At 35.5% G+C, this 72,089-nt stretch overlaps 1 protein-coding gene, 4 non-coding genes and 2 pseudogenes across 5 annotated transcripts; 5 read left to right on the top strand and 2 right to left on the bottom strand.

The window, feature by feature from the left end:
- Window positions 1–19,750: 19,750 nt before the first annotated feature.
- LOC116140678 lies at window positions 19,751–21,067 on the bottom strand. The gene is made up of 2 exons (XM_031426276.1): window positions 21,022–21,067; window positions 19,751–20,088 (listed from the first exon to the last, which is right to left on the bottom strand). The coding sequence occupies exons 1-2, from the start codon at window positions 21,065–21,067 to the stop codon at window positions 19,751–19,753; spliced, it is 384 nt and encodes a 127-aa protein (XP_031282136.1).
- Window positions 21,068–27,608: 6,541 nt separating this feature from the next.
- Window positions 27,609–27,726, top strand: LOC116140723 (annotated as a pseudogene).
- Window positions 27,727–29,508: 1,782 nt separating this feature from the next.
- On the top strand, window positions 29,509–29,627 carry LOC116140722 (annotated as a pseudogene).
- Window positions 29,628–29,956: 329 nt separating this feature from the next.
- LOC116140720 lies at window positions 29,957–30,075 on the top strand. Its single transcript, XR_004129688.1, has one exon. It is a non-coding gene; the product is annotated as a 5S ribosomal RNA (ribosomal RNA).
- Window positions 30,076–30,405: 330 nt separating this feature from the next.
- On the top strand, window positions 30,406–30,524 carry LOC116140721. Its single transcript, XR_004129689.1, has one exon. It is a non-coding gene; the product is annotated as a 5S ribosomal RNA (ribosomal RNA).
- Window positions 30,525–30,840: 316 nt separating this feature from the next.
- Window positions 30,841–30,959, top strand: LOC116140717. The gene has a single exon (XR_004129685.1). It is a non-coding gene; the product is annotated as a 5S ribosomal RNA (ribosomal RNA).
- A 1,524-nt stretch (window positions 30,960–32,483) lies between these two features.
- Window positions 32,484–32,590, bottom strand: LOC116140719. The gene has a single exon (XR_004129687.1). It is a non-coding gene; the product is annotated as a small nucleolar RNA R71 (small nucleolar RNA).
- Between the last annotated feature and the right edge of the window lie 39,499 nt (window positions 32,591–72,089).

The following is a 72,089-nucleotide window of genomic DNA, read 5'->3' as shown; positions in this document are numbered from 1 at the left end:
TCTTAAAGTTCAAGGTTCATTTTCCATTTTGTGTCAAAACCTCATCATATCAAACATAGACTTGATGGCTCTTGGAACGTGGTTCCTTTGCTGATGCTGGTGCGTGGCGTCGGTGCTTGAAGCTTGTGGTTTACAAGCTGTTCTTGGGTGTGTTCCTGACGAGAAGAAGCTCCAAGGGGTTGCTACACGTTAAGGATTCAGAGTGTGGTGTAAGCGTAAAGTTGGATAAAGAGTTCTTTTTACTATAACTTAGATCAGCTTTGAACTATATCTTGTAATGTGTTTTTAACTTTGTGGATTGCTTTGATCTGGACAAGGTCCAATGGATGCAGGCTAAAAGTGGATTTAGCCGAATCATGTATATGACTGTGTTATTTACTTTCTGCACTTGTGTTTAATGTGGCTAAAACTTGGAAATGTCTTAATCTACTTGATAAATATTCAACTGCACTTTAAAATGGGTAATCCAAAACCAAAGTGGTTTAACCAATCCCCAACAGAAAAGCATAGTATGTTCTTAGACTAATCTCAAGGCAGAGGAGATGGGTCGATGGAGATTGAAATAGATGAGTTCTTCAATGAAAATCGAGATGAGGAAAGGGTAAAATGGTGTGTTTTTTATTTCTTGGAATTCAGCAATAATGGTGTCGTGATAGAAGGGATTGAGCTTAGGTTAGGCCTAAAAATGGTCACGCTGATACACACATTTTGTGCTAAACAAATGTAGATTATTGCACATGAATTGTTGTAAGAAAAAAATAGTCGATATTTGTCAAACTTATATTAAAGTTGTTGCGCTTTTCTAAAGCAGCATATTTTAGTGGACTTCAATGTTTAAGTGTAGTGTTTTTTTTTTTTGAAAAATTGATCACCAGCACAGATGTTGAAGTGCTGTGATTTTAGGCAAATTATTAAAGTTACTGATTTTGCAAAAGCAGCATATTGGACTACACCAGCAGAATCACAAAATTTGATATATCTGAAAGAGTGTTTTTAAGAAAAAAATCGGTTTTCAAGATTTTCTGTATCATTTGCAATATTAACTATTAAATATATGTTAGTTGCGTTTTAAAAAAAAAATGTTCAAATTTGGGTTTCTTTAATATATATAGTAATGCAATCCGAACTATTATAACTTTGTGTTTTAAATAATATGTCAAATCATTTCGTATATTCATATCTCACAAAATATCTCATATCATTCATTGGTGTCAACAAATCAACTACTACATTATTTAATTTGCGCAATTGAGATACCGTCTTTGAAAGTGTAGTTTTATGTTTTCGATAAACTCTTTTTGAGTTTATCTCATGAATGTGAAAATGTTCCCCGTTTATTTTGAAAATTGTAATTATCCTTTCTCTATAACTATTTTAAGTAATTTATTAGAGTTAGTTGACCCCTTAAGGTTTAATATAATACAAAATCTCCTTAATTTATAAAACAATTTTAAGTTTATCAGTGACGGATCTAGGAATTTCAAAAATCAGTGACGGATCCAGGAATTTCACTCGATGGGGGCAAAAAATAAACAAAAAATTTGTGGGGGGAAAATGTCAAAGTCTTATAGGGGGTAAAATGTAACTAAATATAAATATTTATACAATCTAAAGTTTTTTAAAGTTTGAGTGAGGGCCATGGTCCCCACTCCTCATTAAGTAAATCCGCCACTGTCAAAAATAACACAAATATTTGCTACCGTTACTGGATCTTTAGAATTGCACTATTATATATATGAATGAATATTTATCAAATTTCAATATAACTCACAAGTACACATTAGACATGACACAACTTAAATGCAATTTTAACGGTTCAAAAATTTTTTTTTAAAAAAAAAAAGTGGGTCAATTGCAATCTAATGGTCTAGATAAGGGTAGAGTTTTTCGGGTACGGGTTGAGTTTGACCAAAACTAACCTAACTCATTAGTAAATCGAGTTAGCGTTTGCCAACCTAATTCAACTCAAAATTATTTGACCTGTGTATAAATTGGTTTATTCAACACTTCCTTTTTTCATTTTTTTTTTTTTTCAATTTTGAAATGTAATTTGGTAAGTTATAATAATTTCACAAAGAGAAACTTTGTATTTACATCATTTTGAACTTTCTTCCTTACGAAATAATTTAATTTTAACTTTTAACTTTTAAACACACATACTCTTGGAATTACTCTTCGCTATCACTCCAGTAACGCCATTCACAATTCTTCATATAATTTATGAAACATTTGTAAGTTTATCAAAGATTATAATTATTAAGGATTCGAATAATCTTTATTTGTAAACCTTACTGCACGATCATTCATTTTTTACTGTCTGATTGTTTAAAACCCTTTCTTGAGCAGGCACTGGATTTCAATAAACCCGTCTATGAAACTTGTTCTAAATTAATGTATTTAGTCCTTACTTTTTGGTAGATTCAGATGAAGCAAAATGCCCAGAACAAAATGATCTGGAATTAATATAGGTGATTACAAATTTTTCTTGCAAAATGAAACAAAGGTGTCTGATGCCCTTCCTAAAATAGTTTATGTACTCCGTTAGTTGTCTTTGAGGATATGAAAGCGATGTTTTAACAAATATTAATATCTTCTCGAATAATTTTTTTTTTTTTTTTTTTTTTTTTTTTTTTGTAAAATCAATCTCTTCTTACATGAAATTTTTTAAAGATTTATTTTGAATCCTCTAATCTTATAATCTTTGATAAACTTAAAATTGTTTTATAAATTAATCTAATAATTGTGAATGGAGCTACTATAAATAGTTGGAAATAACATATATCCTAAAATAATCCCAAGATCATATCACCCATTGCAATCACATTTATATAAACGAACTACAATGAATTTACACAGCATAAATACCTCTTCTCCTTATCTCTGAGCAATAAATTGAATCTGGAAGAAACCACGAAGAGTATTCTCTTTTCTAATTTTAGAGAGAAGAGCGTATTTTTTCCTTGCGTATTTTGAGTAACAGTGAGTAACCATTTCAAAAGGAAAAACTTTCTTTTTATATGGGAGCGGTTCGTGAGAAACTGCCTTTGCAGTTTCCACTTCTCACACACCCTTCATCATGGGTGGACTTATCCAAACAAGTAAAATGAAGAACTGGAACTTATCCATATCTCCCACTCACACATATGGGACTATCTCTCTCTGTGCTCTTTAAGGTTCATACTTTAGTAAATATCGTGTGACCATGCATCTTCGAGAGCACGTTAGTTATATATCGTGTGAATAATAACTTCTCGAATTGTGAAACTCAGGTTTGTATGTTGTATCAATACCTTAGATACTTATCACATTTTCTAATACTCATTACAATAAATATCCATTGTTTTCATAATTATGTTATGTCTTTACATAAAAGTAAAACATAATTGGTCGACCAATGAATATGATTATAGTGTGATAATTCAAATCATAATCTTCCTCTTTTCTCGATTCTTGTAACTTTCATTTAACTGCTTTTCTAGAAATGTCCCAGCAGATTGAATTTATCTTAATTCTTGGTAACACTCTAAGAAAGCATCATTAAATGAGATTTTCAAGAAACATACTAGAGTAATAGGGTATTCTATGAGATTTTATTCTTAAATCTCAGGGTCTCACCAATGTTAAAGTTGAGATTTGACTTTCATTACCCTTTTGGTCAATGTTTTGCACACTGGTATAAATCACATGCTACAACATTTCCTCCTTTCCCATGGAGTGCATGTCCTTTTCTTGTAAATGTTATATGATTTCAGTTCAGACATACCTAATGTCTAACTTGAGTTCACTTTACATACTTTTAATTCATCAAAACTCTAATCTGGCAATTAGACAGATAAAGTGATCATTTATCACTTATGGTCACATTTCATTGGACATTATTTTAATTCTATTTTTAGGCGCGTTAAATATTTTAAGCTTGGCTCTCTATTATCACCTAGATAATAAGCCTTAAAATCGTATCATCTCCATTCCAACGAAGTATGGAGCGATTGCTTGTGTGAGAAGGCCAATCTTTTAACTGTCCGACATGCTTTTCAAAATAGACTATATATAATATTTACATAATATATATATATTATATATACTTCTTCATGTATGTTCCATAATAATCTAAATTGAGCGTTGACATATTGTTATTTAATATTGATAAGACAAATGTAACAGTTTTGGGAAATCTCAAAGTAGGAGTACATTCAACACCTACGTAAGCCTAGAGATCTAACATATCTATTGAAAGTATCTCTGGTATAGGCTTTGTGAATGGATCGCAACCATGTGATGCGTAGATATGTACTTCATGTTCACCTCCTTTTGTGCCACCAAGTCTCGCACAAAATTATATTTGTTCTATATGTTTCGTTTTACCATGATATTTGGATCCTTAGTGTATGCTATGCTGCTTGACTATCACAGTTTATCTTACTGGTTCAATAGCAACATTAATATCCCGATGATTCATGAACCGTCTCAACCAAACGGCTTCTTGCACTGCAGTTGAAAATGCTACAAACTCAGCCTCCATTGTAGATAAGGCTATACATGATTATTTCTTACTGCTCCAAGATATGGCCCCACCATTAGTAAGAAAACATATCCAGAAGTAGATTTCCTTTCATCTAAATCCTCCTCCAATCAGCATCGGTGTAGCCTCTCAAGTGTAAATCATCCTTGATAATATAATGAGTAATCAGCTGTCCCTTTTAGATATCTTAAGATTCTCTTCACTGCTTTCCAATGTGCTTTTCCTGGGTCGGACTGTTATCTACTTGCCAACCCATCGGCATACAAATATTGCTCTAGTGCACATCATGGCGTACATGAGACTTCCAACAGCACTTGTTAAGGAATATTCTTCATTGTTTCCTTCTTATGGAGTCTCGGACACATTTTACGACTTAAAGTCTCGCCTTTCGCGATAGGGTTTTCTATGGGTTTACAATCTTGCATATGAATCGTTCAAGAATTTTCTTAATGTATGGTTCTTTTGAAAGAGATACTAATTTTCTTGAGCGATCTCTTGAAATCTGACTCCAGAATATATGCAGCTTCACCCATATCTTTCACTCAAAATGAATAATAACCTCCTTTGATTTTCTGACAAATTGCTTTCATTTCACTATAAGTTAATCATCAACATATAATGATAATATAACAAATTTGTTATTGATCTCTTTGTATATACATAATGATCTTCATATATCTTTTGAAATCATACGACATTATCGCATTATGAAATCGAATATACCACTGTCTTGAGGATGTTTGAGGCCATAAATTGACTTTAAAAGTCTACACACTTTGTGTTCTTGACCTCTCTCATAAAACCTATTGGTTGGTGCATATATATTTCTTCTTGTAATTCTCCATTGAGAAAAGCAGTCTTTACATCCATTTGATGCAATTCAAATCCATGCTAGCAACTATAGCTAGAATAAGTCGGATTGAGGTAAACCGCACAACATGTGAAAAATTTCTTCATAATCTATTCCTTCTTGTTGTGTATACCCCTTCGCGACTAAGCGAGCTTTGTATCTTTCAATACTGCCATCAGCTTTACGTTTGATTTTGAGAACCCATTGTTCCAATGGCTTTGCGTCCTTTTGGTAATCAACCATTCCCATCCTTGGTTTGATTTCATAGACTCCAATTCTTCTCCATTGCTTTCATCCATTTTTCCTTAGAAGGGCAATTGAGAGCCTTATTTACATTCCTTGGCTCTTCGTCAACTTTGGAGTAGCTAGAAAATTCCCACTCAATCTCAATCGTCGACGTGGACTTGTTTCCTGTTCGATCGACGTATTGGAGATTGATTGGTGTTACTCCCACTTGGACCAGCTACATAGTTGGATTGCCAGTAGAATGATGAGAATCTGAACTGATTCATCAACTTCCATAGTGCTCCTACTGGGATGTAGTATAACCAACTGATTTCGGCAACAGAATTGCCTTGGTCTTGTGTTTCATATAGAACAATCTTTACCTATCTCGCCCTTCTTAGGAAAATCGGTTTCTAGATGTGACATCTCGTGATTCAAACTCAGTGATGCTACCACTTTCTTGTTCTCCTATGAAGATGTATCCCTTTGAATGTTCTAAGTATCTATGAAATACATTTCTCCCCCTTGGACCTAATTTTCCATATTTATGGGAATGATCATGAACATAGCAGCACATCCCTATGGTTTTAGGAGACTCAAATCGAGTTTCGGATTTGTCCTAACTCATAGGGTGTAGTGTAATATTTGGATGGTACTCGATTGAGGATATATATGGCAGTCATAAGGCATCACCCCAAGGTGATGGGCAGTTTGCTTGTGCCATCATAGACCTCACCACTCAATAGGTTTCTGTTTCTTCGTTCTATAACACCATTTTGTTGCGGAGTTCTTGGATAGTTAATTGACGTTCTATTCCCATTTCATCACAAAAATTTCTGAACTGATCAGATAATATTCACGACCTCGATCAGTTTGCAGAACTTTTATCTTTTTATCTAATTGATTCTCAACTAAGTTTTTAAACTTCTGAAAGCATTCTAAAGCTCTGATTTTTGAGAAATCAAGAAAACATAACCATATCGAGTGAAATCATCTATAAATGTGATGAAATAAACAGCCCCATGTCTAGCCCTCACATTCATTGGACCACATATGTCAAAATGAATTAGTTGCAATGGAACTTCAACTCTATCGCTTTTCCAAATGGTTTTCTTGCTGTTTTTCCAGCTAGGCAATGTTCACAAGTAGTCAAGTCTACTTTTGTTAAGGATCCTAACAAGCCTTCTCTTGCTAGTATATTCATTCGTTGTTGGCCAATATGGCCAAGTCTTGCATGCCATACATTCACATCATCATTATTGGAAGATGTAATAAAGGAAAAACAAACATTACTATAATTATAAGCAACGTCAAGTACTATAAAACCATCCGAAATATAACCACAACCATAGTATGTTGTGTCCAAAAATAAATGGACACCAATACTAGAAAAGTTTAAATTAAAACCAAGTTTAATAAGTTCTAACACGGAAATAAGATTTCGACGAATATCGGGTGCATATAACACGTCATGTAGGTATAGGATTCGACCTCCATGCATGATCAATTTGCATGTGCCGAACCCTTTAACTTCCACTTTTGAATTGTTACCTACATATATCTAATTTGTTTCTCGTGGTATTCGTCGAAATTCCATGAAAGCACTCTTATCTTTTGCTATGTGGTCTGTTGCTGCTGAATCTTCTTCGGTTCGCTACAATCGCGAGCAAAATGTCCCTTGTTACCATAGTTATAGCATTTCACCTTTGCCATATTTCTCTTCCTAGCAGGATGCTTTCCTTTTCCGTGTTTAAAAAACTTTTCTTCTTCCCTTGAGCCTTATCAGTATTGCCTTTTCTTTAGGATCCACCTTGGAATTTACGTTTAAATCCCTTCCCACCATGTGAATTGGAACCAGCCATATACACATCAGTATTTGCCTTACTCGCATTAAGGCGATCTTCTTCCAGTTCCAAATGGCGTATGGCATCTTTTAAATTTCGGATGCCCTCATTGTGGGTAAGGTGTATTTTCATATGTTCCCAATTTTGAGGCAATGATCTTATGACAGCTTGAACCTGTTGTTCATCAGTTAGGACATGACCTGCATCTCTCAACTCACTTATCATGTTTGACAAATGCCATAAATGTACTCGCATAGTATGTTCAAGCTTCTTTTTATATGTGTCAAACTTGATAATGAGTGACTGGAGTTTGGTAATGGACGTACCGCCAAACTTTGTAGCAAGTGTGGATCACATGTCCTTTGCTAATTCGTAATCCCAGTACTTTTTCATGAGATCATTGTCCATGCTGCTCAACAAAATGATGCGAGCAGTGGAATTCTTCTTCTTCCATATGTCATAAGCTGCACGATCTCGTCTATGTTGAGCCGTGACTCCTTCTTCAAGCTCTTCCATGGTTGTAGTAAGAGCTTCAAGAACCTTTTGTTCTTCTAAAACATATTGGATTTTCATGCTCCATATCTCATAATTGTCACCGTTAAATTTTTCTCCTTTATTAAGTTTGGCGACAATGTTCTTAGATACAGATGTTATTTCTAAAAAAAATTGCACGTTGGATAATGCATGTTATTCAATGCTCGGAACATACATATACATTTAATTAATTATATCAATAATAATTGTATATTAGATTTGGAATCAAAAGTTAACAATGTCAACAATCATCATCCAAAATTCCAATTTCCAATTATCATAGATATAATTAATTACAATTCTAAAATTATATTTAGACACAATTATATAAATATAATTCAACATAAATTCACATAAAATTTTAATAAAATAGAAAACTAAATAAATAAAACGAATTTCATTATTTAAATAGAATTCAACTTGTAATAAAATTAAAACAAACAATTTCCAAAACAAAAAAAATTAAGTGTACTGCCACATTCCTAAAACTGGGAAGGATCTGATAATCCTTATCCTAAGGTCTTTATCTAACTTGTAATTAACCCTAGGCAAGGGAACTCCCAGTTTCTTGTGATGTCCTTTACGAGTGGAGACTCCTATAGATGCACCAACTGTCTTTTTGGCACCCCAATCTATGTACTCCTTGATGTAGTTGTTGACCAAACGTTTATAATTTTTATTGTCATCTTTAAAGTTTTGAACCTTCAGCTTGTTCCAAACCATATCAAAGAGACCAACGAGATTAGGGTAACCAAGAGTCTCTCTTAGAACTTGGTATTTCAACTCATCTTCCTTTAATCCCCCTATCCAGATAATTTCCTGAATCTTTTCATTCACATGAATGAAATGATTTACGAGTTACACCAACTCATCCTCTGTGTCTCTTAAAATCAATGTGTGAGTTTGTAGAGTTCTAATCATGTTCATAACCATTTTCTTTTGAGCGGGTGTTCTAGCAACCATTGCACATCTATAACGTAACATTACAGCAAAAGAAAAAAATTTAGAATACTTCACGCACCTTCACACGTCGCCCAGAAGCAGCCACAAGCTCCACGCGCCGCCCAAAGGCAGTCATGCTCCCTCATGTGCCGGCAGGAGCTTCCACGCACCCCCACGCTCCGGCAGGGTACTCCACGCTCTTGTCACGTGCCCCACACGAATCCGGGTCGGGTCGACCCATTTTCACATTTAATCGGGTCAATCCTGACCCGAGTTTGACCTATTGACTTGTTTGACTTTACGGGTCAGGTGTTGACCAGATTTGACTGACCCGTTTGATCTTATGGGTCGGGTTTGACTAACCCGTTTGATCATATGGGTTGGGTCCACGGGTCAACTTGACCCATTTTTATTTTGGTTAATGGGTTGGGCTGGAAAGGAATATATTGGGTTTGTCATTATAATTAACACAAAACAAAAATAGCCCAGTGGTTAGGGAATTAGGTTGTAACCTTGGAGACTTGGGTTCAAGTCTCACCAACCAACCACGCCTATTTGCATTTTATTTTAAAAAAGAAGTAAAACAGAAAAAACGACGTGTCTTATATAAATCTAGAGTTAAAACGACATGTCAGTCGTTAGTCATCTTAAACCTCCATCCGAGTCTGCAACTTGGCACCGACCCGGAAATCAACCCATACGAAATTCGAAACTTTAAAGAGGCATATCTAAGTCATTTTAACTCCATTTTTTTATGATTCAAAAGCCATTTTCTTCATAATTTCATAAAGAATCTAATAGTCTAATTATCATTACCAAAAAGACAACTTTTTACGTACAAAATTTGAAAAATTCAGAATTGCATTTGATAAACCAGTAAGATGCTTTAACATAATAGTATGAATTTAAAACAATATGAACCACGGCTCTGATACCAATGTTGGAAGTAACATAGAATAACATATATCCTAAAGTAATCCCAAGATCATAGCCACCCATTGCAATCACATTTATATATAAACGAACTACAATGAATTTACACAGCATAAATACCTCTTCTCCTTATCTCTGAAGCAATAAATTGAATCTGGAAGAAAACCACGAAGAGTATTTTTCTTTTCCAATTTTAGAGAGAGAGAGCGTATTTTTCCTTTACGTATTTTTGAGTAACAGTGAGTAACCATTTCTAAAAGGAAAAACTTTCTTTTTACATGGGAGCGGTTTGTGAGAAACGACCTTTGACAGTTTCCACTTCTCACGCCCCTTCATCATGGGTGGACTTATCCAAATAAGTAAAATGAAGAACTGGAACTTATCCAATAGTTCATATGATGGGGAAGAGTAATCCCAAGAGTAGGTGTGTTTTGATTAATTTTTAACATGCCACATCATCTTTTTAAATTAATTTTAATGCCACCTCAGTTTTAAGTTAAATTTTAATGTCATATCAATACTTATCCTTAGAGTCGGCGGTGGGTCGTGTCGTGCCTAAAAATTCAAGACTCGTCGTGCCGTGGGCCATGTCATGCTAAGGCCCATAGAAATTCATGTCTTGTCATGTCATGCTGGCCCATCAAATCTGAAGGCTCACAACACAGCCCGCTATATAGCGTGTCATGTCGTGTCATGGGCCTAATATGCAGGCTGACCAACGTAATTTGTGGGCTAGCCTACAAATTTTTTTTAATATTTATAAATTATGGTAATTTTGATTTATTATTAATAATTATTATAAAAATATTTTATATATTATATTTAGTGACATTTTGTATTTGTATTAATTAAAAATATATATAATCAACATGAAATATTATAAAATAATGAGACACTGAAATATTAATTAAATTTCAGTACTTTTTATTACTTATAAGTTATAATTATAAATTACAAATACAAACTTAGAAATTAGGATTAAGAATTAACATTAACAATTACATCTTCATTAGAAATACAAATATACAAATACAATACGACTATCTCAATTTTGATTCTAGTTTACAAATATTCACAGTAAATGATTGAACAAAAAAATATCATATATCTTCATTTTCATTAATTTCTTTGAATATTTGTAAACTGGAATCAAAGTTGTGATAATTATATGTATTTGTATATTTGTATTTTCAATGGAGATGTAATTGTTAATGTTAATTCTTAATCATAACTTTTAAGTTTGTATTTGTAATTTATAATTATAAGTAATAAAAAGTATTGAAATTCAATTAATATTTTAATGTCTTATTATTTTATTATATTTCGTAGTGATTATATATATTTTAATTAATACAAATACAAAATGAGAGAAAAAGGAGAATGAAGATTGAAATTGGAGTGTAAAAAAATAAAAGAAATAATGGGGTATTTATAGGAAAAACTTAAAAGAAAATGTAAAATAACTGTGACTATTTTAAAAAATAGCATTATTAAGGGCCATTTTTTTTTTAATGTTTAATTTTTATTTCTTATTTATTTTAATTTTTTTTCTTTCAGGTTTTCGGAAGTTTGTGAAGCCGTGTTTGTCTGGTGGATAGGGATGAATGTAAAGATAGAGACCAAAATTTTGTCACTAGACCGCCTATGGAGAGCTGAAATTGTGTTTAATGGGCTTCTGAAAGGACCTGTACGGTTCAGTTTCTTTTTTGAAGGAAGAGAAAAGGAAAGCATAGTGTGTTCTTAGACCCATCTCAAGACAGAGAAGATGGGTGGATGGAGATTGAAATAGATGAGTTCTTTAATGAAAATGGAGATGAGGAAAGGGTGAAATGGTGTGTTTTTTATTTCTTGGGATTCAGCCGTAATGGCGTCGTGATAGAAGGGATTGAGGTTAGGCCTAAAAGTGGTCACGCTGATACACACACTTTGTGATAAACACGTGTAGATTATTTTATAACCTTTGGGCCAGTTTTAAATTGTTGAAGAAAAAATACCAGAAATTTGTCTAACTTAATTAAAGTTGTTGCCCTTTTCAAAAGCAGCATATTTTAGTGGACTTAATTGTTCAAGTGCTGTGATTGATCACCAGCACAATTGTGTAAATCTGAAGAAGAAAAGCAAAAAGAGATAATTCTTTGACTGAAGTGATTTGTTATTATTCAGATTGATTACAGTAAGAGTAGAAGTAAGCTGACTATATCCAACTACTTCTTTTACTGAAACGACAACACTTTGTCTATAACAAAGACAAGCTGGAAACTACACTTTTGCCCTTTGACTTCTTATGGTCAGCATTCCCCCTCAAGCTAAACTATGTAGCTTTAGAGTCTTTTCTGTGCAATTTATTTATTTATTTTTCAAGAAAAGTCTTCAATAAACATTCTTTTCAGCAACACCTGAATTTAATACCAGGAACAACATTGTATCATTGCTTAGCAGTAACTCTGCAGCAGTATTCAATATTTTTTGTTCAGCAACTTTTTAGAAATGCCAAAATTCAACTACTTCAGCAACTGATTAATGTAATCAGTTCCTTTAAGCGCGCAACAATAGTTCCAAAAACTAATCAGTCAACTTGAAGTTAGTCGCTGCAATCAACTACAATTAGCAACTCTTCATCAACATCTTCAATCAGCAAAACTTTTAACAGAAATTGATTAATGTAACCAGCAACTTTAACGAAGAACTTATCAATTTAATTAGCATCTTCAATCAACTTCAATCAGCAACTCTTCATCAACATTTTCAATCAAAAATTAAAACATTCCTCAATCAACTTCAACCAGCAACTCTTCATCAACATTTTCAATTAAAAATAAAAGCTGATCAATATAACCTGCAACTTCAATCAGCAACTCTTCATCAACATTTAAAATCAGTAAAACTAATTATATCAATATAATTTGCAACTTCAATCATCAGCTCTTCATCAACAATTTTAACCAGTAAAACTGATTACTGAAACCGATTAATGTAACCAGTGAGTATGGACAACTACTTCAAATTCTTGCTGCTAGCAACAAATAAAGCTTTTAACAAAGAACTGATCAATGTAACCAGCAACTTGTAATTAGCTGCTCTCTCAGCTGTGTCACTGAATGTGGACAATTATTGATAAAATCATTCTGTACAATACACCATGTGACCTTTATGAAGCAATTAGTTCATTTCTTCTCTGCTTATGATAGTAAGTTTCTTTCTCAGCTCACTCTTTCTCAGCTCACTGAAATGAGTAGCAGATAATGGTTTAGTTAAGAGGTCAGCAATTTGAAGTTTGGAAGGTACATATTGATTGCAACTTTCTTGGCCAACACTTGTTGTTTGATATAGTGAGTATCAATTTCTATGTGCTTAGTTCGGGCATAGAATACTGGATTGGCTGTTAAGGCTCTTGCACTAACATTATCATACCAAACGATAGGAGTGGTGTCGAAGGTTAAGCCCAATTCCAAAAACAAACTCTGTAACCATGCAATTTTTGTAGTAATGTGAGCTAAAGCTCTATATTCAGCTTCAGCAGATGAGAAAGCAACTACCTTTTGTAAAATCTTAATAGCAATTTCATCAATTCCATCAATGGCAAAGAATCAATAATATAATCATATTTCTATGCCCTAAAATTGCATAATCTTAAATCCCAAGATCTGAAACTTTGATGCATTTTCACTATTTATAAAAAAACAATCAAACATACCTGAATCCATGAGTAATCTGTTAATGGAGATTGTAGAATAAGGCAGTGTATCTCTCTCTCTTTTTCCCTTTCTGTAAGTCGCTTGTTTTCTTCTGATGGAAAAGAAAATATTATGCGTATATTGGAACAGAGAGAGGACCCCCTTATCAAGGACACATTCTGTCATCTTTATCATTCATGCATACCAAACAACATAATATAAAGAAACACATAACATAATAATTTATATGAAAAGAGTTCAGAGTGTCTAAAACATGAGGAGCGTAATGTAAATCATATACAACACATCATAAATCAGTCAGGACGGGCAATAATACCCATCCTCTCAATGTGCTCACTATAGGTCTTAGGTGACAGCCCTTTAGTCAGCAGATTTGCTATCATAAAATTTATGCTGATATGCTCAATAGTCGCTCTCTGTTTCTGAACTTCTTCTTTAACGGAAAAATATTTCAATTCCATATGTTTAGCACCCTTTGAATATTTGTCGTTTTTAGAGAAGAAAACTACTGCGGCATTATCACAATAAATTTTCAGCGCCCTGACAATACTGTCGACAATCCTAAGCCCTGAAATAAAATTCCACAGCTATAATCCTTGAACTGTGGCCTCAAAGCATGCCACAAATTCAGCCTCCATAATGGAAGCGGCAATGACAAACTGCTTCACATTTTTCCACAAAACTACTCCTCTAGCTAACATAAATACATACCCAAATGTGGATTTCCTAGTGTCTACACAACCAGTGAAATTTGAATATGAATATCCAATTACCTCAAGATAATCAGATCTCCTATAGGTAAGCATATGATCCTTCGTCCCTTGTAAATATCTCAACACTTTCTTTGCCGCTCACCAATGATCCATTCCAGGATTACTCTAATATCTACCCAACAAGCCGACCACAAAACTAATGTCTGGCCTGGTACATGTCTGAGCATACATTATACTTCCGACAACGGATGCATAAGGAATATGCTCCATTTGCTTACGTTCCAATTCAATATGTGGCATTGCTTAAGGCTCAACTTATCACTTTTTTGAATTAGAACTAACTCGCAGAGCACTTATCCATATTGTATCTCTCCAGAACTTTGTTGATATAAGCTTTTTGAGACAATCCCAACAATCCTTGTGATCTATCACAAATAATTTCAATTCCAATCATAAAAGATGCCTCAACCATATCCTTCATCTCAAAGTTCTTAGAGAGAAACTTATCGGTTTCATACATCATACCAAGATTATTAGTAACAAACAAGATGCATCAACATATAGAACTAGAATTACAAATGCGCTCCCACTGACCTTCAGATATATACACCGATCAACAGTGTTTTTCTTAAATCCAAAAGTGGTAATGGTATTATTAAACTTGAAGTACCATTGCTTAGAAGCTTGTTTCAGTCCATATATTGATCTCTTTAATTTACACATCATGTGTTCCTTCCCTTCAATTGGAAAACCATCAGGTTGTTCCATTTACACTTCTTCTTCTAAATTCCCATTCAGAAAGGTAGTTTTTACATCCATTTAATGAAGCTCCAGATCATAATAGGGTACCATTGCCATAATAATTCTAAACGATTCATTTGAGGAAACCGGTGAAAAGGTCTCATTGTAATCAACACTATCTTTCTGAGTAAAACCTTTGGCAACAAGTCTGGCCTTATAACATTCAATATTGCCATTAGAGTCTTGCTTGGTCTTAAAGACCCATTTACACCCGATTGTTTTACAACCTTTAAGCAATACTACTAAATCCCAGACTTCATTATATTCCATTGATTTTAACTCTTCTTTCATGGCATCTAACCACTTTAAAGAATTATCACTTTGAAGAGCTTGTGAAAACAAAATTGGACCTGCTTCCATTCCCAAGTCAAATTCTGACTCTTGAAGATAAACCACATAATCATTAGCAATGGCAGACCTCATTTGTCTTTGATATCTTCTTAATGTCACTTCTTATTGTTCATTTACTACTTCATGTGGTTCATCATTATAGGTTCATTGACTGCTACATTATTAAGAAGTGCTTGCTCAATTATTTGTTGTTCTTGATTGTTATCAGAACGTCTAACAACTACAGGAACCACAACCTTAGTAGAAATCATAGGCGTAGGAACTTGTACTCTGATTTCTTGAATATCCATTTTACGTGGTTCAACACTCCCACTAGTTTCACCATTCTCAATAAACCTTGCATTTCCAGTTTCAACTATTCTCATACTATGGTTAAGACAGTAAAAATGATACCCTTTAGATTTTTCTAGATAACCAATAAAAAATCCACTAATCGTTCTTGAGTATAGTTTCTTTTCATGTGGATTATAGATCTTGACTTCTACTGGGCAACCCCAAACATGCAGGTGCCTCAAACTGGGTTTCTTTCCTATCCACAATTCAAAAGGAGTCTTTTGAACTGCCTTACTAGGAACCCTGTTTAATAAATATATAACAGTCTTTAATGCATATATCCACAATGATGAGGGTAACGAGGAGTTACTCAACATAATTCTAACCATATCTATTAACATATGGTTACGCCTTTCTGCAACACCATTTTGTTGCAGTGTCCTTGGCATTGTTTATTGAGCACATATACCTCGACTTTCTAGGAATTTAGCAAATGGACCTGGACTTTGTCCAGATTCATTGTATCTACCATAATATTCATCACCTCTATCTAATAGTACTACTTTCACCTTTCTATCTAATTGCCTCTCAACTTCAGTAATGAATACCTCTCGGATATTAACAGATTGAGATTTTTCATGCAATAAATAGACAAATCCATAATGTGAAAAGTCATCTATAAAAGTGATGAAATATCTTTTCCCACTAAAAGAAGGTACATCAAAAGACCACATGTATCCGTGTGTATTAGTTCAAGGAGTCCTGTGCTTCTAGTGCCTGTTTTCTTAACTGTGGATGTGGTATGTTTTTCCCTTAATAATCCACATAAATGCCAAGATCAATAAAATCCAAATCAGGTAAAACTTCATGCTTTACTAATCTTTGCATTCTTTCTTTTGATATATGGCCTAAACGTTTATGCCATAAATAAGTAGATTTCTCATCCACAGAAGCACGTTTTGTTCTTATACTATGATGCAAGGTCAAAAATGTCTCAGCAAATAAACTATCAAGATGTAATTTATACAATCCATCACAAAGCACACCAGAACCAATTAAAATTATGTTTAAATAAACTGAAACATCCATTCTCGAATTTAAAAGGATATCCTTCTAAATCAAGTTTAGATAAAGATATTAAATTACGGGATAACTCCGGTACATACAGGGTATTAAACAAATCTAAATGATGTCCAATACTTAAAATTAAAGGATAGGTTCCAACGACTTCAACTCGTGCTTTCACCCGATTTCCCATGTATACAAATCTTTCATTGTCGTTTATGGTTTGGGTCATAAGGAATCCCTGCATAGTATTAGAAATATGAGTGGTATATGCAGAATCAATCCACCAAGTATTATAAGGAATTTCTGATAAATACAATTCGAAACATACAAAAGCACTAGGCTTACCTTTCTTTTCAAACCATGCCTTACGTTTGAGCAGTCCCTTATATAGTGTCCAACTTTCTTATGGAAATGGCACTTTTCTTTAGTCTTATCCTTCTTATGGATTTGGGCAGAAGACTCATCAATCTTTAGTGGCCTTTTGCCCTCTCCATACTTCTTGTTGGATTTCTTCTTAACTCTAGACGAGCCCACCAGATTAACTAAATGAACTCCTTGTTTCTTCAATCTTTCCTCCTACTGTACTAACTTAGTTTAAAGCTCAGTCATAGTCCATTTATTTTTAAATATATTATAATTAATTTGAAATGGACTAAATTGAGAAGGTACAGAGTTAATAATAGGGGTGAGCGGTTTCGGGTACCTTCCATTTTCTGGGGGAACTGAAACCGGAACCGCACAGTGCAAGTTCCTAAAAAAAGGAACCGAAATAGGAACCGCATAGTGCAGGTTCTTCAATTCAAGGAACCGAAACCTAAAATGCATTTTCTGGTTCCTTTCCAGGGTACCCTATAAAAAATCAATTACCCCCCTATTAGTTTAAAAAATGACAAAAATACCTTAAAAGTTTACAAATACACCCCTAACAAATATACTATTTGGGTTTAGGGTTTAATTATAATGTAATATTATGATTAATTAAATTTTTAATCATTTAATTAAGTATTGTAATATTATTTATAATAGAATGTTATAATTAATTAAGTAATAATACCATAAATTTATAATGTAATGTTATAATTAATAAAATTCTAATCATTTAATTAAGTATTGTGTAAATTAGTAAATTAATTACTAATGTTTATAATATAATGTCATAATCAATTAAGTAATCATTTAATTATGTAATGTTATATTAATTATATGATCATACTATAATAGTATAATGTAATGTTATAATGAATTAAGTAATCATACTACAAATCTATAATTTAATATTATAATTAATTAAATTTCAAATCATTTAATTAATATACTAATGTTTATAATGGAATGTTATAATTGATTAAGTAATCATATTACAAATATATAAAGTAATGTTATAATTAATTAAATTTTTAATCGTTTAATTAAGTAATGTAATAAAATAGTAAATTACTAATGTTTATAATGTAATGTTATAAATTCATAACTAATTAAGTAATTATGCAATCATTTAACTATATAATGCTATAATTAAGTAAGTGATTATAATATAATGTAATATAATAATATTATAATTTAATTGAGTAATTATTTAACTATAATGTAATGCTTAATTAATGTTTATAAGGTAATGTTATAATTAATTAAATTTCTTATCATTTAATTAAGTATTATGCTAATGTTTATGTAGTAAATTAGTAATTACTAATATTTATAATATAATGTCATAATCAATTAAGTAATTATTTAATTATGTAATGTTATAATTAATTATATAATCATACTATAATGTAATGTTATAGTGAATTAACTATTAAGTAATCATACTATAAATTTTTAATGTAATATTATAATTAATTAAATTTTTAATCATTTAATTAAGTTTGTACTAATGTTTATAATAAAATGTTATAATTGATTAAGTAATTATACTATAAATCTATAACGTAATGCTATAATTAATTAAATTTCTAATTATAAGTCAATTAATTAACTATTTAATTATGTTATAACTTATAAGTCAATTAATTAAGTAGTAATCAATTAATGTAATGCTATAATTAATTATACTATAAATCAATTAAGTAATGTTATAAAATTATAATTAATTAAGTAATCATTTAACTATAATGTAATGTTATAATTGATTAAGTATGATATTTAACTAGTAATTAAATTTATTAATGTTTATCAATTTATCATATATAATTAATTAATTACTAATTTATTATAGATATACTTAGAACTTGATAATTGAAGTAAATAACTAAATATATTATTACTCAATCAAATATACTATTTTATTCAAAAATAATTCTTTTAATAACATTAAAAATGTAAAACACTTTTAATTGGATCATAATTCTAATTATTCATTTAATTAATCAAAACTTTAATATTAATGTATTATAATATATTAAAGCTTTTAATATGGTGTAATTTATATGTAATAAGTATAATTATATTCGTATATTTATTTAATTAGGTTATTCTAAAAATTTAACTTTTTCTATTTTAAATTTTTTTATATGAAAAATAATAGAAACCTTCCATTATTGACATTTCACAAATATTTCATTGTAGTCCAGGTTCCAAAACAGGTTCCAAAACAAGTTCTAAAACAGGTTCCAAACAGGTTCCAAAAATCGGTTCCAAACCAGGTACCCCTTATAGGTTCCAAACAGGATGCCCTTTTTACAGGTTCCAGTTCCGGTTCCGGTTCTGGTTCCTCCATACACAAGAACCGGAACTAGAACCGCACAGTATCGGTTCCAAAAAATTGGAACCGGAACCTACCCGCACAGTACCTATTTCGGATAGGTTCCAGTTTCGGTTCTGGTTCTACCCCCCGGTTCTGGTTCTACCCCCTACCCGTGCTCACCCCTAGTTAATAACGAACTGAACTAGGAAATTTTCGTCCACAAACATACCCATGTTTCTAATTCTTGCTGCTATATTTGACATCTTAGTCACATGCTCAGACATGCTACGAGAACCATCATATTTCATGGTGGTCAGCCTACTTTACGGGACTTGTCAGCTGCCTCAGACTGAGAAGTCTCTTTGGCTAATCTCATAAATTCCCTAGCATATTCTGTGGTAGGAAATGAGGTCTTAATTTCACTCACCATTATCATCCGTAAAAACTTTAGCCTCAATCTATTCGATCTCTCCCATTCTTTACGAAAAGGCCTCTCCTCATCAGTGTTGTTCTCGGTGAGATCAATTGGTTTCTCTATCATGAGTGAAAGGTCAAGATTCTGAACACTCAAGTAATACTCAACTTGCTCACTCCACTCATTATAATTGAACTCATTAAACTTAACAACAGATGAGGCATGAAGAGCAGATGCTGCAAAAACAAAATTATGCTTTCACATTAATGCTTTGAGTTTTATACATAATACATAATTTTAGGCTCAGATATTAAAATTTATTATTATTAAAACATAAATGTATATTGAAAATCTCCTTTGGGGGATAAAACAATATATGATAATTAAACTTAATTGATGCAATTTTGTTAATTGGTAATCAAATGTACTTTCGTTAGACATGTTTGTTATCTTTGGATATACTAAACACACCCAGTCAAGTACATTAATTAACCATAGTTATGTTCATAATTATAAGATCAACTAATCTATCTTTGGGCGATTCTTAACTATCCTATAATTTATGAACTTCAAATATCATGTCATCTCTTTAAAGCATCTAACGATCATGAGTAATTGAATCTAACTTAGTTTGATATCTATGAGATAACCATTCTAATTTTCCACTTTAGCGACTAACAAATAGTACATAATATAATATCAAACTTAAATAATAACTATAATGCAAGGTTGATTAAGAATATAAAGAAAACTTTCTCAACAATGCATTCGACAGCTAGCCGACAACCTCTTACAAGTTTAGCTATTTTGGGAAAGATTTCAATTACTTTCTTGGAACCACTTCTAAAAAGCTAAATGGATTTCTAGTACACCATCTGAGAAATTGACATCTTTATATGGACCACTTACACATATCTCAGGTCTGGAAAAATATCTTAATCAACAAATGAAAACACGACATTTGTATGAAAAGTGTGACTAGCTGACTGTCTGCACACTAGACTCTGATGTGCCCACATGTTATACATAAAAACAGACTAACAAAGTGTACGCACATAAACACAGAGTGTCATGACAACTGGAAGCTATAAAAATGATTGTGCTTAAACTAAATGATGTGCAAACAATAGAACTGAATGTGCCCAAACAAAATTCATAAAGATACTTACAGTTATCAACCAAAATGTGGCCATTAGCCACAATCTTAGGCGCCATCATGCCATGAAAATCATGGCAATGGTGTTTAACAACTTATATTATTCACTATACATATATTACTTATTGTACAATCACCAATTTTTTGTCCCAAAATATAACTCTCTTACTGAAAAAATAAAATAAAATTGCACTCACAAATTGTTGAAGCTAATTAATGCAATTTTTTTTTTCCTTAGCTCTGAGTCCTGACTTTGGGATTCACCTTATAATACAGAACATAAGAGAAAATTAAAAGGGATGTTGAGCATATAGCAAGTCAAGCTACTAACTCTAAAAGGAATACAGTATCAAAAATCTCCAAAAAGCTTGTTCGAGCTTTCATCCTTGAATTAGAGTCTATATTTTTCTTCTTCTTCTTCTTCTTCTTCTTTTTTTTTTTTTTTTTTTTTAATGTCATTTAAATTATTAATGATAAGATTAGTGACTTTAATACAGGGTGATTTCAGTTATATAATGAATTTGTTTCAGTTTAAAATATTCATCATTTATCTGTCTTTCCATTAAAAATTTAATAAATTATAAGACTGTTCGTTAGTAAATTAAGAAAGAATAAAGATAGACGACAACATTTTTCACTAATTTTCTCTCACAAACACGACGTGACAGTTGCATTGGTCAGGCAAGACCATTGTTGGACAAGCAAAACTTATTGCGAACTGACACATCGCGTTTATAAAGAAAAGTTAATGAGAAGTATTTGTCAGTGTGTATTACTCATTAAGAAAACATTATAGACATAATATTATTGTAATTACACATATATGATGGATCGTAATCCTTATTAAGAACAACTTTTGAATTGGGGATGATATATATCTAAAGATGAATTGTGAACTAGGCTCGATTTTATCCGTTTAAAAAATGGCTTAAACTTAGGTAGGCCTTCACGTTAGCATATATTTGTGACTTTTGTTTGTTTTGTTTTTTTTTTTTTTTTTTTTTTTTTTTTTTTTAAGGAGAAGAAGAAAATACCATTCCTAATGTTAAAGGATTCTTTGTTTAAAAGGATAACCATTTATCTAGTTCATACTTCATTTTATGATTCGATCTCTCGGGAGAAGTTTGATAAATTGCATAATTTGAGGTGTTTTAGGGTTGTTTTGATGTTAGTTTAGTTAACTTCTTATTTGTTTCCTTTGTTTTTATGTTTGTTTTTGTTAAGTTTGAGATATGAATGGTTTACCTATTGATTTGGATAACTTTGTGTTTTTTTTAGGCTTTGATTGAGTAGATTGGAGTATTGGAATGAAATTGGGACTTAAAGCTTGAAGAAGTTGAGATTACCCTTCAGTCTTGAAGGCCACGGCCATGCCTGGTAGTTCACCATGGCCATGGTGATGGAACAAAGAGAAAACAAAGAGACTAGTCAGCACACGGCCTAAGCTGTGGTGACTTAAATTTGGCCACGGCCAGGGTTGTGGGGGAAACTATTAGCGCGTTTTTATAGTTTTTCTTTCCTTTTTCACTTAGACTCTTTTGGGTATTAAGTATAATTGAGATCAGTTGTCAAGGGACGAATTTTGCATATTTTGAGAGGAGAAGACGCATTCTTGAGGCTTGAAGACTGAAGATCAGATTTAAGAGTTGATTTTTATTTCTTTTAAAATCGAAATGTTTTCCTTCTTCTCTATTTATTTCTTTGTTCTTAGGATGAAGTAAATCTCTTTTGTTAGGGGAGGATGAAACCCTAATTATGTTTTGAGCAAATTTTATTCTTAATACCAGATTTATGTTTATGAATTTGTGCAAGAGTTTAGGTTAATGCTTTATGAATGTTGGATTGATTCAATACCTTGTGTGGTTTCGAATAGAGAAGTTAGGGTTTATTGCTTAATTCATATTCATAATTGTTCCATGGGAATAACATTGCAAACATATATAAACTAGAATTAATCGAATGAGATTCTAGGATTATTGTGGTCCATTAATTCTAACTGAATAGGGCGAATTAGTCGTAAGGGATTGAGAATTTATGCTCTTAATTTCAGAGTAACCGAATAGGGATCTGTATTAAGTTGAATATTATGCCTGAATAAGGATAAATGACCTTAGAAGAATCCTACCAATTCATAGCATAAACAGGTATTAAGAGTAGTTGTCAAGCAAATTAGGGGGAAATCTGTACCCTAACTTCATTAATATGAAAAGTTCATCACATTATTTATTTGTTTAATTTAGTTATTTTTAATCTGTTATTTTTACACTCTAAGATTTCGTTTTCTCAAATAACGTGTAAGTAGTTTAAGTAATTACAAATATTCGCTTTGATTCTGTGGATGATACTCAAACTCATCATTTTATTACTTGAACACAACTAGTGCACTTGCTAAGGTTGATTAGTCGCATCAAAGTTATTCCTAGATTAATTCTAGTTCACAGTTTATCTTATAATTTCATTTCCCCTATAGCAAGAGAAGTTGTTCTTTTCTCTAAGATTATACTTCTCTCTCTCTTTCTTTTCTATATATGTTCAAGATGACCTTATAAAGGTTCAGATCTTTGAACAATTTAATTTTACTGGCTTGGACGACAGCAACATCCAATCCTTGACTGCATTTTTTTCGTCCAGGTAAGTGAATGATTTGTTATGAACATATTCATTTGGCACCTAGATCTTGGAAAATTTTCCTAAAAAAGTTAATTACCCTTTATATTTAAGCTCCTGTGTGCATATAGTTAGTGATTTTGTACGGTTAGTTTTCACATTTAAGACAAATTCATTTTATATATACCAGATTTTCATTTTATTTTATATTTCCTTATCTTAGATAGGTCAAATGGACCTTGCATACCAATTAATACTAAAACAACGTAACAGAAAAATAAATCCAAGATCAAGTCTTTGTTATTTGACCAACAAACACACAAACAATAGAAATAATAATGGAAAGATAAAATTGGACATATTAATTTACTTGATTCATCCCACAACTAGGGCTGGCAATTTCTGGGGGTGGGGATGGGTAGTGGTTTCCTTGTCCTTGCCCCTAGCACCAAACTTAATCCTTGAAGCCATCTCCATCCTCGAAATTTAGGGGTCGGAGGTGGGGCATGTAAACTCGCACAAAAGAGACAAAATTCATTCTCATGCCTATACTAGTCCCGTCCTTGAAAATTTCAACACATTCTTCTTTCTCTTTTTTTTTTTTTTTAAATGAAAATAAATGAATAATTATAATACTCTTTAGAGGTGTACTGGATTATTATTTGAAAGTTTTTTGGACTAACTATTGATCTTTGTAATGTAGAGAAAAAAGTTAAACTTTGTTGTTACAAACCAATATTATTTAAATTAAAAAACCACTTCCAACAGATATATTAAACAACTAATCAGTATATTTATAACCATTCTCATTGAATTTTGATGTATAAATGAAGGAAAACTTATACACGTCATATGTATACAGTGTATATTCTATAAACTAAATGAAAATTATTATATAAATTTTGCATCTTATTTCTAATGTTGAAGTATGTATTTAGAGTATTTTTTATAATTTCTTATGGTTATTATATTTACTTGAAAATTCTCACATGTGAGAAAATTGAAATCAAAACACCCATGAGAGAAGTAACTTTATATAATATCATTGTTATTGCTAAACATATATGTTGAGTGTTGGAAATGTGGATTTATTTAGTGATTTGGGGGTGAAACTATAAGGAATTTAAGGTTTAATATATGATTTATGATGTGATTTCTTGCATGTTTCGTTATCTTTCGGAATCATGGGTGTTGTGTGTTTTTCAGGTATTCAGGTGCAAAAGAATGTATTATTCGTGCTTGTGTTGGTGTTCGGACATCCTGGACTCGTTCGAGTGTGGATAAATCAAGGCAAGAAGTAAATGTGTGAAATTCCGACTTTGCGCCGTGACTCAATTAAATTGAGCCGCGCCGTAAACGAGTCGGAATAAACTGAGTCATAGCGTAAACGCATCGGGGCTCAATTAAACCGAGCCGTGGCGCAACTAAACTATGTCGTGTCGCAAATCGAATGTAAAACTGTCGCATTTCCAACCCTAATTTCGGCGACCAGTATTTACAAGTTTTCCATTTTGTCTAAAAAATATAAAAAGGCAGCTTTAGTCCGTTAGGTTTGATATACACATTTTAGGGAGAGAATACATTTGGGGCTTCTTGGAAAGGTGGAGCTTGGAGAATAGAGGAGGTTCTCTTCCTCTCCTCCTCCTTTGTTCTTCATGATTATGGTTCCAGGTGTTGTTGTTTCTTTTCCTTTATGTTGTATTTTGTTTTCTAGGGATTAGATGTAATCCAATTGAAGGCTTGTGTTTTATTGTTAATCTATTTGTTGATCCATTCTATTATGTTCTAGATTCATTCATTGCGTTTAATTCAATCTTTAGTTGATATTAGGGTTTGATCAACCTTAATGTTAGTTAATTGATTGTATGAGACAAGATTGTATGTGGAATGATTGATTTGTAGCCCTGCCCAGGTATAGATTGGTTACTGTCTTTAAGATCGTCTTATGCTTAATGGGTTTTCGTTACTAGACTAGGCTACATGCCACTAGCTAGCTTAGTTGATGGAAACGCTAGGTTATTCCGAATGGTCGTGGTAATACCTTATAAACGAGAGACGCCGTGCCTATCTTGATTAGCTCTGTGAATGGATGATTTGTGACTATGCGAATTGGTTCCTTCGTGGTTTAGACGAGGCTATACGCCACTAGCTAGTTTAGATGATGAAAGTACTAGGTTGAACCTGATGATGTATGAACCCTAGAATGGAGTGGGGAGAACGATAGTTTGATGATTGATAAAAGCTTGAAAATATATATTTTGTTAGTGATTCAATTGGATTATTTGTGGGAAAATGTGTTTATGTGAAATTTGCGTTAATTATTTCATAAATACCTTTTACGGGATCATGGGTGTATTTTGAGTATTTTCAGGTTAAAACCAATATTTAAAGGAAAAAGAATGATGTCGATGGAATTCATGATGAGTAGGAACAAACAGTGAAAGAATCGGAGTTCAAACGAAAAAGTTGTGGCGCGTTGAAGATACGACGTAAACCTGGGAATCCTTCAAGATGAGCATGCTTCGATGTTTCGATCATAAATAGAGCTGTAAAAATCAGAATTTGGTGATTCTTATGGCGTTTGAAAGATTATTCAGAGAGAAACAAAGTTCATGTGGATGACTTTGCCAAATTCTGAATATTCCAGACTTGTGGGACAGAAATAATGATTGCCGTAGCAACCATTTCTGATCACCACAGTGATGGATCACGGGCCTGCTTGGGTTATCGTATTCTCCTAGTCTGAATCTGAATGGTTTAAGGAATTTCATTATTTCCTAATTAACCTCCAAACCCTAGCACTATAAATAAGGGTCTTTAGTTAGTTTTTAGGGGGATTAGAGAAGGAGAAATGACGACTACTATTTTGGAGATCGGAATTCTTGCAATTTGGATGTTGCTTGGTTTGGATGTGAACAAGATGTTAATTAATATTTCATAATCTTTATATTTGAATTTATACATACTAGAAAACCAATTCATTGCTATATATTGAAAAACATACAAGGTTTAATCCTTCGCAAGTGCACGAGTCGCAATCGCAGCATAGTGCACGAGTAAGGGTCGATCCCATAGAGACTGGAGATGCTCTTGCGATCCTTGTAACTAAGCCTTGTGAAAACAACAAGATTTTAAATAAAGAAAAGATAAAATCGACATTAAAGTAAATGTAAATCTAACTATATACAAAGAATCCTAGGGCTTTAACTCCATCATAATTATCAGGCCACATGTTCATCATTGACAAGAGCTTGAAAATATATATTTTGTTAGTGATTCAATTGGATTATTTATGGAAAAATGTGTTTAATTTGTGAAATTTGAGTTAATTATTTCATAAATACCTTTTACAGGATCACGGGTGTATTTTGAGTATTTTCAGGTTAAAACCAATTTTTGAAGGAAAAAGAATGATGTCGATGGAATTCATGACGAGTAGGAACAAACGGTGTAAGAATCGGAGTTGAAACGAGAAAGTTGTGACATGTTGAAGATACGATGTAAAACCTGAAAATCCTTTAAGATGAGCATGCTTCGATCATAAATTGAGCTATAGAAATCAGAATTCGATGATTCTTGTGGCGTTGGAAAGATTATTCAGAGATCTACAAAGTTCATGTGTATGACATTGCCAAATTCTGAATATTCCAGACTCGTGGGACAGAAAGAATGATCACCGCAACGACCGTTTCTAATCGCCGCAGCGATGGATCACGAGCCTGTTTGGGTTATCGTATTCTCCTAGTCCGAATCTGAATGGTTTTAAGGCATTTAATTCTTTCCTAATTAACCTCCAAACCCTAGCACTCCAAATAAGGGTCTTTAATTAGTTTTTATGGGGATTAGAGAAGGAGAAATGACAACTACTATTTTGGAGATCAAAATCGCAAGTGTACGAAATCATGCAAGTAGTAAAGCTCTAATGCACTGGATCTCATCAGAACTCAGAAGTTAGGAAGTGTGCTTAAATAAATAGATTGTGCAATACCAGATTGGTGCGACCATACCAGCACTAATGCACCGGATCTCATCAAAACTCCGAAGTAAAGTGTGCTTGGGTAAGAGCAGTGCTAGGATGGGTGACTGATGGGAATGCAAAATGTCATATTTACCCCCCTTAATGTTTAGTCTTTTATACGTATTTGTTGCCTAAATGTACTCATTATTATTCTATTTTGATTTAGGATGCAAATGGAGGCGTTAATTGTAAAACGGAACTAATTAAGTGAATTCGGACAGTTTCAACGTTGTTTCGTAATCTGGGCATAACTCTCTCATCCGAGCTCCGATTGAGATGATTTAAAATGATGTGGAACGATAAGAAATGTATCTACAACTTTCATGTTTTGAGTTTGGAGATATACTCACTGGATCAGGGTTTTAATCTAGCTTGAAGTTGACGCATCTGCACTGGACGTCCTGGAGCATTCTGCCTTGTCATGCAAATCAATTGAGCAGTTTATTATTGGAAGATTTGAGGATATGTGGCACGCAAGTTACAGCTCAGAATCACCACTTTCCTATTTTATTTTAGGACTCTATCTTATTTTAAATTAATTAGAATTAAATTGGGATTAATGTTATTTTAGGATATTAGAATATTTCCTTTTAGGAGATTGAGTGTGATTCAAATTTGAACTGGATTTTGGCAAAGAGATCAGATTAGGTTTTGGGGAAAGGGGACCACGTCTCTCTCTCTTCTCTTCTCTGGAATTTTTCTTTCTTTTTGAGTTTTTGGATTATGGCCATGAGTGGCTAAAGCTTTTGTAAATTGGTCGTCGGAAACGGAGACCTCGGAATCAACCAACTGTGAGATCTAATCTATTTTATTTTAATGTCAATTTTTGTGTTTGAGTATTGAATGTTATTCTGTGCATATCTTCATGATTGATGCAATTAATTACTAGGAGGCCTACTAGTGTATTATTTGTTGCAATCTACTGCTGAGTTTGATATCAAATCCGTAATTGTTTGATCCCTCTAACTTGTGAAGCAATTAGGGTTAATAATTTGCTGCGTCAGGAATTAATAATCTTAAGAAGAACATTCAACTAAATTAAATACAACCGCTTGTGTTTGTGTTGTTTAGCTTCATCGATTTCTCTAATTCTTAAGGCTGCCATTAGATTAAATCTTGAGCTCTTGTCTAAGGTTGTTTAGTGGTAAGATTAATTAAGATCGCTTGTTTCCTAATTAATTACAATTAAGGAGAGATAGGAAAATAGTTCCAACAGTGAATATTCAGGTATGAATTGATTTAATTTTGGATCAATGATCACTTGTAAGATTCCGATGGTGGATGTTGACGGAGACCAAGTTTCGTTATATTAATTGATTTCGATTTGAATTGTTTTTGTTTTGATTTTTGCAAAGATTGTTTTCTATTTTACTCAAAACCCTCCAGCCTTATTCAAATCATCAAAAATTCGGCTAGACACTCTTCGTGGGATCGACGCTTGCTTACCCTATTTACAGTTCAGTAGTTAGGTTAGGAAGGTTTTTAATCTTGGTTGCCTATGATAGCACACTAGTGACCTTCTGGGAAGTCCTCGTGTTGCACCCCTCCTTTTTGCCTCACATTTTCCTTTTCGATCTAGGCCTTAATCCGTGCAGTTTCGAAAAGAAAAAAATTCGCTCCAATCGGATGCCCGGTCACAATGTTATCGCCTTCCAAAATTTCCCCTCCACTACGATGGGTGACCTCCTGGGAAGTCCTCATATTGCACCTCTCTTTTTCACCTCACATTTTCCTTCTGTATTCAGCCGTTTCGTTGTTCACTGACTTGCAACGAAATTGGAGAAGCCAAAATCGATACGGCAAAATCGGTGCTGTGAGCGAGAGCGTTAACGACTTAGGAAGTGTGCTTAAATAAATAGATTGTGCAATACTGATGGTTGCGACCATACTAGCACTAATACACCGGATCCCATCAGAACTTCAGAGTTAAGCATGCTTGGGCGAGAATAGTACTAGGATAGGTGACCTCCTGGGAAGTCCTCATGTTGCACTTCTCCTATTTGCCTCGCATTTTCCTTTTCGATCCAGGCCTCAATCCGTGCAGTTTAAAAAAAAAAAATTCGCTCCAATCGAATGCCCGATCACAATGTTATCGCCTTCTGAAATTTCCCCTCCACTACGATGGGTGACCTCCTGGGAAGTCCTCATATTGCACCCCTCTTTTTTGCCTCACATTTTTTTTCTGTGTTCAGCCGTTTCACTGTTTATCAACTTATGATGGAATCGGAGAAGCCAAAATTGATACGACAAAATCGATGTTGTGAGCGAGAGCGTTAACTACTTAGGAAGTGTGCTTAAATAAATAGATTGTACAATACTAGATGGGAACGACCATACCAGCACTAATGCACCAGATCCCATCAGAACTCCGAAGTGAAGCGTGCTTGGGTGAGAGCAGTACTAGGATAGGTGGCCTCTTGGGAAGTTCTCGTGTTGCACCCCTCCTTTTTGCCTCGCATTTTCCTTTTCGATCTAGGCCTCAATCCGTGCAGTTTCGAAAGAAAAAAATTCGTTCCAATCGGATGCCCGGTCACAATGTTATCGCCTTTCGAAATTTCCCCTCCACTACAATGGGCGACCTCCTGGGAAGTCCTCGTATTGCACCCTTCTTTTTTGCCTTACATTTTCCTTCTGTGTCTAGCCATTTTGTTGTTTACTAACTTGCGACAGAATTGGAGAAGCCGAAGTCGATACGGCAAAATTAGTGCTGTGAGCAAGAGCGTTAACGACTTAGGAAGTGTGCTTAAATAAATAGATTGTGCAATACTAGACGGGTACGACCATATTAGCACTAATGCATCGGATCCCATTAGAACTTCAAAGTAAAGCGTGCTTGGGCGAGAGCAGTACTAGGATGGGTGACCTCTTAGGAAGTCCTCGTGTTGCACCCCTCCTTTTTGCCTCGAATTTTCCTTTTCGATCTAGGCCTCAATCCGTGCAGTTTCGAAAAAAAAATTCGCTCCAATCGCAATGTTATCGCCTTCTGAAATTTCCCCTCCACTACGATAGGTGACCCCCTGGGAAGTCCTCGTATTGCAACCCTCTTTTTTGCCTCACATTTTCCTTTTGTGTTCAGCCGTTTCACTGTTTACCAACTTGCAATGGAATCGGAGAAGCCGAAATCGATACGACAAAATCGGTGCTGTGAGCGAGAGCGTTAACGACTTAGGAAGTGTGCTTAAATAAATAGATTGTGCAATATCAAACGATTGCGACCATACCAGCACTAATGCATTGGATCCCATCAGAACTCCAAAGTTAAGTGTGCTTGGGCGAGAGCAGTACCAGGATGGGTGACCTCTTAGGAAGTCCTCGTGTTGCACCCCTCCTTTTTGCCTCACATTTTCCTTTTCAATCGAGGCCTCAATCCTAATTTTATTTCTTGAACTCATTTTATTGAATACAATGGTTGTTTTTATTACTGCAATTATGAACTAAATCCCTTTTCTAGGGCTAAAGATGTAGCCCAATTTATGAATATGTGTTGACGCTATTGTTATTGATTTTTAATTGAGCATTAATTCTAAGTTTTATTATTGTGTGTAATGCTTTCAATTCTTAAGGATCCGAGAGTTGAATGATATCATGGGTTGGGTTGAGATCGAGAGATGAAACTTGATTTGTCGAAGGTAATAAAACCATAGATTGAGCGAACGCTAGAGATAGGTTACCGCGATCTGTGAGGCTCTGGTAAATTCTATAGAACTTAATGATCTCTTAGCTTCTAAATTCAACTTAGAGATATTTTGGGTTGTTGCTTAAGGGTTAATTAGCTAATTGTTCGAGAGAAAGTTAGTGGAATATTAAGGAGTTTGGCCTTTAGAATAAGTTTAATTAGGTTAGCAATAATTGTCAATGCATAGGATTGAATTGGTGTGAAATCTATGCCCTAGGTTTAGTCATATTGATCTTTTTACCAAAGTATTAATAAAATTATGCTTTTGTTACTTTTTAGTTTGTTTTATTTTTCATTAATTCATTTTTAAAATTTTGTTTCATCAAATAGCAATAAAATAGACTAGTTTGGTACTTGGTACTTGGTAGGTAGTTCTCTTAGGATTCGACACTCGTTTACTTGAGCTTTACTACTTGCATGATTTCGTACACTTGCAAATAGCTTGTCAAGTTTTTGGCGCCATTGCCAGGGAACTATTTTTTTTACCAATATCATTACAAACTATTTATTTGCTAATTTGATTTGTTTTATTTTTGTTTTTAAAAATTAATTTTTATTTTATTTTGTTCTGTTTGTTTCTTTTAGTTAAAACCTAGAGAACTTACGTTCAAAAGGTGGTGGTGATCTTAATCTCTTAGATTCTGAGATCGAGAGAACGCCTAAACAGTTGAGGAAAGAAAAGAGGCAAGCTAACTTAGAAAAATCAATGGCTAACACGGGAATTATAAATCCCAATGTGGAAAATCAAGAGAATGAGAATGAGGATATCATAGGAGGCAATGCAATTGGTGGAGCGATAGTGATTCGAAGAGCATTGAAGGACTACTCTAGTCCTACTGTTGATGGGTGCTATTCTAGAATCAGGAGACCACTCGTTCAAGCGAATAATTTTGAGATCAAGCCAGCAATTATTCAAATGATTCAGCAGTCGGTCCAACTCGCTGGGTTACCTAATGATGATCCCAACTTGCATATCACCAATTTTCTAGAGTTATACGACACAGTTAAGCATAATGAAGTATCTGATGATGCAATTAGGCTGAGGCTTTTCCCATTCTCTCTTCGAGATAAAACTAAGGCTTGGTTGATTTCTCTGCCATCTGGGAGCATCACGACATGGAACAAGTTAGCTCAAATGTTCCTTACTAAATATTTTCCACCTGCCAAGTCTACCAATCTGAGGAGTGAGACTACCAATTTCTACCAACAAGACTGTGAGTAATTGTATAAAGCATGGGAAAGGTATAAGGATCTCTTATGGAGGTGCCCTCACCATGGTTTACTAATCTGGTCGCAAGTGCAAAGTTCTACCAAAGGTTGCTACCAACTATTCAAGCCATAATAGATGCTGCAAATGGAGGTGCCTTGAACAATAAAACACCAGATGAAGCATACAATCTGATTGAAGTGATGGCAAACAATAACTATATGAGGACCTCGAAGAGAACTTCAACAAGGAAATCAGTGGGAATGCACGAAGTTGACCGTTACACCGCATTGGCTGCTTAACTTTCAAACATCCAGAAGCAATTAGGTAATGTTTTAAAGATAAATGCAATTGAATCGTCTTCTCTAACATATGTACTTTGTGCAGGAAATCATTCATCCAAGGATTGTCAAGAACGGAATCTATTTGCTCAACCTAAACAAGCTAATTACGTCAATAATTTTCAAAGGGGGCAAGGGAATCCATATTCCAACACATACAATCCGGCATGGAGGAAACACCCGAACTTCTCATGGAGCAACAACAATGAGCATAAACAGCCTCCTGTTTCTCAAACTCAAGAGCTAAAATCTAACTTGGAAAATGCGCTTACCACGTTCCTTGAAGAGACAAGCAAGAGATTTGAGAAGACTGAAATCCTTGTCCAAAATCAGTTAGCCTCTATTAGAAACCTTGAGACTCAAATGGGGCAAATCCATAACATATTAATAGGAAAAGTTCAAGGAGTTTTGCCGAGAGATACAGAGAAGAATCCCACGGAACAAGTGCATGCAATCACCTTGAGGAGTGGAAGAATTTTGGAGAATTCAGAGGATGAAAAAGAGAAGCAAGAACAAGAGAAAGATTTGAAGGAAGAGTAGAAGAACAATCGCCATGGTGAGCATGAGAAATTGGAGAAGATCGTCGGCATCTTGAATCATCAGAAGTTCCAACTCGTCATCGTGGCGATGAATCAGGTGGTCGTGGTGAGCTTAAATATGAGCAGAAACTTTCTTCGAGCTATGCAAACCTTCCATACCCACAACGTTTGAAGAATCAGAAGCTTGAAAAGCAATTCGGTAAGTTTATTGATATGTTTTGAAGTTTGCATATTAATATTCTTTTTGTTGATATGTTAGAACAAATGCCAAAATATGCGAAGTTTTTTAAGGAGATCCTTACACATAAGAGAAAATTCGAGGAACACAAGAAAGTCATGTTAACGGAGGAATGCAGCGCGCTAATTCAAAAGAAACTACCACCTAAACTACAAGATCCAGGGAGTTTCACTATCCCCTGTATTATTAGTAGTTGTTATTTTGATAAGGTTTTATGTGATTTAAGGGCAAGTATAAATTTAATGTCGTTTTCTATCTACAGGAAACTTGGATTAGGAGAAGTGAAGCCTACCACCGTGTCTCTCTAATTAGCTGATCGATCAATAACATATCCTAGAGGGGTGGTAGAATACGTCTTGATTAAGGTAGACAAACTGATTTTCCCAGTAGATTTCATAGTGTTAGACATGGAGAAAGATAGGGAAATACCTTAATTTTAAGATGACCTTTTCTAGCCACGGGTAGAACATTGATAGATGTCTACCATGGGAAATTAATCTTAAGGGTAGAATATGAGCAAGTAGAGTTTGATGTTTTTGACTCCATGAAGCGCCCATCTAAATTAGACACATGTTTTGAGATTAATGTCCTCGACAACATAGTGGAGCAGAATTTTGAAGAAAGCTACCCCATTTCCCCCTTAGAGAATTGCTTGATGAATTCTAGAGATCATAAGGATGAAGTTGATAGTGAAGAAATAAGAAACTGTTTAAGGTACTTAAATGCTCTACCACCCTTAGTTCGTCTTGAAGCTAAAACAATCAGAGAAGTTAGAGCCATGGTATCTTAGTCCACTTCACCAATCAAGAAGCCACCTACACTTGAGCTCAAGCAACTACCATCTCATTTAAGGTATGCATTCTTAGAAGAGGATAATTTTTTTCCAGTTATTATTAATGCTTCTTTGAATGCTGTAAAGGAAGAAAAGTTGTTGCGCATATTGAGGAAATACAAGAAGGCCATTGGATGGACAATTGCGGATATAAAGGGTATAAGTCCCTCAATTTGCACACACAAGATCCTAATGGAGGAAAGCTATAAGCCTACCGTCCAACCACAAAAAAGATTGAACCCATCAATGCAAGAAGTTGTCAAGAAGGAGGTATTGAAGTTCTTTTATGCAGGAATTATATATCCAATTTCGGATAGTGCATGGGTAAGTCCAGTCCAAGTGGTGCCAAAGAAGGGAGGAATGACAGTGGTTTGTAACGATAACAATGAGCTAATTCCAACATGAACAGTCACAGGATGGAGAGTATGTATCGACTATCGCAAACTAAATCCCGTGACTCATAAGGACCATTTTTCATTGCCATTCATCGATCAAATGTTAGAGAGGTTCGCTGGCCATGAGTTCTATTGTTTCCTAGATGGATATTCAGGTCACAATCAAATTGCTATAGCGCCAGAAGATCAAGAGAAAATGACTTTCACATGCCCATACGGAACATTCGCCTACCGAAGAATGCCTTTCTAGCTTGTGTAATGCTCCTACAACTTTTCAACGTTTCATGATTTTAGTTTTCTCTGATCTGGTTGAGAAGTCCATTGAAGTTTTCATGGATGATTTTTCTATTTTTGGTGATTCTTTTTATGATTGTTTGACTAACTTATCTAATGTTTTGCAGAGATGTGTTGACACTAACCTAGTGTTAAATTGGGAAAAGTGTCATTTTATGGTACGAGATGGGATTGTGTTAGGCCATCGAATATCTGCGAATGGAATTGAGGTGGATTGAGCGAAGATTGAAGTCATTAAGAAACTACCACCTCCCAATTCAGTGAAGGCTGTCAGAAGTTTCCTTGGACATGCGGATTTTTATAGGAGATTCATACAGGATTTCTCTAAAATCTTTAAACCTCTCTGTGATTTATTAGCTAAGGATGTTCCTTTTAATTTTAATCAAGAGTGTTTAGATGCATTTAAGTGTTTAAGAGCAAAATTAATCTCTGCTCCTATTATTGTTGTGCCCGATTGGGAACTACCTTTTGAACTCATGTGTGATGCAAGTGATTACGCTATAGGGGCTATTTTAGGATAGCGAAAAGGTAAGATTTTTCGTGTGATTTATTATGCCAGCAAGACTTTAATGGGACCATAGTTAAATTATGCCATTATTGAAAAAGAATTTTAAGCAGTAGTATTCTCTATTGATAAATTTCATTCTTATTTACTAGGTACCAAGGTTATTGTGTACACTGACCATGCTGCATTTAAGTACCTCCTAGCAAAACAGGATTCCAAGCCAAGATTATTGCGATGGGTATTGCTCCTACAGGAATTTGACTTGGAAATTAAGGACAAGAAAGGAATGAAAAATCAAGTAGCTGATCATCTATCCCGATTAGAGTCCAATGAAGAAGTTCGAGAGGAAGAGAAGCCAATCAACGAATACTTCCCAGATGAGCAATTGTTTGCTATTCAAGAAGGGTCGTGGTTTGCAAATATTGCCAACTATTTGGCGTAGAAAGTTATGCCCCCTGGAATGAACTCCTAAAGACGAAAGAAATTTTTTGCAGATTTAAAGTACTACTTTTGGGAGGACCCATTTTTGTACAAGCATTGCACCGATCAAATGATAAGAAGATGTGTGGTAGAGGAAGAGATGACGAATATTCTTCGTCATTGTCATTCAATGGAAGTTGGTGGCCATTTTGGTTCGACAAAGACCGCCGCTAAAGTTCTTCAATCAGAATTTTTTTAGCCCACTCTTTTTAAAGATTCTTTTAGTTTTGTTATGAGTTGTGATGAATGTCAACGGGTTGGGAACATATCTAGGAGAAATGTCATGCCTCTAAATAATATCCTAGAAGTAGAATTGTTTGATGTGTGGGGCATAGATTTTATGGGACCTTTCCCTTCCTCGTTTTCTAACCGTTTTATTTTTGTTGCCGTAGCTATGTTTCGAAGTGGGTGGAAGCTACAGCGTTGCCAACAAACGATGCTCATGTGGTTGTCAAGTTTGTAAAGAAGAATATTTTCTCAAGGTTTGGCATGCCAAAGGCCATTATCAGTGATGGTGGTTCTCACTTCTGCAATCACCAATTCGTGACATTGTTAAGCAAGTATGGGGTTACACATCGTGTTGCTACTCCATATCACCCTTAAACCAGTGGCCAAGTATAAGTTTCCAATAGGGAGCTGAAACGAATCTTGGAAAAGACGGTAAGCACTTCTCGAAAGGATTGGGCAACCAAGCTTGATGATGCATTATGGGCGTACAGGACGACATTCAAAACACCCATAGGAATGTCGCCCTATAGGATGGTGTATGGAAAAGCTTATCACTTGCTAGTAGAGTTAGAACATAGGTCATATTAGGCATTGAAGTTTTTGAACTTCGATCTACAAGCGGCAGGAGCAAAATGATTACTATAACTCAATGAGATGGAAGAATTCCGAAATGATGCATATGAGAATGCCTGAATCTACAAAGAAAAGATTAAGCAATGGCATGACAAACATATCATGAACAAGGAATTCAAGGAGGCAAAAAAAGTGCTATTGTTTAACTCAAGACTATGACTTTTCTCGAGAAAATTGTGCTCAAGATGGTCTGGCCTGTTCATAGTTCATCGCGTGTTACCGCGTGGGGCGATAGAGGTTCACCACCCGACGAAGGGAACATTTAAAGTAAACAGCCAAAGATTGAAACCTTATATTGAGAATGGGAATGAAGACAATAGGGTTTCAATCTGTCTTCAGAATCCTCATTGATGACAGAAACGAATCGAGCTTAAGACTTTAAACAAGCGCTCATTGGGAGGCAACCCAAGACCTTAATTTCGTTTTAATTTTAGTTCATAAATTTTTAATTTTTAATTATTTTTTATTTACAATTTTTTCTTCTTTATTGATAAAATTTATTTCTTTTAGACTTAGATAATTGACCCTTTTTTTTTTTGGTCCACGGCAGAACACATTCAGAGTGCCCAAAAACACCAAAAACACACTCGCCGCGGCGAAACTATCCATCGCTGTAGTGAGCATCATAATTCGGCATACAGGCTAAGAACAACGCTCGCTACGGCGACAATTTATTATCACTGCAGTGAGTGTTACACTCGCGCACGCATACGACGAGCAGCACGCTCGCTGCGGCGACAAAACCCATCGCTGCAACGAGCGTACATTTAAAATGAAAATTCACGTTTAATTGTGCGAATTCCCTATAACCCTTACTCTCTCCTCTCAAACACCCATTATATTTTCTTCTCCTTACATATATCTAAACACCATTCCATCCATCATCCCTTCATCCCATCTTCAATTTTTCCTAAATTGCTCACTAACAAACTCACTTTCAACTCACATTTCGCAAATTAAGGAAGCAATTCGGGATTCTCACAAAATCAAAGTTAGGGTTTCAAAGATTGGGGGTTTTCGAAATTGAGCCAATCCACAAAAATTCAAGGCGAATTTGCATAGAATCAAGTACCATTTTGCATTGTGTTATTGGTTGTTGAAGATTGGGAGCACTTGTCTAGCATTTTCGTGGGGTCATTGTTTATGCTTGAAGACCTATGTGATTGAAGTTAGGTGTTGTAGGTGTTAATTGATTGCATTGATTTGGTGTTGAAATTATGATTCAATTGATTGTATTGGTTGAGTAGAAAATTGTTATAATGGCACCCAAGAGAAAGCCAGGAGGAGATAGGAGAGAAAAAGGAAAAAGGCATGCCTCCAATGATGTCCGGTTTGTTAGTCAGGCTGCCAAGGAGAGATATGAAAATTTTGCAAAGAAACCTGGTGGATTTATTGAAGAAAGAGAGTTGGTGTTTATAGAGAATGTTAGGGGGATCAATGATGTAATCCAAGCTTTGGGTTGGCTGACATTTTGCAAAGAACCCAGGCTCCTGCTGTTACCTCTATAGTAAAAGAGTTTTATATCAACATTCCTGATAGCGTTGACGGAAGGACAATAGTAAGAGGCAATGAAGTGGTATTTACTGTAGCCACTATTAATGAGTTTTATGGGCTACCGCAAGTTAAGATAGATGAGGATGTCTATGCAACATACAAGTAGGAAGTTAATTATGACGCAGTGATTAATTTTCTGACGAAAGGGAAAGCTACATGGTTTATTGCGACTAGGGAACACATCCGTTTTGAAAGTAAGTTTTTGGACTCAATTTCGTGCATTTGGTTATATTTTGTTTGCTCTAGATTGATTCCTTCAAAGCACATGAGCACGGTTAGTAAAGCTAGGGCGATTTTGATGTATGCTATCCACTACAAGATGAGGATGAATGTGGGCGAGATTATTTTTTATGAGATTCTCCATTCGGCAAAGCGTAGTAAGATAGGTTTTTACTTCCCTTAGTTGATCACTGAATTATGTAAGCAAGCTCAGATGCCTTTGAATTATGAAAAAGTATTAATCTCGCAAAGAGTATGTCTTACAAAGCAATTTCTGCAAAATCTCACTAGTGGGGCCAAAATGGAAGTATCCAAGACCAAAGCCTCTTCATCGAAGAAGCCATCCAAGAAAGATCAATTGACAAAGATGAATGAAGATATATATAAGTTGAGAAAGCAATAGAATTGTCAAGAAGCCTGGATGACTTAGATGAGTGGGCAAATGAGGGGGCAATATGAGATGCAAAGATTGCAACTTGCTCATGCTAGAATAGCAGCGCTAGGGTGTGAATGGACTAATTTTGTGTACCCATCGGATGAGGAGGATGGCAATGCTTCTAATGATGATTCTGAGGAGAGTGTGGAGGAGTAAGGAGTGTGACGCTGCTAGAGACCTGGAGATTTATGTTGTTGTGTTTTTGTTTGCTATTTTCAGTGTAGCTTATTTCTTTTTCTGTACTTGCATTTTGTTGATGTTTGTTCATTAAGTCCTTGTGAACTGTTTAAATGTCTATTTCAGTTTCATTTCTGGTTTGCTGATGCTCTCTATATCCGTCTATTTTTTTATGCATAACAATGATAGCCGACAAGGTCCTTTTATTTGTGATTTTTATAGAAAAAATTTGGCGCACATGACACCATGAACTGGACAGCTTTATAACGTTGAGGAAGGTGGTAACATTTTATTTCCTTTTTCCTATTCTTAACATTGAGGACAATGTTGATTTTAAGGTTAGGGGTAGGAATTTAATTTGAGCAGATTTTTTTCTTTATGGATATGGATTTAGGAAGCAGAATTTTTTGTTTTATTTTGTGAGTTTTTCTCTTGGATTAATTTATATGTCTATGATAGGAATGTGATGTCAATAACATTTAACAAATAGAGGACATTAATTTTTGCCTTTAATTACAGATGAGTGCAAATGTTAATGACATTTAGTTTGAGACCCTAGCGGTTTGTGGATTGGAAGTGGTTAAGTTTACCTACTTAGAGATGTTTTATGTGTGAATTTTCCATGGACATTTTTGGGATCTCAACAAACTCTAGAATTTATTTGATAACCACTTGAGGCAAAATCCTAGAGTTCACATCACTTAGGAAATGATTTAGGCTGTTTTTGGACCGATTGAGCCTTTCAAGCTGATTTTTTTTTTTTTTTTTTTATTATCATTGCTAGTTAACCCTTTGAGGTTTTTAAACATAATTTAGCCTTGTTTTTCCTTCTTTGAACTTAATTTTTTCCCTACCCTGATTATGAACCTAAAACACAATCCTACCGGTTTTATCTTTAAGAGACTTGATTGTGATTCAAGCTTATTACGAGTGTTGGTGAGGAAGTGTAGTTTTGCCACAACCTAGGTTTATGCGAAGAAATTGGTTGGGGGTTGTGGAGTGCTTGTAAGATCAGTGGCGCTGTGTGTGTGTTTTCTAGTTTATTCTTACTATTTTTGTTAAAAAAAAATCTGAAAAAAAAGAACAAAAATGATGAAAAAAAAAAAGAGAGAGAGAAAGAAAAGAAAAGAAAAGTGGGCATTGAAAAGCATTGTGAAGATGTGAGATTATGCAATTGGGTATATTTTTAGTGTCGAAAAGAGAGAGCTCGATAAAGGTTGGGAAGTTACTGAGTGAAAAAAGGAAGTGTTTTGTATAATAGTAATAAGAATGAATTAAGATTAAGTCTTTTAATTTGATTTTTATTGAATTCCCTTTCCGTTCTTTCATGAGCCCATACCCTGGTCTAACATTACAACCTTTACAAAGACTTATTGATCCAAGGTAGTGTGAACATCTACATTAGTGGAGAGTGGTTTGAAAAGTGAGCCTATGGAGTTTGATTCCGTGATTCACCTATAAGTCATAACCCGAGTACTGAGATCAAAATTTTGTTCATGAATGTTGTGCATAACACCATCCGAGTTTGTAAACTAATGGTTTGTGGTTGTATGAATGTTTTAGGGTTGATAACGAAAATGGAATTGACGTTTGCATTGTCTGTGAGTTTAGGCGATTTTTAATTATTCTATTTGTTTTGTGTATATGCAATTTTTTAGAAAACTTTATGAATTGAACCAAGAAATTTTGTTAGTTTTTGTTCTTTTTATGATTATTTTTATTTTTGAAGTTTAGGTTAAGTTTGGTGTGGATGTTTGTAGCTATCATTGCTGGAAACCCTCACGAGACTACAACTCGTCCAACTAGGGCCACCTACTGGTTTAAAGGATTGTTGCATACGCTAAATGCAATCCTGTCAGTCTACGAAAGTGATTTATAATAGTTTAGATATAGGTTTTAATGTTTTAATTGTTTGTTTTGTTTTCAAGCTTAGAGACTTGTTTTATCGCTTAGTTTGCTAGGGATTATCGCTTAGTCTGCTAGGGACTAGCAAGAAGCTGGTTGGGGGATGTGATAAGAGCTTGAAAATATATATTTTGTTAGTGATTCAATTAGATTATTTGTGGAAAAATGTGTTTAATTTGCAAAATTTGAGTTAATTATTTCATAAATACCTTTTACGGGATCACAGGTGTATTTTGAGTATTTTCAGGTTAAAACCAATATTTGAAGGAAAAAGAATGATTTCGATGGAATTCATGACGAGTAGGAACAAACGGTGCAAGAATCAGAGTTGAAACGAGAAAGTTGTGATGCGTTGGAGATATGAGGTAAAACCTGGAAATCCTTCAAGATGAGCATGCTTCGATATTTCGATCATAAGTTGAGCTGTAGGAATCCAAATTCAATGATTCTTGTGGAGTTCGAAAGCTTACTCAGAGAGCTACAAATTTTATTTGGAAGACTTTGCCAAATTCTGAAGGTTCCAGACTTGTGGGACAGAAAGAAAGATTGCTACAGTGACCATTTCCGATCACCGCAGTGATGGATCACGGGCCTGTTTGGGTTATCTTATTCTCCTAGTACGAATCTGAATGGTTTAAGGCATTTAATTCTTTCCTAATTAACCTCCAAACCCTAGCACTATAAATAAGGGTCTTTAATTAGTTTTTAGGGGGATTAGAGAAGGAGAAAGGACAGCTACTATTTTGGAGATCAGAATCGTAAGTGTACGAAATCGTGCAAGTAGTAAACCTCTAGTAAATGAGTGTCGATTCCAAAGAGAACTATCTACCAAATACCAAACTAGTCTATTTTATTGCTATTTGATGAAACGGATTTTTAAGAATGAATTAATGAAAAATAAAACAAACTAAAAAGTAACAAAAGCAAAATTTTATTAATACTTTGGTAAAAAGATCAATATGACTAAACCTATGGCATAGATTTCACACCAATTGAATCCTATGCATTGACAATTATTGCTAACCTAATTAAACTTATTCTAAAGGCCAAACCCCCTAATATTCCACTAACTTTCTCTTGAACAATTAGCGAATTAATCCTTAAGCAACAACCCAAAATATCTCTAAGTTGAATTTAGAAGCTAAGAGATCATTAAGTTCTATGGAATTTACCAGAGTCTCACAGATCGTGGTAACCTATATCTAGCATTTGCTCAATCTATGGTTTTATTATCTTAGACTAATCAGGTTTCATCTCTCGATCTCAACCCAACCCATGATATCATTCAACTCTCGGATCCATAAGAATTGAAAGCATTACACACAATAATAAAACTTATAATTAATGCTCAATTAAAAATCAACAACAATAACGTCAACACATATTCATAAATTGGGCTACATCTTTAGCCCTAGAAAAGGGATTTAGTTCATAATTGCAGTAATAAAAACAACCATTATATTCAATAACATGAGTTCAAGAAAGAAAAATAGAAAAACTTCTCTAATTGGCAAACGAGAACTGCAAGAATTCCGATCTCCAAAATAGTAGTTGTCCTTTCTCCTTCTCTAATCTCCCTAAAAACTAATTAAAGACCCTTATTTATAGTGCTAGGGTTTGGAGGTTAATTAGGAAATAATTAAATGCCTTAAACCATTCAGATTTGGACTAGGAGAATACGATAACCCAAACAGGCCCATGATCCATTGCTGCGGCGATCAGAAAAGGTCACTGCGATGATCATTCTTTCTGTCCCACGAGTCTGGAATATTCAGAATTTGGCAAAGTTATCCACATGAACTTTGTAGCTCTCTGAATAATCTTTCCAACGCCACAAGAATCATTGAATTCTGATTTATATAGCTCCATTTATGATCGAAACATCGAAGCATACTCATCTTGAAGGATTTCCAAGTTTTACGTCGTACCTTCAACACGTCACAACTTTCTCGTTTCAACTCTGATTCTTGCATCGTTTGTTCCTACTCATCATGAATTCCATCGACATCATTCTTTTTCCTTCACATATTGGTTTTAACCTGAAAATACTCAAAATACACCCGTAATCCTGTGAAAGGTATTTATGAAATAATTAACTCAAATTTCACAAATTAAACACATTTTTCCACAAATAATCCAATTGAATCACTAACAAAATATATATTTTCAAGCTCTTATCAATGATGAACATGTGGCCTGATAATTATGATGGAGTTAAAGCCCTAGGATTCTTTGTATATAGTTAGATTTAGATTTACTTTAATGTCGATTTTATCTTTTCTTTATTTCAAATCTTTTTGTTTTCACAAGGCTTAGTTACAAGGATCGCAAGAGCATCTCTAGTCTCTATGGGATCGACCCTTACTCGTGCACTATGCTGCGATTGCGACTCGTGCACTTGCGAAGGATTAAACCTTGTATGTTTTTCAATATATAGCATTGAATTGGTTTTCTAGTATTCATAAATTCAAATATAAAGATTATGAAATATTAATTAACATCCATTCACATCCAAACCAGGCAACATATAATAATAAGTTTACTAATCTATCTTTAAACGTTAAATGAAATATTTATTTAGAAAATTAGACTCATATTATATGATCCATCTATAGTATTATATATTTGAGCATTTACCGCCATGATTGATGAGTATAACCAGCTAAGAGTGTCTGATGATGTTGCTTTACTCAAAGAGCATGATCTAGATTTATAGAGATTATATATTTAAACGTACGTTTCTATCATCACTAGTAGATTGTGAGGTAATAATACTTGGTTTTTGATCTCTATCTATTGATCAAAGCTTCAAGAAATCAATACTAATAGGAGGCAAAACTTCTTGTTTCGAAACTCTGAAAATATGGCAAAATTTCTAATCCAAAGTTCAAAAAAATAAGACTTGGACTAGCATCTAGTCCTAGTAGATTTAAAAACAACTGATATAATTAAGAGAATTAGTTATATCAATTGTAAAATTAATTATATCAGTTGTACAATTAGTTCGAAACTTGTAATCCGATTTTATCATTTATAAAAATTAGTAATCAAGACAAAAAAAAAAAAATATTTTATGCACAATCTATCTAGAATAAACCTTTTGCTATTAATTTTAAATTTATATTTCCTTTCTACATCATAAACCCTAATTTTACTTTGAAATAATCAAGATGAATTGAGTTTGATCAATAACATGTATGCATTAATATCTTTGGGTTTATTTTATCATATTTTATCGTTTCTAACTTTCAATTGATTTGCATATTTACAAAAATAAGAAGTTTATTATTCTTTAAAAAACAAAAAAAAAAACAAAAGAACACATGTGATCCCAATGTGCACACATATTTATATGCTTGATATATGTATAATGGAGACTAAAAAAAAGAGTATATATAAAACAAGGATTGATAAAGCACAATAGTAAAAATATAAATGTAAGGGTTATTTTGTAAATGGATGGGGTTTATTTAGACCTTTAGATGTGTTTAAAAAATTTAATGGGGTAAATTTATGTTGTGTGTGATTTTTCCATCAAGCTTAGAGGATTGCGAGTTTATAGCCCGATCTAGAATCAGCTCGATTCTACCAATTGTCCGACCCAGCATAAGTTCGTCGAGTTATAGCTAGGAATATAAACGAGCCGGCTCAGCTCGACTCGGTTATTATCGAGTCAACTCAGCTAACCGAGTCGAGTTCAAACATAGTGAAGCTCGACTCGTGGGCTCGCGAGCCTGATCCGGCTTGAGTAAACACTGTACACTTACGCAGGGTGCTTTGGTGATTTTTTAAACCATGAGGTATTAAACTGATATTTTCCAATAAAAAACTTTAAAAAATAAAATAGGAGTGAGCGTTGGGCACCACATACTGACATACACAGTCACCAACTCTCTTCTCTCCTTTTAATGCTTTCAGTCACTTCTCTTCTCTCTCAAGTCTGAACTCAACCACGTCTTCTTCTTCAACCTTTCTTCTTCTTCTTCTCTTCTTCATTTTACTTTTCTCTTCTTCTTTCGTTTTCACTTTCAGCTAATCAATATTTTTCACTTTCAGCTAATCAATATTTTTCACTTTTAGCTAATGTTGATAATGATCACACCCTCAAAACTTACATCATCAAAGTCCACTACGATGCCAGGCCCTCAATTTTCCCAACTCACAAACACTGGTACGATTCGTCCCTTTCCTCCTCCACCTCTTTCATCCACACTTACGACACTGTCGTCCATGGCTTCTCCGCTAGACTCACTTCTTCTGAAGCTCAACAACTCAAAACTCTCCCCCATATCATTGCTCTCATTCCTTAAAGAGCTTAAGCTTGATATCAGGCTCTCGAGCTCGCCTTGAACTCGACCGAGCTTGAGTTCGAGTCTCAATTTTGAGGCTTGCAAGGCTAGAGCTTGACACTGTAGTAAACAAGCTGAGCTCGATAAGCCAAAAGCTCGGCTCGGCTCGTTTACAATCCTAGTTATAGCTCGACCTAGCACAAACTAGTCACGACCAATCCTTTTAGTTGTTCAGCCAATTCATAGATAACTTCGGATCTCGGATATCTTGGGAAGGATAAGATTGACAACAATCTTTGCACAATCACAATGCCCAATCACAAGAACATTGGAGTTGCACTTCAAATTTGGTTGTAATCCTTTTATTTTCGCTCTTTCCTTTATACACAATATGTATATAAACCCCCTCCAACAATGAGAAAGAGGTTAGTCAATATTTCTAGGACTGTCATTGTAAACTCTCACAGCAAATACAAGAACATAGGCTCAAAAGTTCATCTTGCCAAACCACTTTAAAAATCTCTTTGTCATTTACTTTACTGCATTTCATTATTTATTCATTGTTGATTAGCCGTAATCACACACACATCAGTTCCGATCCCGTCAAGGTCGATCAAATCACTCTAGTTGGTGTATTTTTGCATCAACATTTTGGCGCTAGAAGGAGGGCCTCCGCCAAAATCCCAGAAATTTTGGCAAGCAATCCCAGTGACCTGATCACTCCAGGCCCACAATGGTGCGTACAAGATTGGAAACGACAACATGGAAACCACCCATCAAGAAGTACATCAAGACGTCGTCGGACGCCAACTGCTAATGTCGCCGGTGCAGTAAGCCACAAACCAATTGGGGGCAGGGATGTTAAATCCCAAGAATGGCCAACTGGTGGAGATGATTAGAACAATGATCACACAAGCAGTGCAATAGAATGTGACCGAGCTAGGGAATCAATAGCCAGCCCCCTAGGATCTTGACCGACCACACTCTACAAACGTCACTACAATGGGGCGACCTTCAGCTAGAAACTAGTATAGTTTGTAAGCACCGAGGTGCGATCGACGGCTTCGGCACAGTCGAGAATATTCTATGTAAGAAAGAGAATCTCATGGGCAAACTAACCCTAGGAGGTGACCGAGCAAGCAGCCCATAAGAGAGGGCAAAGACAAGGGTCGCTAGAGAGATACCAGACCTACTCGGCAATACCCCCATGCCCGAGACAGGCTCAGTCCTCACAAGCTCGCGAGACAAGTCATGTGTACCAATCTAGCAATGATCGACGTTTCGATTATAACCAACGTCGCCAGCAACGCACTGACGAGCATGATAGCACCTACCAACTTAGCCATCATGAATCGACATCGCGCATCAATGTGCATAATGGATGAGGCTCACAAGCAACAAATTTGCAAACTCACTTGCTTAAGGTAAGGCTAAATAAAGTTAGCCAAGGCAATCACAACGAAGACTTAGATCGAGTACAGAAAATGATCGACAATCTAAGAGCCCGCCAGAACAATGCGATAGAAGAAATAGTGAGTTCTCCCTTTACAGAGGAAGTTCACCAGGCCGTGCTCCTCCAAGGATTCAGGGAGCCAGAAAGTAGGTTCGATGGGAGAAGAGATCCCATAGAGAACCTCGACACTTTTAATGACCGGATGGAGCTACACTAGGTCTGTGACTTGGTAAATGCCACTGCTTCGCGGTCACACTAGTAGGGGATGCCAAGTGGTGGTACAAAAGACTCAAGGCGAACTCCATTAGTTCTTGGTAACAATTCTCCTTGCTGTACCTATAACAATTTCAAGCAAGGAGACAGTTTGCAGTGTCACTCAGCTATTTGAGCAACATTCGTCAGGAAAGAGACGAAACATTGACCTCGTATTTAACGAGGTTCCAAAATAAGCAGGCAAAGGTCGCGGATCACCTGAAGAGTCAATCCAAACTTTGCTAATTGCAGGTATCAGGCCGCAAACAGAACTGTGGAAAGAGCTCCAAAGTGAAGACCATGTGAACTTGGCAAGGTTTTACCAAATGGCTACCAAGCATCAACGAGTAGAAAGCTTGCTAGTGCCTAGCCAGAAGCTCGCCAAGAAGAGCCCTAAACAAGCGACAGGATCACCCAACAAACAAGCGGAGGGCCAAGACAACAATGACAGGGATTGGAATAGGTCCCAAAAGAGATGAAGAACAGACAATCGCAGGGACAAGCAGCCTTTCCCGCGATATACAGAATGCACCTCCCTCATGCAAGACATAGCTCACATATATGAAGTCTCCCGTGAGGCAAAAAGGCTGCCCGCTCTAGAAACAATGAGGGGGGCTCTAAGCAGAAGAGATTGACAAAAATATTGCCAATACCATCGGGACATCAGGCACAATGCCAACGAGTGCCGGGCTTTAAAGGACGTCATCGAAGATCTAATAAGAAGGAGCCACCTTAAAGAATTTGTTAAGGAGGCACCAGCGAGCAAAGGCACAGTTGAGCAAAATAATCAAATCCAACAAGCCCTGGCTAACACTAATAATGAAGTCCTGGTGGGCATGATTTACGGGGGTTCGAATATTGTAGAGAGCTCAAGGCACTCTCGCTCGAGTAATAAGCTATGAGGAGAAGCCGCCGAAGCGGCCCAGACAATGGAGCGAGGTAGGAGGATTCACAATTGAACAGTGTGAAGAATCCCCTTGCCATAAGCCAGGATTGGCAATGCCAGGGTATTGAGGGTGATGGTCGATAATGGAAATGCAACGAACATCATATTCTTGGGAGCTTTCCAAGAAATGAGGTCATGGAGAGAGACTTGAGGGCATGTCCATCGCTACTCTATGGATTCACTGGGGATAACCTAGTCCCCAAGGGAATGATTGACTTGCTCGTGACTCTAGGGGCGGAACCCAAAATCAGGACGGTGATGGCAGAATTCTCAGTGGTGGACTGCCTGACCAAATATAATGTCATCCTTGGAAGACTGATCCTGAATGCTTTGAGAGCAATCACTTCAATGCGCTGCCAAGCAATGAGGTTCCCGACTACCGGGGGGGTTGCGATGATCAGAAGCTACAAAAAAGAATCTCGAGAATGTTATAACTGGGCCATTAATGCTACACTAAAATGGTCGCTCTCAAAGACAATGGTCATTACAGAATCTGAGTCACACCCCGGACCTCTGGAGGATACCATAGATCCTCGTATCTATAGGGAAGAGCCCACAGTAGGGCCAACAGAAAGCTGCAAAAAATATCTATTAGCAAGGAAGACCTAACTCGCATACTGAAGGTCGGTAGTAGTCTGAGCAAAGAAATGGCCGATAATCCGGTGTGTATGCTAATATGGTGGGATCAGCCTTGAGGTAATATGCCACAGATTGAACATCAACCCAATAACTCAATCAATCAAACAAAAGAGAAGATCTATGGATTCAGAGTGATCTAAAGCACTCAAAGATGAAGTTGACAAACTCCTAAACATCAACTTCATCAAAGAAGTAAAGTACCCAAACTGGCTCGCCAACCCAGTCTTGGTGAAGAAGTCAAATAGGAAGTGATGAACTTGCGTCGACTTCATAGACTTGAATAAAGCATGTCCCAAAGACAGCTTTTCGCTACCTTAGATCGACCAGTTAGTAGATGCAACAGTCAGGAATGCACTACTCAACTTCATGGATGCATACTCAGGATACAACCAAATCCCGATATACCAACCCGATGAAGAACACACCTCTTTTATTACTGATCGGGGTATATATTGTTATACGGTTATGCCATTTGGCTTGAAGAATGCTGGGGCGACCTATTGGCGTTCGGTGAACAAGATGTTTGTTGACCAAATTGGCAAAACAATGGAGGTGTACATCGACGACATGGTCATCAAATCAAAGCTCGCCGAAAGCCACATTGAGCACTTGGGGGAAATGTTTGACATCCTTAGAAAATAGAAAATGAAACTCAACCCTCTGAAGTTTTCTTTCAGAGTAAGCTCGGGAAAGTTTCTAGGGTGCCTGGTAAATCAAAGAGGTGTCGAGGCCAACCTAGAGAAGATTCAAGCTCTCTTGGATATGAAAAGCCTGACCAGCATAAGGTAGGTACAGAGCTTGACAGGGCATGTGGCCACACTTAGCAGGTTTGTTTCTCGAGTCACAGACAGGTGCTTACCATTTTTTGAGACTTTAAAGGGGAACAAGGGTTTCAAGTGGACAGAGGAGTATGAGAAAGCTTTCCAGGAATTGAAGAAGCATCTGGCATAGCCTTCTTTGTTATCAAAGCCCGTCCAAGGCAAGCTGTTGCTACTATACTTATCAGTGTCCAAGTCCGCAATCAGCCCAGCTTTGGTACATAAAGAAGGAGAAGTGCAGTGGTCGGTGTGCTATGTGAGCAAGAGGTTGCTTAACGTGGAGACAAGATATCCCAAGATGGAAAAGCTCACTTATGCCATTGTTATAGCCGCTAGGAAGCTGCGGCCCTATTTCTAAGCACACTCCATACATGTGCTGACAAACTTTTCATTAAGGAAGATAATGCAGAAGCCCGAGGCATCGGGCAGATTGATCCAGTGGACAATGGAGATGAGTCAACATGATATCAAGTACATCTCGAGAACGGCAATCAAAGGTCAAGCTTTGGGGGACTTCATTTCAAAGTTCTCTTATCAGCCAGAAGTGGAAATAAGCCCACCAAGGGCAAGCACCTCAGAGGAAAGCGAATAGTAAAAGTCGAAGCTTGACGAACTATGGCAGTGAAGTCTTTATGTAGACAAGTCCTCAAATGAGAAAGAGGTAGGAGTAGGGCTCTTGCTTGAAAGTCTTGAAGGAAACCCGATCAACGCCGTAGTAAGGTTTGAGTTCGCCGCCTCCAACGATGAAGCTGAGTACGAAGCATTACTCACGAGGATCCACCTCGCCAAGGAAATAGGGGTAGAGTCCATTAAAATTTATAGCGACTCCTAGCTCGTACTCCACCAGATTACCGAGGAATATCAGGTGAAGAAGGACAGAATGGCATCCTAACTCCAGCTAGTGAAGTCTGAGCTTAAGCAGTTCAGATCTTTCACAGTACTTCAAATCCCAAGGGAGAGAAATTCAGTGGTCGATGCTTTAGCCCGCTTAGCCTTTGCAATAAGCCAAGAGAAGACTGATTCAATACCTGTTAAGTTCCTCCCAAGTCCAAGCATCTTCATTCCATAGGAACCAGTCTTAGTGACAAGTCAGAGATACAGCTAGATGGATGCAATTACTACCTACCTAAAAGATGGAACAATCCCCGAAAGAAGAAATGAAGCCAAGATGCTCCGTGTAAAATCGGCTCAATACACACTCATCAATGACAAGTTATATAAGCGCGGTTTTAATTCACTGCTTTTACGATATGTTAACCATGAAGGTGCAGACTATGTTTTGAGAGAGATTCATGAAGGCATATGTGGCAACCATGCAAGAGGTATGTTCTGAGAGAGATTCATGAAGGCATATATGGGAACCATGCAGGAGGTAGATCTCTAGCATACAAAGTGCTTCGTCAAGGCTATTATTAGCCAACAGTCTTTGACAATGCAACAAACTATGTGTGCAGATGCAACAAATGTTAGAGGTTCGCAGATGTTCCGCAAGCTCCACCCCAAGAGTTAACTACTTTGACAAGCCCTTGCCATTAGCAATTTGGGGTATCGACCGAATAGGCCCTTTACCTCAAAGAAAATGGAGCATTAAGTTTGCGATAGTTGTTGTGGACTACTTCACCAAGTGAGCAGAAGTCGAGCCTTTAGCCACCATCACGTCAAACAAGCTGAAGGATTTCATCTACAAAAATATCATTTGTAGATTTGCAATCCCCCACACTATAATAACTGACAATGGAAAACAGTTCGACAGTAAGGACTTCAAATCTTTCTACGAACAGTTTGGCATTAAGAAGAGCTTCACCGTTGTTTATCAGCCTCAAGCTAATGGTCAAGTAGAGGTTGTGAACAAGGTTATCAAGCACACCATCAAGAAGAAGCTCGACACCTTGAAGAGAAGATAGGCCAAAGAATTACCCGAGGCCTTATGGTCTTACAAAACAATAGCTAGAAGGTCATCAAGAGAAACCCTGTTCTTTCTATCATACAGGTGTGAAGAAATGGCCCCAGTTAAAGTAGGGATTGGTTCATTCTGAAGGGAAGTTTTCAATGAAGAAACAAACACAGATCTTTTCTGCCTAAGGCTAGACCTAATTAAAGAACATCTGGCCAAATCTCAGTTAAGGCTCACCTCATACCAGCAGCGAGCCAAACAATACTTTAACACCAAAGTCAAGAATAGGGACTTTGAAGTAGGTGACCTAGTCCTTAGAAAAGTTGTCTAGGGTACACAAAACCCAAACTTGGGGGCACTTTGGCCCAAATGGGAAGGTTCATTCAGAATCTCTGCAAAGCTCGCACCAAAGACCTTCCACCTAGAACGCCTCAATGACAAAGCTATATTGTGAGCCTGGAATACCGAGCATCTACGAAGGTTTTATTAATAAGCAGCTCGAGTTCTAGCCATGTCTGATAAAGTAGCCAAGATATTTGTTTATTCTTGTTGGCTACCTTTTTTATGGCCTTTTACATGTGTCATATTATCCTTAAGTGGTCCTAGGGAATAAAGTTGCTTTTTCCTGATTTGTTTTGTGGTCCAAACCAAAAGAAGGAATACTTTCCTTATTTGGAAAAACATGGGTCAACCCCTTGTTGGCTGACGTGGCACATATGTGTTGAGCAAGAAACCCTACACTATATAACATCCTTTCTTACGTATTTGAATCTAACCTTTTGATCTTTTATTTCATTGTACTCTGAAATTTCTTAGAATATTCTTTCTCTTATGGTTCATAGGTTCATTTCCATTGTGTGCCAAAACCTCACCATATCATTCATTGACTTAATGACTTTTGGAACATGGTTAATTCCTTTGCTGATGCTGGTGCGTGGCGCTAGTGCTTGAAGGTTGGTGGTTCACAAGTTATTCTCGGGTGTGTTCCCAGCGTGAAGAAGGTCTAAGGAGTTGCTACACGTTAAGGATTCAGAGTGTCGTGTTAAGTGTAAAGTTGAACAGGGAGTTCTTCTTACTGTATCTTAGATCAACTTTGAACTATATCTTGTAATGTGTTTTTAACTTAGTAGATTGCTTCGATCTGGACAAGGTCCCATGGATGTAGGCTAAAAGTAGATTTTAGCCAAACCATGTATATGGTTGTGTTCTTTACATTCCACACTTGTGTTTGATGAGGTTAAATTGGAAATCTCTTAATCAACTTGGCAATACTTCAGCTACACTTAAAATGGGTAACGATACACCAAAAGTGAGTTAACAAACTCCCAAGACAAATTTTTTTTTTCAACTATTGAAATAGTTGGAGAACAATTTTAATTCTAAATTAGAACTTCTTTTTTTGTGGGATATTTGGAGTGATGAAAAACTTTGTTATACAATAAAATTGATTTGGAAAAGAACTAAGTTTTAATTTCATTCTTCTCATTGTAGCAATAAGTTCATATATCATTCAACCCCAATGCAGAAGTTACTTTGTTCTCCCGCTTTTTCTTTTACCATCTTTTTTTTTCTTTTACACTTCCAAATGAAATAAATATAAAAGCTTAGAGTAGAGCATCTACTAATGATTGTGTTGACCATGTTAAGATTAAAGAATAAGGTTCCAGGAGGTGCACAGTAGTTGATAAGTGTGTATTTATATATTTTTATTCCTTCCATATTACGTTTTTTGTTATGTTTTATGCCTAGTTGAGTTGATTAGAGTTTATTTTGTAAGTTTGGCATATTTGGATAGACTTTATGAAATAATTTAGAAAAGATTAGGAAATTCCAGATTAATTGTCATTCTGACCAGTGCTGCATTTTTCAGGTTTCTCATAGAGTCAGATTTCTCAATTGCAAAAGTGTTCTTCAGAAAAAGTAAAGTAGATGAATCAAGCCTTCCAAGAAGGTATTATGGGCAAGAATCTGAGTTCGTTTGGGCCCTCATTAGTTGTTGCAAAACCAGACCTAGAATCCTATTCGCGGAAGGATTTCCTGGTTGAGTATTGAGTCTTCGAATGGGCCTAACTGGAGCTTCAGATATTGAAAGCAAGTGATTCAAAAGCCCAAATTTATCTACACATCTAGGACTACAACTTTTATGAAGTGACCAAGCCCAAAAAAGTTCTTCTACATTGTGAGAATCCTGGTGCAAGCTGGATTATGAATTCTATTTTCCATATCTGATAAGGATTTGACAATTTTGGAAGTCTATCATTTAGGAAGGTCTAGGAAAGTAATTTCCGTTTTTCATGGGGCAAAATTAAGGAAAAAACACATTATTTATTTATGAGTTGTTAGGTTAAACAAAAAGAAGAGGACGCCAGTGGTTTGGGGTTTAGTTTTTTACTTTCTACGTCAATATGTGCGGTTGATATTTCTTCTTCAGTTCAAGGGGATTTTGAAGCTTGAATTCATGTCATTGGTGTAACTTAACTTCAGTAACATTGTTCTTAATCTCGTTCTTATTGGAATTATTTATGTTATTCTGTTTTAATTGTTTATGATTCTTGTTTGGGTGATTTAGTAATGGCCTGCTAAATTGTTTAATCGGAATTTTATCTGCTAGAATTAGGAATTGTGATATGTAATTGTCCTCTTTCTATTCAATGAGTAACACATGATGATAGATGATTATGGACAAGTTCTCAATCTGTCACCTTGAATAATATAACCTAAGTTAAATAATCCGATCTTGCGTGATTGTTGCTTGGATTGATCTATTTTCCTAATTCTTAAGGCTGCCATTGAATGAAGCTTAGAGAGCTTATTCTAGGTTGTTCAAGGGTTAGGATCTCATTGAAGAGCTTATTTCAGTAGTGACAATTAAGGGAAAATTCGAGTAACAAAGCTTGTTGTTCCTAGGGTCAGTAATTCCATAATAACGAGATAGAATAATGTTACAGTTAGTTCATGTCCAATGCATGTTTAGGTGGATCTTGAACTGAGAACTAGTTGTTTTTAATCTGATATTTTCTACTATTGGAGATTTATTTGTTTCACTTTAGATTACATTGTCTAGAACCCCTTTCATTATTTTGTTGTCATGTTTACTATTTAGGATCTTATTTTATTTTATTTTTCTGTTGTTTTCGTTGTAGTTATTGGTTAGAACATAGGGTTTAATTGAATCATTCCCTGTGGGATCGACCCTTGCTCACCCTATATGCAATTCAGTAGTTAGGTTAGTAAGGTTATTAATTTAGAGCATTCGGCATGCTACCAATAGTCCACTTTGAGGGGGAATGTTGACCATGCAAAGATCAATGGGTTAAAATGTCAGAAATGAAAGTTAGGAGGAGTAGACTGCTCTTATACAAACAACATAGTTCTGAAACTAAAACTGAGTTAAATTTGTTATATCAGTTGACTGAGTTCAACTCATGTCTTTGAGCTAGTATATAAACTTAGATTGCTGTAAAGTTTTTTAACAAAAATTAGTAGAACAAAAACAGTTTTTCTCTTTCATTTTTCGCCTAGCTTTGCTCTTTCTAGACGTTTCTCACATGGTATCAGAGCCCTAACTGATGTCCATGGCTAAAGATTTTTCGTCATTTCCATTGCATAACAGCGTAAAAGGAATGATGTGTGACTCTATAAATCGAACCATCTTAATTGTTACTTCAAGTCTACAAGTCATAAGTCCAAAGTTAACACGGAATAACTATAGGTTTTGGAGCTCCCAAGTACTTTTCATGGTTGGATCGCATGAATTGGAGGATCATTTGCTAAGTAGGTTCCCTTGTCCTTTGCCCTTTATACCTTGTGGTTCTGCTGTTGATAATGATCAAACTTTGATTAGTACTAAATCTAGGGCAAGTAATCAGTCAATTAATGAAAGAATTAATCTAGCATATGTTCAGTGGAAGAAAACTAACAAATGCTTAGTGAGTTGGTTGTTAGCTTCCATTTCAGAAGATATGTTCAGTTATGTCTCTAAATGTCGATTTTCCACTGAAATGCCTTAGAGAGTGAATTCATTATTGATTCGAAGGCAAGAGCCTTACATCTCAAAAACTTACTTCAAACAACACAAAAAGTGAGCCTTACTATAGGAGATTATGTAAAGAAAATGAAGGGGATTGCAAAAAGCTTGGCCACTAGTGGCATGAAGACTTGATACAATTTGTCTTAGACGGTTTAGGGCCTGAGTACGACGTTGCAGTTGTCAATCTCACTTTCAGACTTGAGTCTAAAGTTGACTTAATTACCTTTCAAGAAGCTCAATTCTTGCTTCAAAAATATGAAATACACCTAGAAAAGTTTAACTCAATAGATCTGTACAACAGCTCTGCAAATGTAGCTCTAACCAATAATTCTGGTGGTTTTGGCGTTACCAATCCAGTTGCTCAGGTCAATCAAAACAATCCTAAGTCAGTACCTGATAATTTCCTTAGAGTTGAACCTTCTCTAAATTCGCTAAATAATCCCCACTGTCTTTAAAACTATACTGTCCCAACTGCTCAGTCTTTTGTTCCAGCCACCCAACCATTTGTTCACTATAGAGCTACTACGTTTGGTCTAAGATATCATAGTCAAGTGTCTTATGGTAGAGGAAGAGGACAAAACAATGCACGAAATAGGCTAATTTGTCAGGTCTGTAATAAAGATGGGCATTCAACAATCCAATGTTACCACAGGTTCAATCCAACATATAATGGTAATCTGCAGACAGCCATGAATTCTCCTCAAAGTCATCAAAATTCCTACCAACAACTTTCATGGTCAGTTGGCTCAGCAATCTAGTCCTAACTATCATCCTGCCATGCAGCAAATTTCTCAGGTTGGATAACAAATATTTGCTAACCCTCATCCAGGACATGCAAAACAACAACTTTATAGTGCTCCACAGCAGACTTACAACCCTCAATTTGACTCTCTGAATAACAATTTCAGTCATTCAACAAGCTTCAGTGTACCTAGTCAGCAACTATCAGTCAACATTCAAGCACACTTTGCTTCCCTTGGTTCAGACCATGATGTTCAATCTTCGGCCTCTACAGTAGTTCCTGGAGTTCCTAGAAATTATGTTAACACCTCTTCCCATCATCCTATTGTTCTTGCCACTGCCTATTCTCCAATTGACCCCGTATGGTATATGGACTTAGGTGCAACAAACCACGTTGCATCTAACCTAAATCAGTTGAGTATCAGCAAGATTTTGATGGAGCAGAGAAACTTCAGGTTGAGAATGGTGAGTCTCTTGCTATATCTCATACTGGTCACTCATTCTTACCAAGCTTTTTACATTCTAGGTGTTTGCAACTTCAAAATATCCTTTATGTTCCCAAAATTACAAAAAATCTCCTTAGCATATCTAAATTAACTGAAGATAATAATGTGATTGTGGAATTTGATTCTAATTACTGTGTTGTTAAGGACAAGTCACAAGAGCAATTTTATTGCAAGGGGACCTTAAAGGAAGGTTATACCAACTCAACATCGCATCTTCCCAATCTGCCTACACACAGCCCAGTTCATCCACCTTTATTGCTACTGCAAAGTCTGATTGTCTTACAAGTAGTTGTACAAAGTCTGATTGTATTCCAAGTAGTTGTACACCTAACACTGATTCATCATTACCATGTTTGTCAAACACTCAAAGTTGTTTACCAAGTGATCAGTCTGTCCTCACTTTGTCCTTTGCATCCTCTTTAAATACTTCTTTTGTGATAAATAAAGACCAGTCTACTTCAGCATTGAAATGTAATGATGTTGACAATAATGCAACATGTTTGTCTAATAATTTTCCTGCCAATAATGCTATTGCTGTTGATCTTAATATGTGTTGTGATGTTTCAATGAACACTGCTTCAAATATTGTTGAACCTGCTAAGTCTGATGTGTCAACTTCATATTCTAAAAATTGTGCTCATTACACTTCTAATTTGCATTGTCTTGCTGTGACTAGAAATAATATTGATCACATGATTTGGCATAAGCGTTTAGGTCATCCTCATGCATCCATTCTTAACAAAATATTGTCTCATGTCAAATCTACTTCAATTTTAGGTCATGAAAGTACTAAACCTCATAATTATCAAACTATGTCTTTTTGTGATGCATGCCAATTAGGAAAAGCACACCATACCTCATTTTCTTCATCACAATCCCATGCTACTGCCCCACTTGAATTAGTTCATACTGATGTGTGAGGTCCTGCCCCTTTTCCTTCTATAGAAGGATTCCTGATAAGTGCTTGAAAATACACTTATATTTAGTGGTTTATAGGTATCATTTGTGGGAAATTAGGATTGATTCGCATGAATTAACTTAATTGTTTCATAAATGCACTTTTCGGGTATTTTTGTTGTGTTTTCAGGGAATAAGGCTTAAAAATAATATTTGGATGAGAGATGATGTTGGCGAGAGAATTTATGACAACTGGAAACAAACGGATCGAGAATCGGAGTTGAATTGAAGAAGTTATGGCGATTTGAAGTCGAAGTGAAAATCCTGGAAAACGGTCCAGTTTGAGCATGCCTTGGTTTTTCAAATATAACTTGATCTGTAGATATCCTATCGAGATGATTTTTGAACCGTTGGAAATCTGATTTAAAGGGCTAAATTTCATATGTTTACCACATTTCCAAATTCCATCGTTATCATGCTCAAAAATCACCATCTCTGGAGTGCTGAAGAATGATGCAACGTTAGAAGAGGAATTGGACCATGCTGCAGCACAACAAGACCAGAACCAACCATGCCACAGCACACTTAGTCCAAAATCAACCATACCGCAGCACAGTGCCGGGGCATAGTCACGACAGCTAGAAATTTTTCTTCCGTTTTTTACTAGGAAAATAATGTTTAAGAGTCCTAAACTTACTAAAATTAAGGAAAACAAAACCCTAACCCTTGTGGGATATAAATAGAATTTTTTTAGCATTATTTTGGGGGAATTTTCTTTTGGGGATCTTGGTAGAGAACAAAAATACTCAATAATGTAGAGATTAAGAGAGATTGAAAGAGGCTTGGACTGAAGAATTGGGGAAGATCATCATCAACTTCATTATTCTACCCAAGATTTCCTAAGTTTTTTCTTATCTCTTATTATTATTTTTTTATTCATTAATATGATTATGTTTTTATTGTTCTCCATGAGTAACTAATTCTTTTGTGATTGAGGGTGATTTCAAAACCCTAGACATGTCTTGTGATTAATAAAATCTGCATCTATTTATCTTTTGATCCCTCTTGGTTATGTGATTATTTCTCTGTGAATAGGGTTTAGATAGATTGTCTTAATTGTTTAAGTGCGCAATTAAATAGTTAGGATTAATTTATTAAAGCCAATTTAGGTTGTTTAGTACGGAATCGCTTTATTAACCTAAATAACTAGTGGTAAAGTGTATGCCTGCATACATGGGGGGTAATCACTTAAGATAACTAAACTGACCATATGAGTTTAGCCTTGATTCAGTATGTCTCTTTTAATTTAATGCTTTTATTACTTTGAATCTAGAGATCATATCCTAGGTTATCTAATAAATAGGGAATTGGGTTATGACCGTGTCTAATCCAACGACTCAGTAAGGAGAGATAGAACTTATCAACGTTTGGTATTTTCTGAGTTGATGTGATTAAGAGGATAGAAAGTTAAAGAGTGCTTTTATTGTATGTAATTCATGTCTAGTGGTGGCGAATAAACCTTCAATCTAGTTTCTCTTATTTAGCTCTTTCGTGATTATTTCATTGTTTTACTTTGTTTAATTTTAGCTTGATAGTTTTTGTTGAGTTTTTATAATTCGTGACAAACCCCGTTTGAAGTAGATAATTAATTGAGTTCACAAATCCTCTACGGGAAAGACCCTTACTTGCTCTTTGATACTACATGACTTTGCATTAGAATTTAGTGAGGTAAAATTAGGTGTTGCGTTTGCACGCATCAATTCCGATACTATGTTCAATTCTTAGACAACTATAGTTGGTTTACCTGGCTGTTCCCTTTAAAAACCAAGGCTGAAATGAAATCCATTTTTGTTAAATTCCACCACCTTGCTGAGTGACAATTTGGATACAAGCTCAAATGCTTGCAATCTGATCAAGGTGGTGAGTATAAGGCTCTCATTCCTTACCTTAATGAAACCAGTATCACCTTTAGGCATTCCTATGCTTATGTCCATCAACAAAATGGTAGGAGTGAAAGAAAGCGTAGACACGTTGTTGAAACTGGCCTTACCTTACTAGCACATGCATCTATGCCTCTTAGATATTGGTGGTTAGCCTTTGAAGCTTATGTGTTCCTCATAAATAGAATGCCCACTAGTGTTCTTAACTAAGATTCACCATATCAGAAATTGTTTCATAAACATACTATGTATGAGAGTCTAAAGGTATTTGGCTGTGCTTGCTTTCCGTATCTTCGAGATTTTAGTTCTCAAAAATTCAATTTTCATTCCTCTAAGTGTATTTTGTTGGTTATAGCTTAGAACATAAAGGATATAAATGCCTCAAGTCTGATGGAAAAATATTTGTTACCCCTAGTGTCAAATTTAATGAGTCTGAATTCCCTTTTTCTTGCAAAGATTTATGTTCTAAGTCTTCTCCACATACATCCTCTAGTCAATCCTCACACACTGCTACTTCAGATCAGCATTTGCACCCTTTCCCTATGCTGTGATTTCTCATACTCCCTCCTTGAATGGTCTTGTCCCATCTGCAATATCTAATGCTCCCAATAGGACTTTACCTAACATCACAGTAGTTTGTAAGCATATGCCAAATCCAACATTGTCCCAAATACCACACTCCTCATCAGCACCTACTTCTGCGTCACCATCACTTACTAATCACATCATAAATTCATCACCATCACCTACTAATCATATCATAAATTCATCACCAAGACTCACTTCACCTTCACCATTATCAGAATCTCAAACAACACCCTCTGCCTTACCTTCACCACTAAATCTCAACTTGCATCCTCTCCACCAGTCTTACCTCCCACTTTTATTCCACCATCTTGTAACTTAGAAATTGATCTCAAAATTCCCTCATCCTCACAAACACCACAGCCTACTACATTTTCCTCCCAAAATGAGTCATTAGCAAGAGCTTCACCAAATCTCATTCCTGCGAATGATCACCCCTTCTCCAAACCTCATGATTACTCAACCTCTTAGGTCCATTATACTATCAATGTTCACCCCATGGTGACAAGATCCAAATCAACTGCTTCTCTCCCTGTTGGTACTATTAAGACAGCAACTCCCATTGCTAGTTATAAGTCTGCAATTTCCAGTAAGGCCAACACAACAGCGGACCCTACTAATGGTAATCATGCAGCTATGATAGCAACTCCTACTGACATTTATAATGCTTCTGTGATAGCAACCCCTACTGGTGATACTACATCTGCAATTCCTATTACTACCAATATTATACATGCTGAGTCCTCAAGTGTTACAACTCCTGCAGCCCCTAAAGTACTATTCACAGCAAGTCAAAGTTCTGTAGTGCCTGAACCCACTACTGTCACTGAAGCTCTTACAGCTCTTGAATGGAAAGTGCCATGCAAAGTGAGTTTAAAGCATTAGTTAAGAACAATACCTGGTCACTTGTTCCTTCCTCAGTTGATATGAACATAGTTGGCAACAAGTGGGTGTTTCGAACCAAATTCAATGCTAATGGTTCCTTGCAGAAATATAAGGCTAGATTGGTTGCCAAGGGAGTCCAACAAACCCCTGGCTTGGATTACTTCGAAACTTTTAGTCTGGTTGTCAAGCCTTCAACAATTGGACTCATTATCACATTAGCCGTAACCAATGGATGGGACATCCAACAAATTGATGTCAATAATGCATTTTTAAATGGTGAGTTGAATGAGATAGTTTACATGCTTCAACCAGCTAGTTTTGAAAATTCTGAACATCCCTCATTTGTGTGCAAGTTAAATAAAGTTTTGTATGGGCTTAAACAAGCACCTAGGGCATGGCTTGATAAGCTAAAAACTGCTGTCCTTGTCAAAGGGTTCATCAATTCCATTTCTGACTCCAACTTGTTCATTCTCAAGCACAATTCTGGTTTGATTTATGTGTTAGTGTACGTTGATGACATCCTTATCACTGGTTCTGATGGTGATTATGTTCTCCAATTAGTTCAGGATCTCAATGATCAGTTTGCTTTAAAAACATTGGGTTCCTTGAAGTATTTTTTGGGTTTGGAAGCTAGTAGATCAGCAAGTGGTATTCATCTTAAGCAATCAAAATATGCATCTGATCTTCTTCTCAAGACCAAGATGCTAGAAGCCAACGCTTGTTCTACACCTATGGCATTAGGCACTAGGTTATTCCCTAATGATAGCCCACCATTTGATCATCCTAGTCTATATAGGAGTACCATTGGAGCCTTGTAATACCTTACTTTAACACAACTTGATATCAGTTTCACAATTAACAAACTGAGTCAGTTTTTACAAACTCTTACAAAGCTTCAATGGCAAGCATGCAAAAGAGTGCTCTGGTACATCAAAGACATCTTAGATTACAGTCTTCAATTCAAACCAGCTAGCTTTCTACAAATTGAATGTTATGCAGATGCCAATCGGGGAAGCAGTCTAGAAGATAGACAGTCAACAAGTGGTTACTGTATCTACTTGGGACCTAACCTAATCCAATGGAGTTCTCAAAAACAAAAGATAGTGGCACTTTCTTCAACTAAAGTAGAATATGGGGCCCTAGCCCACACAGCTACAGAGGTGGCTTGGCTACAAAGTATGTTCTCTGAATTAGGTATTGTTCTTCATAATACCCCTGTTATATGGTGTGATAATGTTAGTGTAGGGGCATTGGCTGCTAATCCTATGTTTCATGCTTGAACTAAACACATAGAGATTGATGCTCATTACATAAGAGAACAAGTATTGGCCAAGAAAATGGTGATTCAATATGTTCCCTCCAAACTTTAGATTGCTGACTGCCTTACAAAACCCCTTGCTGCAGTTCAATTTGCTTAATTATGAAAGAAACTCAATATTGTCTCTTCTCCGCAACAATGAGTTGGTACCATAACACACATGTTGAAATGAGTTATCTGGTCTTGATGATTAGTAGAAATTAACGTTTTGATGCTGAAATGTTGTGTTTATAGTTGGATATAGGCAGGTATGTGACATTGTGGCAGGTGTGTGAAATTGGTTTTTTTGGGAAAAAAATTATAGCATACTATTGCCAGTTCAGTGTTGATTAGTAGAAATTAATGTGTTGATGCTGAAATGTTGTGCTTGTAGTTGGATATAGGGAGGTATGTGACATGTGGCAGGTGTGTGAAATTGTGATTATAGCAACTACTGCCAATCAGTGTTTCAGTTGGATATAGGCAGGTATGTGACATTGTGGCAGGTGTGTGAAATGTGGATTATAGTATACTGTTGCCAGCTTAGTGTTTCAGTTCTTTCTTTCATATATATTTGACCGATGGTGATATAATGTAAATGTGGTGATTGATGCTGTAACGGGTGTGTTGGAGAAAATATGGGGATGGTGTGCTATGGAGAACGTGTGGTGATAATTGCTACTGGTAATGATACAAAGAAAATGTGGTGATGATTGCTGATGGTAATGATGTGTTTTAGAGAAAATGTGGTGATGATTCTGATGGTAATGATGTGTTTAGAGAAAATGTGGTGTGATGATGCTGATGGTGAGATGATGTTATAGAGAAAATCAAACTGTGATCCTCCTGCTAAAGGCATTTTTTATTTGAAGCAAAGACCTTTCCTGCCTGAAAAGTGTCACAATGCAAAGCAAGTACTGACGGAAGATGCACATCCGAAGACGCACAGCAGTCCATTTGAGGGGGAATGTTGACCATGTTAAGATTAAAGAATAAGGTTCTAGGAGGTGCACAGTAGTCCACTTTGAGGGGTTGTTGACCATGCAAAGATCAATGGGTTAAAATGTCAGAAATGAAAGTTAGGAGGAGTACCCTGCTCTGTACAAACGACGTAGTTCTGAAACTAAAACTGAGTTAAATCTGTTATATCAGTTGACTGAGTTCAGCTCGTGTCTTTGAGAGTAGATAAACTTAGATTGCTAAGTTTGTTAACAAAAATTAATAGAACAAAAATTAATAGAACAAAAACAGTTTCTCTTTCATTTTTCGCTCTAGCTTTGCTTTCTATGACTTTTCTCACAGGTTGAGCAAAGAATATAAATAAGTGTGAGCAGTAAAAGGAATTTAATACTTTGATAACAGACAAAGCAAGCATAATACTTGACGTTAAGTAAGACAACGGAATCAAAGAATTTATAAACATAAATAGTCTGACTATTAACATGAGATGTTTCAATGTGAAGGCCGTAAACTTTATTGGACACTCTTTTTTTTTAACATGGAATCTCAAAATAATACGTATAATTTCATCTTTGTAATATTAATCAATACCATTTTGCTGAGAGTTGTAAAACCTTGCATGGATTGCGGCCAATCCTTGGCCATGATTCAAAATGGTTAACATCTTCTTTTTGGGTACTGTTCTTATTATTCCAAACATGAATTTAGAGGCGAAAATTCAAATATAAATTTTTTTATTATTATTGTTAAAGATGTTGAAATTAATATTACATTTCTGATACTTAAAACCAAACAACAAACTTAACAAAACAAAACAAAAAACAAACAAACAACAAGAACGGCAACGACAGCGATATAATAAACTTAGCCTTCGTCAATAGTCAACGCAATATAATCATAATATATTGTGCCTTTAGGCCAAGATGGTCATAATAAGACAAAAAGAGTAAGGAGCTCTCCGCCTTTGGCCAATTGTTGCCCATGCTCTCTCCATCGCAATGAATTGCAGCATATCCAACATTTCTACCCACACTCACATATCACTCCCATTTCTTGGCAAAACTCCAACCATTCCTCGATTCCAGATTTTGTAAATCCCTATAAAGACTCTTGCACTAGATAACACTGTCTTGTATAGAGGGTCGGTATATTTGTTGGTGTTGAGTCTTCTTCTTTTCAAACAACAGCTTCAAAATTCTTCTCTTCTTCAAACAACGGCTTCAAATTTCGCTTCTTGCTTTGTTGATATCTTTCGAATCTAACTTGAGCTTGTCCTTCACCTCAACACACGCATTTCTATACCTCAACTCACCATTCCACTTGACATCATAGATGGACAAAAGACTAGAAGATACAACATATAATTGAGAGACATCTAATGATTTTGCAATTTATTGAATCGAGATCAGCTTTTTCACGTTTAGTGAAATCATCGTAGTAACAAAGATCAGTAGCGATGTGCCAAGCAAGAAGACTTTTCAAAGTCACATGAGATGTATAATAATTACCTTCTCTAGTAAGATCATTCTTCTCGATCACATGATTGCCTCTTCGAGCCAATAAATTCTTGTTGGAATCGCCCAAACAGGATTCGCACATAACTTATGTTCTTCATGAGCATTTATATCCTCGTAGATAATTTCTTGCAACTCAAGATTCACATCTTCCCAAGTCAAATATTGGAACTTCTCTAACCAATTGAGGATGCCAATTAAATTCGCAACACGATGATACATTTATATGGTCGAAATGTCTTGATGCAAAAATTTATCAAATTTATATGCCTCATGGACATTGACCATCTCTTTTGATTTTTTGATAAAAATGAAGGAAAAGGAATTCTGGCACCACATTTAAAACTCTTTGCCTTCATGGAAAAGCTCAAACTCATCAGTTTTGCCCAATCATTGAAAGAATAGTGGAATCCGAAAACCCATAACAAAAGCCCCAAGTATAAGGCAGTAAGTTATGCAGATGTCCGTCAAAAAATATGGTTACGAGCGGATATGAAGATGGATTGAAAAGACAACTAAAGTTGTAACGATGGAAAGAAAATTGAAGTAATGGAGAAAGAGTCCTAATCGATGATAAACAATAATCAACTTGGTGAATAGAAAATCGTACATGAATCCAAGCTCAATTGCTACCAGATTGAAAGCTTCTTTTGCTGGCTTTTTAGAAAATTACGGGATGGTCTTTTGTGCTTCTTGTTTAGAGAGCATTAAGCCTGTAAACAAACGTGAAAATCTCTTGAACAAAAAATGAGCATCAAGGAGTTCATGTTTACCCATTTCTTGTTTTTTATTTTTGATTTCTTCAAATCCAGCTTGCATACTAAATTTAACAATACCCGGGCTAGGATCCACAATCGCAAGCAAAGTATCTCTTAATCGTTCAGTGCTTGAAGACCAAAACACCCAAGTTCTTTCTCCATATTTAATGAACCCAACAATAATCACTGGAATAGAAAGAAATGTGAGGGCATTGACATTGCTCCAAGATTGTATGTAGACATAAATTGTAACCCCAAGTTGAACAACAAATTGAAGCAAGTGTCGTAACCATAACTCATTGTCTTCTAAAGAGTAAGCTGTTATGGCTTCTGGGCCACCGAGGTGAAAGAGAAGGAATGGAGCCCAAAATGCTTGGAGTTCATGGCTTGAGGTTGGAGGATTGTCCCCACAATTTCCTTCGCTGTTGGTGGCAAGGTTGCCCAAGGCAACAGTTGCAACCCAATCTGCTGCTAAATATGATGACCAAACAAGAATCTTTATCCAGCTTCTTGCAATGTATTTTCTTCGAGAACCGAAGAAGTTGAGGATGATTTGTAAAGAAAGGCTAATTAAAACCAACACTCGAATTTCCCATGCAGTCCAAAGTTTTTTTACCATATCGTTAAAAAGTTGCTTGTTCATCTTCAATATTTACTTTCCTAAGAGATCAAACTGCAAGTAACTAAAAAAAAAAAAAATGTATATATAACATTTGATGTATGTGAATCTATAATGAAGATAAACAACTTAACATACAATAAAAGGCAGTTAATTAATTTCAAGAATATTAAATTTTCTTCACTAAATGTGAAATTCTAGTAATTTTTTTCACAAAATAAAAAGAGAATATTGAGTTTATATATATAAGGAATATATGTTAATTAGGCTTTTTAATCGTAGGTGCATAATATTTCTATAACGAACATAATAGACCTAAAATACTAATAAGTAAATATACAGTACTAATAATGTATTTACGTATTTAATATTAAAACTCAGTTGAATAAAGTTGATCATGGAGATGATGTTTGGTTTGTTGATGAAGTTGGAACTATTGATGTCTAGTGGGGGCACGAATGCTAGCAAGTGAAAGGTGGGGGTATAAACAGAAAAAAAATTAAATATGGGGGTTAGGAGGGAGAGAAATGAGAAAATAGAAAAGAAATTCTATGTTTTGATTAAAATCTAACGGAAGCCATACGTCGTTATTGTTTGGGCTATTGTGGGGTACATTTTTAAATAGTTTCCGAGTGTCATTGATTAAAATCGCAATAGTTAGTATCTCGGATATATCAAATAAATTTGGGGAGGTGAGTGATTTTTTCCCATTAAAATACATTATATTTTTTAAAATAAAATTTATTAATATAAAATCTTGAATTTTGAAATAAAAAGTATATAATTAACTAATTTTTTGTGGGTAATTGATAATTCCAATAATGAATGTTATCAGTTTTATAAAAGATACCATAAAATTATCTTTAATAAGTATGTAATTACAATCGGGGTTTTAGATAGTTGTCTTGTTAACCTTAGAACAAATTATTTTTACCAATGATAGAATAATCATATATAGAATTGATTAGTATCCTGGAATGATATCTAAAGATAAATTCTAAACGAGGCTCAACCAAATAATCTTGTCAATTTAATTTTTTTAAAGTGCAAACCAAAGGTGAACCACTGATTAAAACTAACATTTGAGATGACGAAATGAAATTAATATACTAACATAGAAATATATATATAAAGCTAAATACTTATATTTAAAACTAATGCAGTGTAAATTTTATGTGCATCTATAAATCATGTTCATATATAACAAAATAATTCACTTACTTGGAAGAAGAAATTGCAGCCAATTGGATTTGATATTATTGTAGCTATCGTCCAAACGTAAGAGAATTAATATTCAATCGTTCTGTGATGTGACCTTTAAAGCCATCTTATTTATGAAGATAAGAAAGAGGGAGCTACAAGAGAAGTTAACAAAAAGTGTAGCATTAATTATTCTTTTAAGTAAAGAATTACATTTCTTGCTATAGAGGATGTGGAATCATAAGATGAATTGTGAATTGATCAACGGATCTAAAATTAAGTTTTAGCTCAAAAGATTGTGAATTAAAGAATAAGTCCTGTGTTGAGGAAGGAATCTAAAATTAATGAATAACTTCAGGATTGTGAGAACTGATTTATTAACCACTCTGTTTATGAATTAACATGATAATAAATCTTAAATACCATGATAATTCTAACAAATAACATAACATAAAATTTGTTAAACAACCTAGTTTGGTTTAAAGTCATCAGCGGAGTCTGCATTGGCTGAGGATGGGCCAATGCCCTCCCTAAAATTTAAAAAAAAAATCAATAAGCTTTTAACATTTACAATTACATCCAATATGTGATGTAGAACGTCTAACGTCTAGCAGATGAATTCCTAGATAGGGTTGAGTGTCAGAAGGCTAAATGTGGGCAGGCCAACTTTAAACAGCTATAACTTTCGATATAAAAGAAGTTATAGGGCCCATAATATATCAATGGAAAGCTCGTTTTGAGTCTTACGACATGGCATTTGAGTTTCCTGATTGGGGGACGTTTTTGGGCCCAAAATCCATTATTTCAACGTGATTCGGGACCATTTAAGTTTCCTACACGTAATTCCTTTTTTTTTTTTTTAAATACTTTGGATTTTATTTCCTTGTTTATTGAGAGTCTTGTTAGGGTTGGCTATCACCACCCTATATAAACATATTATTCGTTTTTCAAAATTATTCAATGATTATTCAAATTTACTTCAAACTTTATGACCTAAGTTTATGTGATTGAGACTTGTTTATCAATTCTAAATATATAGTCAAGTGTTATCCTTGTTGTTATGTTAACTCGCTGAGTCAATATGGTACCCAATCCAATTATCATGTCTAAAAACAAAATAAATAAAATAGTTATAATTAAATAAATAAGGCCCATGTAATATAAATTTAATAGAACTCATAACATGTAAAATATATTATAAAGCTCATATTTTTCTCTAAACTAAAAAATTACGGTTTTGATGTGGGATATATCCCTTATATTTTAAAGAATTTTATTCTAAACAAGCTTTAAGTTAGTTTATCTTTAGGAAAGAAGGACCGACGAAACACTTCGATCTCTTTGTGATTTCCGATGATAAAAGTTCCCTATTTCCATCCAATATTCGATCGTAAAGCTTCGTTACACAAAAATCATGGCTGATATTTACAAAGAGGAGGAAAACCTAACCCTACTCCAAATCCGAAAGTCTGGCGACGACGGCTGGTAAAAGGTTGTCGAAGAAGATGCTCCGACAGATCATCCGATGAGTGAAGTGGTCCAACGACAGAGGAGACAATGGCAACACAAGAACAGAGAGGAGAATCAGAAAACTGTTTTAAAGAGAAGGACACCGATGAAGAAAATGTAAGTTTTTTTACTGGCGGTTTTGAATTTGATGAAAAAATTGATTGGTTTGTGCAAATTTGGGGGATATATAGTTCGTTTTGATTGATATGATGGTTGTGGCGTTTTGTCCAGTAGTTGGTGGGCATCGGGAGAGTAGCTTTGTTTGAGTTCCAAAGGATGGGGGAAGGTAAGGGAAGCCGTAGGGAAGTTATTTGTGGGAGGTTGGAGGGTTAGGGATGGCAGGAGAGGGTAGAATAGGGTGCACAGCTGTGCGTGGCCAGCCTTGCAATATGTAGGGTAGCCCTCTAGCCCCATATTCTACCCCCTCCTACCATCCCCAGCCATCTCCAATCATTGAACCTACTAGAACTACCTTTGAAGGGCCTGCATTTGCTTCCCCGGTCCTCTAGAAGCCAAAAACACCCACTCCCTGATGCCCTCAAAGCCCATATCCCCCAAATTGGTAGCCTATTAGTTGTTTTGGTTTCTTTTTTTGCTAATATTTAGTTTATATCGATTGTGCAGATTTTCCAAAGCATAAATTATAAAGACTATAGGTTGGAGGTTGTAAGTGATAAGATATCGTACTTCACCATAAGGCTGACAGTTAGGTCGAGTTGGAAAGTTTTTATAAGAATAAAGGATATTTTAGAGGAACAAAGAAGGGGTATGGACTGATTCAAAGATAGTTGTTTCGATCATTTTGCAGACATAGGAGAAAATTGGAATAAGGTGTTTTGGGGGCAGGGAGTGCATTATATGTTGCTGCACTCAGTTAAAAGCCCAAAAAAAAAAAAAAATGTGGTTCGTGGTGGAAGGGAAGCCATTACGTTTTGGGACGATGGAATTTTCCCTAATGACAGACCTAAGATGTGGGGCATTTCCAGATGCGGAAGAGCAAGAGAAAATAACGAAGAGTAGGGCAGCCGATGTCTTGGTTAGAAGGATTTCGAGGGGAAGGCATCTATTACAGGACATGATTTATAGTAGAGACTAGGAGAAGATGGGTATACCTCTTCAGAGAAGTTTAAGATGTGCCTAGTATGGTTCATGCATTCGATCCTAATGGCTTCTGACCTAACAAAAGCCATTAATATGGATTGGGTGAAGTCTGCAAGCAACATGGAGTTCTTTATTGCTTATCCGTAGGGAAGGTTATCATTTCAGCTAACCATTGAGTCCTTGTGCGGAAAAGACATGACAATAAAGCATTGCTAATATGTCAAGAATGATAGACCGAGAACGTACGATTTGTTTGGCTTCCCATGGGCAATGTAGGTAAATATTAATAGCTTTTTGTTATATTTTTTGTATTATATGTATTTTAATTATGATATGGACTATTTTTTTTACAATGTAGGCTTGGATATATGAGGTTGTCCCTGTCCTAGCTAAGGCGGGGGGACGAAAGAAGACTTCAAATGAGCCATCACAATTTCCTAGGATGTTGCGGTGGTACACCGAGAAGTGTGCCCATTGGGACTATGACAAAATAGAAATTAAATGATTAATCTTTTGAATAGGCACTTGCTTTTAAATGTGGCTTAAATTTGATTGGTTTTTTTTACTATTGCAAGGAGTCATTTGTCCCCTCCTTACCCCTACTAGGGGTGAATTAGGAGAGGAGTATGTTACATCATTCACAACACTGGATGAGGTAACAGATAAGGGGATAGATCGCCTAGTGTAAGACCTAGAAGGGGTCACGTATGTGAGTGCAGTTGTAGGGCCACTGCTTGAGAATGTGTTTGAGGCTGACGATGATGAAGGTCCAGTCGATAGGAGGGAGGAAGAGGAGGATGAAGAGGTTCGTACGCCTCCACCCAATTGGCAAATCGGTACAACAAGTACCGATTTGTCGAGACGTTGGCGTTAGGAGGTAGTTGACCTCATAAACAGTCTCTTTGATAGTTTTACAACAATCGTTTATGAGAGGTTTGAGAAAATACAAGAGTGGATGAAAAGGGTGGAGGAGAAAGTTGATAGTTTTACAACAATCGTTTATGAGAGGTTTGAGAAAATGGAAGAGTAGATGAAAAGGATGGAGGAGAAAGTTGATAGGGTGGCGGAGAAAGTTGGTGGAGTATTGGAAGTGGTTGAAGTGCAACCTAAGCATAGAAGAGAGAGCCGAAAGAGTAAGCACGTAAAATCTCCTTACACAGCAATAACGTATGGAAAGAAGAGAAGAGCAAAGAAAAAAAATAAGGAAGTCTATAAAGGTGGAGAAACGAAAATGGAGGAGGGTAAGGAGGAAGTAGAGAAGTGAAAATGGAGGAGGGTGAGAAGGAACGCGGAGGAAGTGGGAAAGTGAAAACGGAGGAGTTAAAGGTCAATTTGTATAGGCCAATAGATGAGGAAAAGAAAAAAACTACTTTATGCCTATTACAATGATTCTGGAAGTGATGGGGGTGTGAAGTGCAAGACCAGGGATTATCCTCTAAAGAGTGGTTTGAAAAGATGTTGACAATTGGTAGGTAGCTCGACGACTCGGTGAGTTATTTTCTTGTGTTTTTCCTTATTTTTGCTTATGTTTTCCATGAGGTATTGTATACTGAATCGCTTAAGCGGTCTGTTTTTTTTGTTTTTTTTTTTTTAGGAGGTCGCTTAAGCAATTTGTTTTGTTTTGTTTTAAGAGATCGTTTAAGCGACTCTTAAAATAAAACAAATCGCCTAAGGAAAAACCATTCTAAGGTGTTTGAATAGACATTTATCATGTTGTTTTGATTTGATACAGCACATTGATGAGATATTGGCACTTATAAGGTTGCGACAGAGTAGTAATGGTGATATTTTGTATCCGCATTGTGCCATCATCGATGTGGGCTTTGGCCAAAGCCTAGTAACTGCATATGACACATTAATGAAAAAGGCCAATGGTGGAGGTGCAACAAGGGGAGGCAAGCGAAATAGAATGGTCACAGAGGACTTCAACAGTGTCCTTGAAGATTTTCAATTTGATGAGAGGA

Source organism: Pistacia vera, unplaced genomic scaffold (assembly GCF_008641045.1).
Source record: "Pistacia vera cultivar Batoury unplaced genomic scaffold, PisVer_v2 Contig375, whole genome shotgun sequence".
In the NCBI taxonomy this organism is placed as follows: domain Eukaryota; kingdom Viridiplantae; phylum Streptophyta; class Magnoliopsida; order Sapindales; family Anacardiaceae; genus Pistacia; species Pistacia vera.
Note: the sequence above shows the minus strand (reverse complement) of the source record. Positions and strands in the feature narration are given on the sequence as shown.

Excerpts from the sequence above, each read along its gene's own strand:
- LOC116140678 (XM_031426276.1), bottom strand. The coding sequence starts at position 21,067 with ATGGCGCCTAAGATTGTGGCTAATGGCCACATTTTGGTTGATAACT. Across the intron at positions 20,089-21,021 it reads CCACATTTTGGTTGATAACT|CATCTGCTCTTCATGCCTCA; the intron begins GTAAGTATCTTT and ends TTGTTTTTGCAG.